Genomic DNA, 72089 nt, shown 5'->3' on the forward strand with positions numbered 1-72089 from the left:
CATAAGTATCACGGGAGGAGAACTTACCTTTCCTGCAGCTCTAGTCAACTTCCTACAACTGCCTGTCATCTCTACTGCTGGAGTATAACTCACCTTTTCCTGGGGACCAAGCCATAGTCACTCAGAATGCCACTCATAAGTATCACGGGAGTAGAACTTAACTTTCCTGGAGTTCTAGTCAACTTCCTTCAACTGCCTGTTGTCTCTACTTCTGGAATATAACTCACCTTTTCCTGGGCATGGTCGCTCAAAATGCCACTCATAAGTATCATGGGAGGAGAATTTACCTTTCCTGGACCTCTATTCTTCTGACATCACAAAGTCACCTCTTCTGTCTATAGTAGGTGAAGAACTCTCCTTTTCCTTAGAAATTAGCCATGGTTCTTCATAATGTCACTCATAAGTATCACGGGAGGAGAACTTACCTCTTCCTGAAGATCACTCAGCTGCCTGCCATTTCAACTCCTGGAGTATAACTCACCTTTTCCTGATGATCAGTCCAAAGTCATTCAGCCACTGGCATGGGTATTGCAAAAGAGGAACTCAAAACACCTGTTGCAGAAATAAATATGATAAGCTCTTTGTTATAGATCCAATATCTATTTCCAGCTCTTGTGAAAAATTGTAGGACTTAAACTCACCTTTTCCTGGGGAACTAGCCATGGTCGCTCAGAACGTCTGTCATTCACATTGCGGGAGTAGAACTTACCTTTCCTGGATCTCTAGTTAACTTCCTTCAGCTACCTGTCATCTCTACTGCTGGAGTATAGCTCACCTTTTCCTGGGGAACAAGCCAGTCACTCAGAACGCCACTCATAAGTATCACGGGAGGAGAACTTACCTTTCCTGGATCTCTTGTCAATTTCCTTCAACTGCCTGTCATCTCTACTGCTGGAGTATAGCTCACCTTTTCCTGGGGAACAAGCCATAGTCACTCAGAATGCCACTCATAAGTATCACGGGAGGAGAACTTACCTTTCCTGGAGCTCTAGTCAACTTCCTTCAACTGCCTGTCATCTCTACTGCTGGAGTATAGCTCACCTTTTCCTGGGGAACAAGCCAGTCACTCAGAACGCCACTCATAAGTATCACGGGAGGAGAACTTATCTTTCCTGGAGCTCTAGTCAATTTCCTTCAACTGCCTGTCATCTCTACTGCTGGAGTATAGCTCACCTTTTCCTGGGGAACAAGCCATAGTCACTCAGAATGCCACTCATAAGTATCACGGAGGAGAACTTACCTTTCCTGGAGCTCTAGTCAACTTCCTTCAACTGCCTGTCATCTCTACTGCTGGAGTATAACTCACCTTTTCCTGGGGAACTAGCCATAGTCGCTCAGAATGCCACTCATAAGTATCACGGGAGGAGAACTTACCTTTCCTGGAGCTCTGGTCAACTTCATTCAGTTGCTAGTCATTCTACTGCTGGTGTATAACTCACCTTTTCCTGATGATCAGTCCAAAGTCACTCAGGCACTGGCATGGGTGTTGCAGATGTAAAACTCAAAATGCCTATTGCGGGAATAAAAATTACACTTTCTTGGTTATCAGTCTGACATCATAAAGCCCTCTGTTATGACTATTTTAAGTGGAGAACTCACCTTTTCCTTAGAAACTCGCCATGGTTGGTCAGAATACCAGTCACCCGTATCATGGGAGGAGAACTTTCCTTTCCTGTAGCTCTAGTCAACTTCCTTCTGCTGCCTGTCATCTCTACTTCTGGAGTATCACCTTTTCCTGGTGATCAGCCCAAAGTCACTCAGCCATTCGCATTGATATTTCATTAGTAGAACTCAAAATGTCTGTTTCAGAAATAAATATTATCAGCTGTTAATTGGAGGTCCAATATCAATAACGAGCTCTTGTGCATACTGTAGGAGTTAAACTCACCTTTTTCTGGGACACTAGCAATGGTTGCTCAGAACACCTGTCAGCCATATTGCTGGAGTAGAACTTACCTTTCCTGGAGCTCTAATCAACTTCAATCAGCTGCCTGTCATCCTTACTGCAAGAGTATAACTCACCATTTCCTGGTGATCAGCCCAACGTCACTCAACCACTTTCATTGATGTTGATAAAGTAGAACTCAAAATGTCTACTGCAGGAATAAAAATTACACTTTCTTGGTTATTGGTCTGACACCTCAAAGCCACTTGTTGTGCGTATCATAGGAGTTAAACTATCCTTTTCCTAGGGAACTAGCCATGGTCGGTCAGAACACCTGTCATCCATATTGCAGGAAGGAACTGAACTCTTCCTGGCGCTCTGGTCAAGATCACTCATTTGCCTGTAGTCGTTACCGCAGGACTAAAACTCACCCTTTCCTGGTGATCAGCCCAAAGTCAGTCAACCACTATCATGGATATTGTAGAAGTTGAACTCAAAATGCCTGTTATATCAGTTGAAGTTATCTCTTGATTATTGGTCCAAGCCCACTCAGATTTGCCATGTCACTTATTTTCCTATCATCCGATTTTTAGGAGCAGAACTTATCATTTGTTAGATTTTTCAGTAGAAATTCAAGTTCTGAAACACAGAGACTGTTTCAGAAGAATCATTAACTTATTTATAAATGTATTAATATGAGTAAAGTTTACAATACCATTTGTAGGTTCTTTCAACATAACATAAGCAAAAACACAAGCAGCATCTCAGAGGGCTCAAAACAGAAAATCAGCTTCAGCAAGCAAGCAAGTTAGTTTCTCTTTCACTTTAAAGCTGAGCACAGAACAGAGATAAACTGTTAGATCTGGAGGAGTGGGCGCAATAACGGAGACGAGGCATCTATAGTGACTCAACTCAACACTTTAATAGTGACTTCAGAACAGAGCAACAACTAGGGCAGCAGCAGCTCTTTTATAGAGCTGGCTGCTGTCACAACAACCAATGAAATTGAAGTAACCGCTCTAAAAGCGTCCAATCAGCGACGGCCCATTGTCAGCCAATCAGGTCAGCCAGAATCGGCCAATCACGATTCGCTTATCTGCGGGCCAATCAGAAGTGCAGGCTTACAAGCCTGCTGCTGAAGTAAGCTAGTATAGTTTTTGACGAATGAGTTTATTTAGTTCGTAACACCCCTCCCCCCTAGGTTCCGTCTGAGGGGTGGGGTGACGTAATCTCATAAGTAGGCAGGCCGTTTCACCTGTCTATTCGATTTTCGCTGTTCCACCGGTCTCTGCTCTGGCGCTGGCTCCGGTGGGCTGTTTGTAGAACCGGGTGGCGAAAGCGGTTCCACTATTCCGCTCGGGGACTCAGGGCTGTCCTCTCTGTTGTCATCCGGGTTCCCTGGACTTGCTTCTATGGCCGGGCTGCTTTGTGGCGAAACAATCACCCGGCTTGGTCCACCTCCGGAAGGTGAGTATCCCATGGTTGGCTGTGCAGACTGCTGAGCGTCAGTTAGTGGGTCGTCTGCTATTTCTATTTCGGCCCCCTCGATTTCCCTCCCGCCCCCCAGTTTGCGATTCAGGGGTTGAGATAGGGTTAGGTGCCAATCGGGAACGAAGTTGGTCTATATGGCGCTTCCATAATTTCCCATCGCTAGTTTGTAGACGGTAAGATCTGGGGCCCGTAATTTGAGTTATAGTAGCGGGGACCCACAATGGATCACCCGCGAAGTTTTTCGCGAAAACTAAGTCGGCTACCTTGAACGCACGACACTTGCTGCTGGAACCACAAGGTTTTTCTGGCGTGTAGGTTGGGTGTAGGCGATCGAGGTGTGAGCGAAGTTTCCGGCCCATCAGAAGTTCGGCTGGGGTTCTGTTTGTGATGCTGTGCGGGGTGATGTGTTGGAGGAGAAGCATTCGGGTTACTTTGTCGTCAATGTCTCCATGTTCCATCTTGTGCAGGGTCTTTTTTATGAATTGGACCATGCGCTCAGCCCTGCCATTGGCCGCAGGGTGAGCCGGCGAAGTTAAGGCATGGCAGATTCCCCGGTCAGCTAGGTACTGTTCAAATGCTAGGGCAGTGAATTGGGGACCGTTATCCGAGAATAAAACGTCAGGCAATCCGTGCGTAGCGAATAGTCTATTTATTTTTTTAACGACGGCTTCTGTAGTGGTGCTCTTCATTTTGTGGACTTCGAGCCAGTTGGAATAGGCATCCACAGTTATGAGAAAAGTGTGTCCCTTGGTGGGTCCCACAAAGTCAATGTGGATGCGGGACCAGGGACCACGAGGTGCGTCCCATTCAGTTGGAGGTGCCTTCGGTGGGGTAGCGCGGATTTCCTGGCATTTGTTGCATGTGGCTACCCAGGCTTCTATCTGTTTATCGATACCTGGCCACCACGCGTAACTTCTTGCCAATGCCTTCATTCGCACGATGCCTGGATGACCATCGTGCAACAGTTTTAGAACGGTGTGTTGTAATTTTTCTGGAATGACGACTCTGTCTCCCCACAAGATGCAGCCCTTCTGGGAAAACAGTTCCGTCTGTCGGTGTTTGAAAGGCGCGAAGGTGTCATTGGGTTCGTTGTCAGGCCAACCTCGTTCCACCCAGCTGAGGACTCGAGCGAATACAGGATCCTTTTTTGTTTCCGCGGCGATGTCTCGTGCAGTCAGGGGTGGTGCAGGGAGTTTCGATTTGGAGTGCAGTTAAAGGCAAAGTCTCGTTATACTGCATTAATACAGCGTCTGAGGTTAAGAGATCTTTTACTTGCTGGAATGCTCGTTCTTCCCGATGTCCCCAGACCCAGGAAGCCTTTTTGTCGAGTAGTCTATGTAGGGGCTCAGCTACAGTCGCCTTTTGGGGCAAGAAGATGTTATAAAAGTTAATGAGTCCTAGGAAGGCTTGGAGGTCTGTTTTATTCCTGGGTCTTGGGGCGTTTTTTATTGCTGTTACTTTTTTTTCAGTGGGATGGATTCCCTTTTTGTCAAGAAGGTACCCCAGGAATTCAACCCTCTCCGTACAAAGTTGACACTTGTCTTTTTTTACTTTCAAACTGGCGTTTTTGAATTTTTGAAGAACCGTTCTGAGTCGTTTCTCTAATACGTCTTTAGTGGGGGCAGCTATCAATACGTCATCGAAATGAGGCACGACTCCTTTTATGCCTTGTAGCAGTCTCTCCATCAGGCTTTGGAAAATGCCTGGTGCTACACTCACTCCGAACTGGAGTCTATTACATTTAAACGCACCTCTGTGCATGACTATAGTCTGGGCCTCAGCAGTTTCTGCATCTACGGGTAGTTGCTGGTATGCCTGGGCGAGGTCCAATTTTGCAAATATTTTTCTGCCACCCAGGGAGTGAAGAAGATATTGGACCACAGGTACCGGGTAAGCGCTCTGCTGAAGCGCGTGATTTAGGGTGGCCCGGTAATCCCCACAAATTCTTATCGATCCATCAGACTTTATGGGAGTTACAATCGGGGTTTCCCAAAGGGCATGATCGATCGGTTCTAACACCCCCTGAGCTATTAATTTGTCCAATTGTTCATCAATCTTTGGCTTGAGTGCGAAAGGCACTCGACGAGGCTTAAGGCGGATGGGCGCAACATTGGGGTTGAGGCTAAAAGATATGGGGGATCCCTTGTACTTGCCTAGCTTCTCGGTGAACACGTCCTGGAATTCCTGGACGAGGGCCACTTCCCAATCGCTGTTCCCGGTCTGGTGAATGCCAGCTAGTTCAATTCCCAGTGGAGCGAACCACTGTAACCCCAACAAGCTGGGTCAGTCTCGATCGACGATGGTAATAGGCAGAGTTGAGGAGTGGTCCCTGAAGGACACCTGGACGTGGCGGGAACCGGCAACGGGAATCCTGTTTCCCTGGTAGTCCCGTAATATGATTTTTTGGGTGCTGAGGTCCTGGCGACGGATGTCAGGGATCAGCTGTTTGAAGGTTTTCCACAAGACCATTGATAGGGACGACCCCGAGTAACTTCCATTACGCATGGACGATTCTCAATGGCGACCTTCACTCGGATCTTTCTTGCATCCAAGGATGATGCGTGACCAATGGTAATGGTTTGATGCGCCTCTTCTCGCCTAGCTGACACAGCAGGCGCTCGATTTCTGTAGTGATAATGGTTCCATTGGTGATTCAGACGGTCCCGATTTACAGGTGGGCTGCCCGTTGTTCTTCGGATTGGGCTTGACACTCGCTTGCTTCTGCAAACCTTTGCGATGTGGCCCCTCTTTCCACAGGAACGGCAGAGTGCGTCGAGGAATTTGCAGTCCGATCGCAGGTGATTGGCTCCGCAACCGGCGCATTGACGTGCAGGTTTCTGGCTCTTCAGGTCTCGCTGGTCGCGCTCTGACCTGAGTCGGTCGACCTCTTCTTCCTCACTATCAGATGAGGATTCGAGGTCTTCATGGTGAGCCGTTGTTGAGTGCCTCTCGGAAAAAGGTGTAGTATCACTGGCGAGTTGGCGGAGCGGTGCGTTGGTGCGGCGCATTCAAGCGGCCGACTTCCTGGTTGCCTCTGCTGCAGTAGCGTCGGCGATGACATCTGCGAGGTCGATGTCCCCTTTAGCCATGATCTTGCTCTGCGCAGTGTGGTCATCTAATCCCAGAACTATGCGGTCTCTCATGGCTTCCTCGAGGTTTGCGAAACCACAGAGGCCTCCCAGGTTCCGGAGGTCCGCGATGAAGTCCCCAATGCTCTCGTTTTTCCGTTGGTCCCTCTGGTAAAATTCGTGCCTTCGGATAAGCGTTGGTACCGCGGGTGCCTAATGGGCTCGGAGGATCGGTACGAGAGTATCCCAATCCATTGTTTTAACTTCCGCTGGTTTAGCAAGTGACTTAGCCATTTTAAAAATGGCAGGCCCGCAATGGGTCAGGAAGATCGCTCGTTTCTTGCCAGGCGCAGCGTCTTTCAGATTGTTGGTCTCCAGGAACATCTGGAACCTGTCTATATACGAGTCCCAGTCTTCGTTAGCCGGGTCAAATGGAGCGGGTGGTATGGCGCCGCTGGCCATCTTGCCGTTGTTGGCGCGCTCTTAGCCACGTGCTCTGTTCGGTACTCAGAGATTGCTCAGTCAGCTCTATCGTCTCCGCATCCCACCCTCGTCGCCAGTGTTAGATCTGGAGGAGTGGGCGCAATAACGGAGACGAGGCATCTATAGTGACTCAACTCAACACTTTAATAGTGACTTCAGAACAGAGCAACAACCAGGGCAGCAGCAGCTCTTTTATAGAGCTGGCTGCTGTCACAACAACCAATGAAATTGAAGTAACCGCTCTAAAAGCGTCCAATCAGCGACGGCCCGTTGTCAGCCAATCAGGTCAGCCAGAATCGGCCAATCACGATTCACTTATCCGCGGGCCAATCAGAAGTGCAGGCTTACAAGCCTGCTGCTGAAGTAAGCTAGTATAGGTTTTGACAAATGAGTTTATTTAGTTCGTAACATAAACCATAGCCAGATTCTCTCTTTTAGTTTCAGCCTCCAATTCAGCTCTCATTGTTGTTGATCTCCTGTCAACCCTGAAGCTGACTTGGGCGAAGCCATCTTGGAGCTTCAGTGTTGCCATACTGGAACGAGGGATAGGGAGGGGGGATTAGAGGTAGCTGGGCTTGTGTAGCCATAATAAAATGCTTTCTCCTGGGAACCAAGGACATTCTCACACCTGGCCGGAAGAAGGAGTGATGTCATCAGACCAGCAGATGCTGCAGCAATTGGGCCATGTGACTGATTGTTTGGGGTTGAGGGAAAAACTTTTACTTTTAATTAGGTGAAAACCAAGGGGCCCCTCAGAGTTGGCTTTCACTAGATATGTGCTGATATATTTCCAGTAAAGCTATTCTTTGAGGAATTCATCTGCCTCAGAGTTCTTCCTTGCAATGGATTTATTACTTGGAACCCTGAGACCTACACATATCGAAGAAGAAAGGGGCAGTATTCCATTGGGTGATTATTTTAGTAAGGTACTCAGTTACATCTTTGATTTTTGCTCCAGAGAGACAAAATGCCTCCCTAGATTGACTGCCTGGTCTGCAGGCTATAGTTTCTGTTCCCCTAAGAACTAAATCTCGTATCACCAACATTTCCTTTTTTTTTTCTTTAGTGAAGTCTGGGATACTTTTCTTCCTGTTTCAGGAACGCTGGGTTAAGCTTCTTTTTTCAGAAACTATTGATGAATGCTCTTTTGTGGGTGTATGTATATTTTCTTCCAATGGGAGGCTATGAAGGTGATTGTTCAGTTCCAGAGGGGCTTCATTGGAATGGGCTGGTGTAGATAACAGGGGATTTGGTTGTAAATTAAGAACTACCTGTAGACAGGGAGCAAACCCCACTCCTTTCTGGCACTGATGATGTTACCTAGTTGGGTAATGAAAAGACCGCAAGAAAACAACCAAGCTCAGAGAGCACCAAGGACCTCACAGTCCTCCTCCTCCTCCTCTTAAATGATATTTAACAGTTGAAAAAATATTAAAATTTTAAAAAAGAATTTAGAAATTGAAAAAAGAAATTGAAAATTATTCACCCACCTGTAGTATATATTGCAAGACTCCAGCTCACTGCCTTCTGCGTGTTGGCTCAAAGTCATGAAGCTGGCTTTCTTGTATAAGGTTTGACTTGAACTCACCGTTTCCTGCTGGTTGGTTCAGTCACTCAGCTGACTGTTATTTGTTTTTCAGGACTAAAACTTACTATGTCTATTGCAGGGTTAGAAGTCACTGTTGTCTCCTGGTGATTAGCCCAAAGTCCCCTAGCTGGTTCTGCCTATTACAGGACAGAGTTATCTTCTCTCCTGGTTTCTAACTCACTACCTTGACCTCTAAACAAAATTGGTTCTCATTTAGGGAGATTGTATGGGCCAACCTCTCTCAACTGGCTAAGCACCTGAGCCAAAGTGCCACCATCTGGCAACCTCCCTGAAAAGGGAGTGTCTCCTCAACCCAGTGGCTGTTGCTTAGACACATGGCCTATGTGGAGTCATCTTTGCTCTGATGTCACAATGGAGGTAGAGGAGGGGGCAGAGGAGCCTGTAACTGTCAGGGAAGACCAAGTGATCACCATCCAGGCCAGCTCCCTGCTGCCAGAACCTGCCAGCATGGCTGCCCAAAGCCTCCGTGGTCATATCTACCTCTATTTGCTCATATCCTTCTTTGTGGGGGGTTCCAAAGTCCCCTGTGAGCAGCATCTGCGATCCCGGAAACCCCTGCTAGAGTCCCTGCAGTGGGAAGCCCACTGGGTGCCCCTGATGATCATCCTGGGTGGCTGTTGCGCTATGGCCTGGAGCATCCTCTTCATTGCCTATGATGTGGGCCAGGAGAGGGGGAAGATGCTACCACAGATCCCTGCTGCCCAGGAGGAGGAGCAGAAGGAGGAGGAGGAGGAGCAGCCCAGACAGGTGAGCCTGGGGGGGGGGGGAACCTGGAAGACAATCGAAGTGGGGCAAAAAGGGAAGCTTAATACACGGGGTCTCCCTGAAGCCATGAAATGGAGGAACTGACCACCACCTGTGTTGAGTTCACTTGATACACTGAAACTGATACAGCTGAAAAATTCACCTGGCTGCATTCTCAGCGTATGGAACACCCAGAGAATTAAGCCTTATTGATTTATCTGAATATATTTTACATGGCTATCTGCATTGCATAAAAGAAGTTGAGGCAGCTAATAAACCAAATGCCAAAAATAATGTAAGAATAGATTTATTTATTTTAGATCTTAAATATTATAGTAAAATTAATACCTCACCAGTACCCTAAGTTCACTGTCTTAAGAAACATACACACACACAGAAACATGCATGCACCTACAAAAGGAAATTGGGTAGAAAAACTTTTTTTTATTTACAAGAAAATAAAAAAAAAGATTTAACTGAATGCTACTTTCCTTCCCTAGAACCAGCCAGTCAATCATCTAGAAGGTCTTCAATGCATGAATGCAGTGTTTCTCAACCACAGCAACTTTAAAATATCTGGACTGCAACTCCCAGAATTCACCAGCCAGCAGGGGGAATTCTGGGAGTTAAAATCCACAGATACTGGCTGGGGAATTCTGGCTGTTAGTCCATTCATCTTAAAGCACATTGACTTGGGAATTCTGGCAGTTGAAATCCACAAATCTTAAAACATGTTGCCTGGGGAATTCTGGGAAAAGAAGTACCCCTAAGCCTGGCGTCTTTTCTTACATTAACAGGGGCCTCCAGAGGAGACAAAGGAGGAGACAAAGGAGGACTCTAACCTCCTAGAAAGTAAAAACTCAAAAGAATTGCTTGGGACTCTACTACAGACAAAGGGATCCAGAGAAGGAATTGAGCTGAACCAAAAAGGATCTCAAGAGGTAGTTGGGAATCCCCAGCAAAGTGAAGAAAGCAAGGGAGCCAAGGAAGGACTTGAAAATCAACTGGAAACCAAAGGATTCCAAGATGGGGTGGAGAACCAGCTGTCAAGAAAAGGATCCCGGGATGGGAACAGTTCCCCTTTCCTGCAGGGGGAAAATGATCCCGCCTCCTTTAGGCCCAACCAGACGAAAGACCAGCCATGTGGGAAGCTCTGGGCCATCATGGAGAAGGAGCTGGAGAGGCTCCTGCAGCTGCTGCGCTTCTGCCGGTCCTCTGGACCAGGTCCTCTGGCCGAGGGGTTCCTGGCCCCTGCAGTCAAGGAGGCAATGCCCCCTCCAGCCACAGAGACTCCCAACCCTGCAGCAGAAGAGATCCTGCATCCTACCCAGCCACAAGAGCCACCGACCCTCCCATCCGAGGAGGCCCCGAGGTCGCCCAGCTCCAGCCAGAGTCCGGCTACGGTGCATCTCATCATCTGTGGGCTTCCCAGCAATGCATGTCAGAACAGGACATCCAGAAGAAGGCGAGATGGGAGCAGAGGGCGCAAATAAACTCTGTGTTCTTTCAGAGGCTGTGGTGCCTGCTTTCCACAAAGGCTGGCTGGGAGTGCCTCACAAGCGTGACATGTGAGGGGCAACCATCATCTGGACTCTAATTAAAATGGGCCGAATTGGTTTTGGAAGGGGACAGGAGACCACAAAAAGATCTCCGCTCTGCCTGGAAGAAACAAGGGTGAACTACTTCCACACTGTGGCCCAATAAATTATGAATACAGATTCTAAGGGCCCCAGGTGGGAAACCTGGTGTCATCTGGCCTAATCTAAGTATCCCCCCTTGGCTGAGAACCCATCTACGAAGCCCTTTAAAATATCCCAACAATGTTCAGGTTGGTCATGTGGATGACGCTATTTATGACCGTCTCGAGTTATGCCCTTAATGGGCAGGCTCCATTACAGTTGTAACTTCAGGACTACCTGTATAATATATAATTTTCTCTCTAAGTAATTAAAATTCTAAGCCTCCTAGTGTCCTCTTATATTGGAGTGACATTAAAAACAATTAATGAAGTAGATAAACAATATTCTACATATAGTTGTATAATGAAATATGAAAAAAATATGTACAAAATGCAGTACGTTAAAAATATGATAGTTACATAAATGCATTAGATAGACCTATGTACTTGAATAATAATTCTTTTTTAAAAAGCTAAGTAGAGCATTATAGAAATTAGAGTTAAAATGCAATGTACAAATAAAGTACAAACTTTGTAAAGTACAGTGACTATATTTTCTTGGAAAAAATCAAAGACAAACCTAAAAGGGAGACAAAACTGAAAGATGTTCACAAGGATAGGAAAAAATATTATGTTTATAAATTGCTTTACAAAGGAAAACTCAAGCAAAACTAAGAAAATCAATAATGAAATTATATCTAAAGAACAACTTTCTCAAATAAAGGCTATAGGGCCATTGTACTTATGAATAGTAAACTCCCCCCTCATTTGTACCCAGAAACAAACACAGTGTCCCTAGAATTGGTGTTACATGATTGAAGTGTCTCCTGCTCACCAACACACAGGGGGGGTTGCATTTCTCACACATTGGAGCAATCTTCAAGAGCCACCCCAAGGAAATCGAATTGCAATCATCCAGCTTCAATCTGACACCCTATCAAAGGTGTTCATCAAAGAGTACACACAGCAGTGTGTGACAGTAGCCAAAAAAGCCAATGCAATCCTAGGGTGCATTAAAAGAGGATAGAATCAAGATCACGTGAAGTTCCAGTACTGCTTTACAAAGCCTTAATAAGACCACACTTGAAATACTGCATCCACTTTTGGTCACCACATTATAAAAAAGATGTCGAGGCTTTGGAAAAAAAGAGCAAAGAAAACAGTAACAACGATGATTAGGGGCCTGGAGACTAAAATAATGTGTTGAACGGCTGCAGAAATGGCTAGTCCAGAGAAAAGAAGGACTAGGAGTGACATGATAGCAGTGTTCCAATATTTGAAGGGCTGCCACAAAGAAGGGGGTGGGGTGGGATGTCCACCTATTTTTCAAAGCATCAGAAGGCAGGGCAAGAAACAGTGGATGGAAACTAATCAAAGAGCGATCCAACTAAGGAGAGATTTCCTAACATTGTGAACAATCAACCAGGGGAATAGTTGTGGGTGCTCCATTATTGAAGGTTTTTAAAAACAGACAGGACAGTCACCTACCTGTCTGAAATGGTATAGGATCTCCTGCTTGAGCTTTATTATTTTGATATGAAACTTCTCATAGCTATAAATACAAATAGACCCTCAATTATGAAGTCTGGCAACCTCAAGTAACACTGCATGTTTATTGAAGTACAATAATTCATAATCTACAGAAAAGTTTAATGCCATTCTACAACAGTTATTACTGTAGGTAGGAGAGGTGGGTTAGCCTACAGTAGCAGAAAATCATATTTGATGAAGTGAAATAAAACTTATAAAACTTTGGCTGTTCAATAAAATACGTTATTCTGTTTGAAAAAGGAGCGGTTACATTTCCCCTGATTTTATAGCAGGGGGCAAATTCTGTTTGATATCAAAACGAAGCTAAGGCTCAAAATTGGCTCTTATTTGGATGTGGAAGTTCTCACAAGAAGACAATGACAAACCTCTTTTATATTATTACCAAGAAATTGACCAGCATGGTTATTAAATTAACAAGCATCTCACCTAACTTGAGGTATAGTAACAATACCCTGTAATCTGTACTTCAGTGTTTCTCAACCTCAACCACTTTAAAACGTGTGGACTTCAACTCCCAGAATTAATTAATTCCTCACATCTTAAAAGTGGCTGAGGTTGAGAAACACTGGTTTATAGTAAACTCACTCAACACAACAAAACCTGGTTACTAAATTTATCCATTTTTAAAAATTTGCTCAACTCATAGAACCAGAGATGGCTGAATTCCCCAAGCGCACAAAACAACAAACAATTGACTATGGCAGTGGTGGCTAACCTTTTCGGCACCGAGTGCTGAGACAGGAGTGTGCACGCATGTGTGCGCTGGAAACTTGAACAGCAGCTCCCTGGCACACGCACACAGGACTGACGGAAACCAGGAGCTTAGCTTCCCAGTGTGCACATGCACGCCAGCCACCTGGTCTTCTGGTTTCTAACATGCATGCGCGCGAGAAGACCAGCTAACCGACGCACCCATGTGCTCCAGGGAGTTGCTCTTCCGGTTTCCAGTGCTCTCCAGCACGCACAAATACCAGGTTTCCAGCGTGAGCATGCACTCTGGGGAGCTGCTCTTCCGGTTTCTGGTACTCCCACATGTGTGAAGACCAGCTGCCCAGCGTGCATGCACACACCGGAACCCGAAACAGCAATGGACGATGGCTGGAGTGCCAGAGAAATGGCTCTGCGTGCCACTTCTGGCACGTGTGGCATAGGTTCACCATCACGGGACTATGGTATTGAACTGAATTGAATTGATTTGACATGCAAGGAATTTGTCTCTGGTACAGAAGCTCTCAGTGTACCTGCAAAACAGCAGAATAATCATAATCATACCAATAAGAGGGAATTCATTCAGAATGTTCCACAATTTTCCCCCAAATTCATCTCTGGTTCTTTCATTGTTGGAACATAGCATGTGATTATAACCAGCCTATGCTATATAGTAAACATCCACAACAACCAAGATGACATCAATTCATACTTCAGGACATTTCTTATATAATTAAACCTACACCTGATTGCAGGTAAGGCACACAGAAATACAGACCCAGCTGAAATGTGAAGTGGAAGAGGCAGGACAGGGTCTTTGCTTCACCAAAACAATTTGAGAGAAAAACTGGCTTTGAAAAGGGCGAGAAATATCCAGAGGCACAATAGCATTGAAAGGTTTTGGGTTCGAGCTGCTCTGTTTTCTCTTTCGCAACAGCTCCTCCAATCATTCAGGCAGGCTTTGGGCAGAGGGTTTGTGTGACACAGTTATATAGATCTTCTGTTTCTTTGCTAGGGCTATCAGTCCTGGGAGATTGATAGTACTGTCAGAAGAAGCATACAGCATATAATAAAATTTGTGAGTGAATAAATGATAAAAAAAATAAAGGTTTGAAACCCCACTCCCACCCCCACCCCACACACACATTCAGGAGACAAGGGATGGTTGATTTTCCTGCTGGCAGGAGAGAGAAAAGATGGTGGGGAATCCACCAGCCATGGTTGTGAAACTATCCTGCATTAAATTGTTTCCTGCATAAATCTATATCCAGCCTGAAAAACTCGGGCAAATTGAAGGTTAGTCCAATGTTACAGATGTTCACCGAACACAATATGATCATCATCATCTTCTTTTAACAACCCCACAGGGTGGAGTCTGGGCAACTGAATGGAGCTAGAAGAGTGTTTAATGGCCGGATGCCCTTCCTGTTGCCAATGCGGAGTTTTGTTCAGCAGATATATTCTCATTGTGCCCAGAGAGAGAAATATCTGCCTCTACCTAGGATCAAACTCATAGCCTCCTGATTGTGAGGTAAGAGTTCCACCTCATGGCCACCGCACCACCCCCTCACTGAACACAATATACTTGTTAAAAATGATGATGGTTGATAATTGTAAGTCTTGAAATGACTTGTTGAAGTTAGACAATTTATGGAGGAAGATTAGCTATGGTTGAATCCAAACATTTTGGTTGGTTGGTTAGTTTTTTAATGTCAATAAGTATTTTGTGTCTGGTGACCTTTGGAATTTTATGCTGACTCATTCCATTTCATTCTTCTTTTATATTTTTTATTCTTCTTTGTCTGGAAGGATTGGATTGCTCTGTTCATTCCAGACATCAAGTGAAAAATCTGTGATTGTCATTCATCCTTCCTTGGTCAACATTGTCATTTAACCCTACTGGCTAACTAGTATGACCCCTGCAGTTGGATCAATATAACCACAGTGCCAGACATGAAGGTACTCTAACCAATTTTAACAGTGTTTCTTGTCATCAGAGTTTAGTAACTGCAGAAGAAGGGGGGGGGGAAACAATCACAACTTCAGTGCTATTCCATATTCCTTACTCTTTTATTTATGGTTTTCATCATGATGTTTACACTTTTACTACCATGTTGATTTTCATCCTGATTTGTCAATATTTGGCTATACTGCTGTTATGATTACTATATCATTACAGGAATAATATTAGTATATTTACCACCAACTGGCTAATTTGTATTTTGCTTTTCCTCTTAGAAAAGCCCAGACTGGTTTAAAGAAGAGGATGGGGAAGAAAACTAACAATGCTAAAAAAATATCAATAAACACATTTAAGTATGGTACAAAGTTCATCTGAAATAGTACTCATTCTCCCTCAATTTCCCCAAAACAATCACTCTGCTAAACAAATAATTCCCTCAACACTGTTTACAAAGTGTACACTACTATTACTGTTAATCTTCTCATCACTCCTTATCACCCATCCCCTCCCACTTGTGATTGTAGGACTGTAACTTTGTTGCTTGTATCCTTACGATTTATATTGACTATTTCCTAGTATGATTTGATTGTTGATTGTACCCTATTAAGTGTTGTACGTTATGATTCTTGACTCTTGACGAATGTATCTTTTCTTTTATGTATACTGAGAGTATTTACACCAAGACAAATTCCTTGTGTGTCCAATCACACTTGGCCAATAAAGTATTCTATTCTATTCTATTCTATGCTATGCTATGCTATGCTATGCTATGCTATGCTATGCTATGCTATGCTATGCTATGCTATGCTATGCTATGCTAAGCTAAGCCCATTACAGTCATGATGCTTTGGGGGGGGGGGGGAGTTGTAGAAATGCTTTGCCACTAACTTCTCAGAGATTTTCTTTTTCTTTTCCTTCAAAGTCTAGCCTCTTCAAAGTCTCAGTTTAATATTCCATGGAAGCTCTCTATGCAAGGCCACCAAGGCCTAGTCCTGCTTAGCTTCCAAACCCAGAAATTTGGCCATGGATAGCCACATACCAAGGACTTCAAAGCAGAAAAGCAAAATAAAAGATAGGTTCAGATAAAGGTTATTTATCTGGTCCTAGAGTCATTTTTAATCCTATAAATTCCCAATTGAACAAGCATTTCTTCAACAAGAAGAATAGTTTAGGGGGCCATCATTTGGGAGAGAAAGTTATTAGGGTGATGACACCAAGAATTCTCCACCCTTGGCCTCTATACTGAGAGCCAAATCCACCAAGAATGCCTTAAGAGCCCAGTTAATCTTCAAGTAGAAAGTGTATTGTATTGGAGAAACAATCACTTAAGTGGGTGGGCCATAAATCATGTGGGGTTTTGAGCAATCCTTTAAATTCATAGTTCATAGATAACTTATGTGACACTCTCAGGACTGGTATTTTTCAGCCAGTGTGCTTAATAATTGAGAAGCTGGTTTCACATTAATACAGTAGCAATTATCAGATCAGTTTGAAAGTAGACCCACACACCTTGTGCATATGGGGCCAAAAAAAAAAAAAAAAAAGGGAGGTGAGTAGTAAACAGTTTTTGTGAAAAATAACAAGAGAGGTAAAAGTACAGCTTCAAAACAAATTGAATTTTCAGGGTGGTTTCTTTTATCATAGTTTTTAAATAATGTGTTCAGTTCTATTAAATATATATCTTCAAATGACAGCATCAAATTAGAGGGTGGTGAGCACAGCTATAATAAAGGAAGATTTTGAAATAATAGTTGCTCCTCATGACATGGTAGCTAGTCAAAGAAATATATTTGAAAATTAACTGTGAATCTAACCAAGTGACTTAATGTTTATATTATTTTAATAACTGATTTTGAAACCATTGGAAATTATCAAGATAAGTAAATACATTAATATATAGAGAGCAGATCTCACAAAAACCTCACTTTTGTACCATTTTCCCATTCAGGCCACAAAATAGAAAATAGGCAATTCATAGACCAGATGGAATCAATAAGTGAACCAAGACACTGTGAAAAGACTGAGGAAAGGAGATGTTCATTTTTGAAAGTTTGATTCAGGTGAAATATTCTTTTTATAACAAGTTTACTTCAGTTGCTCTGGAGTTTCAAATAGCATAGCCATTTCCTTAGGCTCTATGGACATCTGAAATCAATCTGACAAGTGGCTTTGAAATTTTCCTTTTTTAGTGACATTCTATCATGTCTCCAGGCAATCTAACACAATTTAGGAATGTGTTTAAACCATCAATGAAATCCAACTATAAATGTACATGGTGTTTATGTTTTGATGAATCTTGTTGCTGTTCTTTGTAAGTGGAATAAAGAGAACATTTGGGAATCAGTGTGAGGGAAATGGTTTTGTTGCTTAAGTGACAATCTAAAGCCCCATCCACTTGAGATTATTGCCATCCAGAACATTGTGGGGCATTGAAAATAGAGGTAATGAAATGTCATGGTGTTACTCCAGACAAAACAGTGAAAGGCCATTTTATTTCCTAGTCAAAGAAATCTCCCATAGGTGAAAACTCCTGCTTCACCCCACATCCTGGTCTTGAGATTTCCCTCTTCCTCCAAGTAGCAAGGCATCATTACTCCTTGTCGCCTCCCTCCTCCATATTTTTTCATACAATCACGGGGCTGGAAGGGACCTTGGAGGTCTTCTAGTCCAACCCTTGCCCAAGGCAGGGTCCTTATATCGTCCCTGACAAATAGTTGTCCAATCTTTTCTTGAAAACCTTCAGCAACGGAGCACCCACCACTCTGGGAGACAAGCTGTCCCACTAATTAATTGTTTTCACTGTCAAAAAAATCCTCTTTATTTCCAGGTAGAATCTCCCTCTGATGAGCTTCCCCCCTTTGTTTCTTAAACTGCCCTCAGGTGTTATGGAGAATAAATTGGTGCCCTCTTCCCTGTGACAGCCCTTCAGGTATGGGAAAACTGCTAGAGTATCTCTCCTGAGCCTTCCCTTTATTAGGCTAAACATAGCTGTTCATCATGTGATAAGGCCTCCACACCTCTTATCACAAGGGTGTCAAATGATGCCACTCCCCAAACTGCTGGCATGTTTCCTCATCGCACTGGGTAGACTGGGCCAAAGCAATGTGGGCCGCCCCCTTACATTTTCCACGACGGCCCTAAGGACCGAATCCAATCACATCACAGACTGGACCCGGCCTCCAGGCCTTGTGTTTGACACCCCTGCCTTATCATCTCTTCTCTGCAACTGCACTAGGCCTCAGCATTTTGTTTGTATCATGGTGACCAGAACAGGATGCAGCTTAAAACTCTTTTAGCTTTTTTGGCAGCTGCAACACAGTTTTGGTTCATACAGTTACTACTGTTGGGCCTAGTACCTCCTATTCTATACTTATGAACTTGGTTTTTCTTCTCTACGTGCAGGACCTTATTTTTCTCACCACTGAACTGTATCTTGTTGGATAAGGCCCAGTGGTGGGATTCAGTTTTTTTTAACTACCGGTTCTGTGAGTGTGGCTTAATGAGCGTGGCAGGGGAAAGATACTATAAAATCTCCAGTCAGAGGTGGTATTTGCCAGTTCTCTGAACTACTCAAAATTTCCACTACCGGTTCTCCAGAACTGGTCAGAACCTGCTGAATACCACCTCTGATAAGGCCCAACACTCAATCTATAAGTGAGTTGTATTTTCATTTTGCTTTTAAGTATTGTTAGCCAGATCAATGTATTTTGAGACGGACAGTCATATAAATCTAATAAATAAGCAAAGCATGAAATAAACTCTCCAAGAGGGAGCTTCCCCCACTGTATTTCTGTATCTTTTGTATTATTTATAAAAATAATAAACAGTGGTGAGGGGAGAATGTGGAAGAGAACATGTTGTCAAATCACTGCCATTTTTAATAGTCCTCCACTGACCAGCTGAAGAAAATACTGGTGACACAAGGAGAAGAAGGTTCAAAGATCTGCTGTTTTACAATAGTAAAAAATGCCATTTATGGTTGAGAAGGGCAGCCATGTTGGAGGGGCTAGTTTCATTTCCCAAGACTAGGGCTGGCTGGATGTTTCTGCTTATTGTGACAGCAAAACTTTGCATTATCATTAGTGGTGTTTTGCTTGTAACTATGCTTCCTGGGGGGGGGGTAGTTTTTCCATGAGCACTCAAAAGCTCATTTAGAAAATTCAACTAGAATTATGCTCAGGAAAATTGCTTCAGCTCTGAAGCTCAAATATTAGGTCTTTCATCTCTGATTCCTTCAAAGGTTGTATACTTGCTCAATATATTCTGCAAAATTACCATTGCTTTCTTTTTGAGTTACAATGTTTTTGGAGCTATTGCTTTTATTGTCTAGACTAATAATATAGTCAGGATTGCTTTATTTTTTTTAAAATCCCACTGGAGTAGGCTGTATTGTTCCACTACTGAGTCTATAGTGAAGTAGATTTTGTCCTAGACCCCAAAACAACTCTAAAAAATTAAACCAAATCAAGGGCAGGGAGAACATCTAAACTTATTGTGTCAGAAAAAATGGCCATCCTGCTATCTGTCAAGCAGTTTTGGTGATGTAGAAGGATTGGTTTGGTAAACACTGTTACCAGTGGTGGGGTTATTATTATTTTTTACTACCGGTTCTGTGGGCGTAGCTTGGTGGGCATGGTGTGGCTTGGTGGGTGTGACTTGGTGGGTGTGGCAGGGGAAGGATACTGTAAAATCTCCATTCCCTCCCCATCCCACTAACCTGCTTTCCAGCTCCATTCTCCTGTGCAGGGCAACCAAAGAAGACCCAGCCGATCATCTGGGACTCGGGAGGTAGAGAATAGATGGGCAGGGGTGGGATTCAAATTTCTTAACAACCGGTTCTGTGGGCGTGGCCTAGTTTGTGGGTGTGGCTTGGTGGTCATGTGACTGGGTGGGTGTGGTTAGGTGGTCATGTGACTGGCTGGGCGTGGCTTGTTGGTCATGTGACTGGGGTAGCCTTGGTGGTCATGTGACTAGCAAACCAAATATAAGTGGTCCTTGCTTAATGGCCAGTTGCTTAGCAAGTGTTCTAATTTACAACTGACCTCCCTAGAGCTACTTGACCAGTTTTTGGTGTTTTGACAGACATGTGCATGCACGTGCACACACACACTTGTGATCAGTTACAACATCCCACACAGTCTTGTGACTAAGGTTTTCTATGTTTTTTACCAGTTTCCAACAATTCCTTCTGGTTTCCAGATAAAAATGCCCATTGGGGAAAATTGACTTATTTAACAACCACAGTGTTTGCTTTATGACCACAAGGTTCACTTAATGACCATGGTGTTTGCCTATCCTGGGGTCTGCAACCTTAAACACTCAAAGAGCCATTTTTCTATTTTCTTTTAAACAGGTATCTCTCTCTATCTCTCTCTCTCTCTTCCTTGCTCCCTCTTTCTCATCTCTTTTTCTTCCTCCCTTTTTCTTTCTTTCTCTCTCTCTCATCTCTCTGACTCTTCTCTCTCTCTCTCTTTCCTTCCATCCCTCTCTTTCTTTCTCTCTATCTGTGTCTCTTGTCTCTCTCTTTCCCTCTCTCTCTGTGTGTGTGTCTCTTGTCTCTGCTCTCTCTCTTTCTGTGTATGTGTGAGTGTATGTTGTTTCTCTCTCCCCCCCTTTCTGTCTCTTCTCTCTCTCTTTCCCTCCCTGTTTCTCTCCCCCACCCTTTCTGTCTCTTGTCTCTCTCTTTCCCTCCCTCTCTCTCTCTCTCTGTCTCTCTTGGTCTCTCTCTCTTTCCCTCCCTCCCCCTGTCTCTCTCTCTGTCCGTCCCTTGGCCGTGGTGGGGGGGATATAAGTCACTTTTTTTCAGTGCTGTTGTAATTTTAAATGGAGGCTAAGCAAATAGTTGTAAGTCAAAGACTATCTGTATCTGCGGCTTTAACCTTCCAATTAGCATCTAACTAAATTTCAGCTGCATCTCTGCACCAAGCACACAGGATAATTTCCTTATTCCCAAAATGCAGGAAAATAACCCAGGCTCGCAAGAAGTGGTATTTCTGATGTTTTTCAAGCTTAGCAACTTTAAGACATGTAGACTTCAATTCCCAGAATTCCCCAGGTAGCATGAGAGCTGATCATTTGATTACCAACTTTAAAGATACTGAGCATTGCATCTCTGTGTGAATTGATTTAGTAAGATTCCATACTTACCATGCTCCTGTCTCTGCTTGGACAGAACCATCAAGGCACTTCTACTGGATTGCCCCTTGTACCAAGGCTCTGATTTAATATTGCCTCCTCCTCCTCGTCATAAATGCATGGATTGACCTCAAATGGATGTTACCTATTTTCTACTGGTGGATTAATCTATAAAATGTAATATAAATTGCCCCTTCACAAGGACACTGCTTTAAAGAAATTAAAATCCCCCCCCCCCCAAGGGATACTTGCTTCAGGCTACTTTAAAATGCTTCAAAGCCCGGTTCAGCTCCAACAAGGCTTCCTGGAACTTCTTGTAGCACTGAACTCCTTGGTTTTTATTTTGAAATCCAGCACTCTTGGGCTTCAGTGCTCAATTTTAAAAGGCAAACAGGTACTCAGTGCTACAAGTGCCAGGAAGCCAATGAATTAGTCAATTAAATAATACTTTTAAACTACTTTCTCTCTGGGCTGCAATCTGGGCTGAAGCAGAATTAAACAATATCTGCTCCTTTGTTTTCTGAATGGATTTTATAGGAAGGAGACATAAATTCGCACACACACACACACACACACACACACACCAACCACTTCCCACTCGATCTACCTCTTTTAGGAAGCATGGAGGACGTAGTCAGCAACAGCAAAACTCAAAATCTTCCAAATGGGATGGGGTGAGGGGAGGAGAGAAAGGGATTCTTGTTCCAGGCTTAAAACCCAGCAGCTCCAACAACATATCTTCAGCCTCATCAGAGGCAAGTGGCCAGCCAGGGGCATGATTTGCCGGTTCTCCAAACTGAGCAGAATCATAACATCCGGTTCTATAGAATCGGAGGGAACCAGTATAATCCCACCCGCAGGGGCAGGGCCAGTCCGAGGTGGTATTTGCCGGTTCTCTGAACTACTCAAAATTTCCGCTTCCAGTTCTCCAGAATTGGTCAGAACCTGCTGAATTCCTCCTCTGACTGTTACTCTTTCTTCCTAATACATATCTGGGAATAACATCTGCCTTTAATTTATGGAAACAAATTGTTACTCCATAAATTGGATTAAAAAATGTCTAGTTGCTAGCACTGCCTCTGTCAGGTTTCCAAGTGATGAAATCCATCTAAAAAGAAAGGAACAAAGTCCACCTTCTAAAACAATTTCATTTATTTAGGAAAGCATCAAATTGGCAAAGTCTGTTGTAAATAAGGATGTCACCCAAATAAACCAGGACCCCTTTATACAAATATTGATGTAAAACTTCGTTTATCAGCTGCACGAAAACCCCTGGGGCTCCTTGTAATCCAAACGGCATTACTGTGAACTGAAAACTGCCTAAGGGGCAACTGAAAGCAGTTTTCCACTAATCTCTTTCTCTGATGCGGATTCGGTAGTACGCGTGTCTCAGATATCTGGTTTTGTAAACACTTTCCCTTTTGCTAAGTCTCCTAACATGCCTTTCATGAGCGGTAGGGGATATGTGTTGTGAATACTTATACAATTTAACCCTTTAAAATCCACACATAAACAAAAAAACCCATCTTTTTTTTTTTTCTTTAAATAGCACGGGGGCAACCACTCTGGACTTTGCAGGTTGGATGAAACTTCTGGCTAGGTTTGTATCTATAAAGTTCCATAGCTCTTTCATTTTCTTAGGTGTCATGGAGTACATTTTTCGTATTGGTAATTTTGCCCCCTCTATAAGCTCTATTGCACAGTCAGTGTTGCGGTGGGGGGGTAGCACATTGCAACCTCTTTGTCATGTTAAAGATGGCCATCTTTGTTTTAGCCAATCCTTGTTGCAACTCTTGAGGAACTTACATAGCCTTTCAAATCATTGATAGCTTCATGAGTTCCCTCATAAATATTTTATTTATTTATTTATTTATTTATTTATGTCAATTGCTTACAAGATAATTGGTATAAGTAAAAACATAGTTATGAATACATGAATACATATAAGAAAAATAAAAAATAAAAGAAACAATAGGACAGACGGTAGGCACGTTGGTGCGCTTATGCACGCCCCCTACAGACCTCTTAGGAAAGGGGTGAGGTCAATAGTAGACAGTCTAAGGTTAAAGTTTTTGGGGTTTGGGGAAGAAACTACAGAGTCGGGTAGAGTATTCCAGACATTGACCATTCTGTTGCTGAAGTTGTATTTCCTGCAATCAAGTTTGGTGCAATTAACCTTGAGTTTGTATCTATTGTTTGCTCTTGTGTTGTTATGGTTGAAGCTGAAGTATTCATTGACAGGTAGGACATTGCAATGTATGATTTTATATACTATACTTAGATCGGATCGAAGGCGGTGTAGTTCTAGGTTTTCTAGGTCTAGAATTTCGAGTCTGGTGGCATAAGGTATTCTGCAACAAGTAGAGGAGTAGAGAACTCTTCTTGTGAAATATTTCTGGACTTTCTCAACTGTGTTAATATCAGATACGTAATGTGGGTTCCAGACTGATGAGCTGTATTCGACTATTGGCCTAGCAAATGTTTTGTATGCTCTAGTTAGTAGTGTAATATTACCAGAGAAAAAGCTACGTAAGATTAGGTTAACAACTCTTAATGCCTTTTTGGCTATGTAGTTGCAGTGGGCTCTAGCACTTAGGTCATTTGAGATGAGTACTCCAAGATCCTTGACAGAGTTTGGATCATCAACAAGGTCTTAACTATTCAGCCTCTATTTTATTTTCTGATTCTTCATCTGTTGAGTACAGTGGGAAGAAAGTCACTCCAAATTGTAAGCTGCTTGAGCCCTTAAAAGCACTATCCTTGGTTTGGATAAATTGGGAGGAAATGGAGGCATATTATGAAAGGTCATTCTATTTTCCTGCCTGCCCATGCATGTTCTCACTCAGTAAAGGAGGCCAAAATGTTATGCATGGCTTGTGTTTTGTTTCATCCACATTTCCCAAGACTAAAGGAGACATTTCTCTCTTCTAATATGTAGTGAGATGCCCTAACAGCCACACATCCAATTATAATAATAAGACCATTCATTTCAATGGTCTTTTGCATTTAAAAGAGAAACACTAACCCTGGGGAGAACCTTTTCTGCCCACTGCCAATATACTGTTTTCATTTGCACATTGTGGCAGCATTGCATGCTAACAAGCCACAGGTGGACATTCCAGGAGCCAATGAGAAGGGGAACTCCAGGACGAATGCATATCATTTTCTCTACATAATGCAAATTAATCTCAAGATGTATTTGTAATTTTCCCCCCCCCTTTATACTCAACTTCCTAGGTTTTACTCATGATTTTTATTCTAAAAAATGTCATTGCTTTTATATATAGTTTGAACCAAAGCGTAGATCAACCTAGCCTAAAGACTAGTCTAATTTAAACATTTTTGTAAATGGTCAGGCAGTGGCTCCCCTCCCCCGTTTCATAATAAAATATTACTGTACTCAATGAAAATGTATGTAATAAATAAATGGTTTACTGCATTTCTGTAAACTGAGTTGAATAGTCAGTGGAAAAAAGTCACCCATTGTAAAATAGAAACAAGTAGGTAAGGTTCTACTGTACCGAGACTAATCTTAGAGTCATATTTTTGATAGCAAAATGTGTGCTGCTATTTCACAATGACTCCTTTTAAATCAAGAAATATACATAGATCCGATTTGATGAGTTTGACAAGTATAGATGCCAACCTGCCTCTGAAGCCCTCTATTGGGTATCTATTTAAGTGATCTACCTATTTTTTTTAACCTATTATTATTATTATTATTATTATTATTATTATTATTATTATTATTATTATTATTATTATTATTATTATTATTATCAAATGTATTTGCCACCTGTCTCATGGTTCAAAGCACTTCTGAGTGGCTTACAGTGAAATGTATAAATATCCAACAATTATGAATATAAAAACAGATTAAAGATTACAAAAATTAAAAGCAACTTAGAACACAAGGATTTGGAGGGGAGAGGCCTTCTCTGTTAATGCACCAACCACCTCCAGCCAACAGCTTCTCCTTCAGGACCCCCTGCCAGCCGATATAACCAGGTTTTAAGGCTTTCCTCAGAGGCTAAAGAGAGGAGGTGGATCTTACCTCATGTGGCAAGATGTTCCAAAGACAGCAGCCATGGCAGAAAAGGCTCTTATATGTCTATAAAATCTCTAAACCATTGAAATAGCTGCTATTTCCATTTGTTTGCTTGATGGATCTATTTTCCACAATGCTGTTGCCACAATAGAAACTGGTACCCTGAAATTGCATGTGGACAAAATCTGCCAGAGGAAAGTAGATTGCCTATTAACTCTTGAAACAAGGAGACATTTCTAATCCCAAGTTTCTTGTTTGGGCATGTTATGTGGAAAATAGAGACTCATTGAGACCTCTTCACATGAACAAAAAGCTTTGTGCTAGAGGATATTTTTTCCACCCCTCTGGCAAAAGAAGTAATACAATTTGCCTAGGTAAGATGTTTTGCCTTGCCTTGTCACTGCAGTGAAGCTTAATCCGGCACCTGCAAGAGATGGAAGATACTTTAGTGCATGCACATAATATCTCTGTAGAAACTTCTTTTGATTATGCAGTGGGGCTACATAATGTGAGTGGGCTCAAAAGCAAGCCAAAGTGATGTAAAAAATCTGATCTGGTTTGTTTTGAGAAGCCGAATGGTTTTGTGGCACCACTAAAATCTTTGAGAATGCTTTATTCAAATCTTGCTCAAAGCAAATCACCCATTCAAAAATCTGCACAGCCTACACAATCCTTTTCCTTCAGGTCAATATCAAACATTTAGCTCCCACCTAAGTTATTGAAAGGAAGTACACCCTGGGAAGATGAGGATTGTTGTGATACTATATCAGGGGTGGGATTCAAAATTTTTAATAACCGGTTCTGTGGGCGTGGCTTAGGTGGTGGGCGTGGCTCAGTGGTCATGTGACTGGGTGGACATGGCTTGGTGGTCATGTTATTGGCTGGGTGTGGCCAACTCAATATCACTCACATTGAGGCACGTATCTCCTCACTTGGCCTCTCATGACTGTGGGGATGCTGCAACCGTCGTAAGTGTGAAAAATGGTCATAAGTCACCTTTTTCAGTGCCATTGTAACTTTGAATGGTCACTCCACACAAGCAAAGTATCAGCAAAGGAGGAAAAAAAACTCCAGAGAAGTTCGAGAGACATGAAGCCTAGTCCTGCCAAGAATGTAATAAGGGTTAACAGAGAAGCAGTTTCTGTAAGCAATACCAGAATGTTTCCTTCCTGCCTTCCTTACAGGATTAGGCCAGTAATTTCTTCTAACAACCGGTTCTCCGAACTGCTTAGAATATAACAACTGGTTCTAGCAAATAGGTGTGAACTAGTAAAATCCCACTCCTGTACTGTATGAAGTTTTGTCGACTTATTCTGATAACTGATTACCGGTAGTCCTCAACTTACAGCCATTATAAGGTCATAAAATTGGACAGGGCTCACTAAAAACTGCCATGCTTAGCAACAAAAATTCTAGTCCCAGTTGAGATTATAAATCAAGGATTATCTATAGTTATGAGATTTTTTTACGGGCTGTTACAGTTGTAGTTCTGGAAGAATGAAGCACCTGTTCCCATCTCTATTTCATGATTGAAAAGGCTGGGAGGCACTCTGCATGTTCTAGAAGTATCTCCCGATATTTTGTGTTTTCTTGTACAGCAAGCGGGAAGACATGAAAGCACTGGTTTGTCTTATACGGGGGAAATGTGCCATTAGCAAACTCTATGGTTGGTCAATCCAAACTTGCTCATCCATAAGTAAAAATGGGAAAGTGAGAGAAGAGAACAATTCAGAGAAGCAATTGTCATTATGAAATTATAGTTCTACAGAAAATCCAAATATCTCACACAGCTGTATTTTAAATAAAACCATGAAAGTCCCTGTAGTCTTCTGTACCACATAGAACAGCCCAGGGTAGGATATTTGATCCGTTTTCTTTCTTTCTTTCGTGTTTATGTGTATATGAACATAAAGATGAATTTTGACACCTTGGAATGTCTTCCACAAGGTTAATATTCCCTGTTTTAGGAAATATTAAAGAAGGTTGGGTGAGTCTTTGCCTTCCCAGTGATTTCATGTGCTTTGTTTCTTACTAATTTCTCTAGAACAAGGGTCTTCAAAGTTGGCAAGTTTAAGATTTGTGGACTCCAACTCCCAGAATTCCTGAGCTAACACGACTGGAGGATGAATTCTGGGAGTTGAAGTCCACAAGTCTTAAACTTGCCAAGACCCCTGCTCTAGAAGCTGAGGCACAAATGACCCTATACCAACAGAATCCCATGGAAAAGACCATCAGGTCATTTGAAATCCTGTAGGTCATCAACCTACCTCAGGTTTCATCTTTGTGGCACAGAATGCTAGTCCAGAGAAGGGCTTGTTCTGTTTTCCAATAGAAAACATTAGTTTCCTTCTAGGTTGCCTTAATTGGGTTTCAGATTTCCCCAGAGGCAGACTGGAACCAAAATGAAATGCTTATGATAAGTAGCACCACATATGTATGGATGAGTCCTACATCTATTGATAGTCAATGAATGAAGAAGGTTGAATCGGACAATACCTATAGTTGTGACTAGCCTTTCCTGTGATTAGGCAGAAATCTGGTCAGGTGTTTCTATTCAGTACTTCTCTCAGAACTGGCTCAGGGCTACTGGAAGTTGTTTTTGACTGGTATCTAAAGCATGACAACTCCTGCATTAAGCGGTCTAGTACAAAATAATGGACAATAAACAGAGCAATTAATTGGGGCAGATAGGTGGATAGATACTTTTCTGGCTTAGATTGTTCTACTTCTATAACTCTAACAGGCTAACAGAGTTACAGTTTTTTTATTGGGGGAGAAGCTTAGGGACCATTGGAAAGGCAAGATGAGGAAAGATTCAGGAAGAATGAAGATTCAGGACATAAGAGTAGGCAGAAACAAAGCACCTGAAACCATTTGGAAGGCATCTTTCTTGGCATATCCCAATATCAGTATGTGTATGGAACATAATGTGATCACTGTCATTTGCCACCAATCCAGCAAGATAGTAAAATGTAAATCCCCTCCTCTTGTGACACTTTCAGAGAAAAATGAAAGCAAAGGGGAATCAACCTCTTACGCAGCCTGTCTTAACCTGCTCATTTTCCACATGTGGAAATTATGTGGAAAATGAGCAGAACTCTCATTTTCTAAGGAATTTCTGGGAATTCTAGAATTCTCAGAAATGGTCATGCTGTCTGGAGAATTTTTGGAGTTGAAGTCCAGATATAGCAGCATGCAAAGTTGGGGAGGGCTGCTCTTGCACATTCATGCCAAAATTGCAAATTATGCCCCTTAGCTGTTACACCTAAGTCATTCTTCTCTATCGGAAGACAAATGGTATTCAGTATTGATGCCACAAGTTCTCTAGATGTGCCTTCTGCTTTTACATACAATGAAAGGTTCTATCCCATAACTACTATAAAAGTAGGTGTCACATAGAAGTTGGTTTTGAAAAATGGACCAAGAATATAAAAGTTTGACCCATACCTGATTTTGTGTGTGCCAATCTTTGATAAGAGAAAGTCTACGGCATAAGGAGAATTATGAGGGAGATGAGTGGGTGCCATTTTACTGTGGTTCTTGCTTCTGATTTCTACCTGAATATATAAATCAGGTGGAGCTTTCAGAATTAAGGAGAAATTTTCTGACAGAACAATTAATCAATGGAACAGCTTGCCTCCAGAAGTCATGGGTGCTCCATCACTGGAGATTTTAAAAAGACAATTGGACAGCCATTTGTCTGGAATGGTATAAGGTCTTCTGCTTGAGATGGGGATTGGACTAGAAGACCTCTAAAGTCCCTTCCAACTCTGTTATTCTGTTATTCTTCCCAATGAATCCAAGGATTTTCGTTTACTCGCTATTCTTTTTTCTCATTCTAAAACAAGGTAATATGAACATCTGGCATTGGATGAAGAATTTTAGACCATCAGTGACATTCTTCCATTCAAAAACAGTCATGCCCCATAATATCTTCTTTTAACTTCTATGTCTTTGCATCAATGTAACCCTAAATCATAAACTTTAAAGGTAAACCCAACCAAGAAAGAAGGAAATCATGAAACAATGCCATAATTTCCCCAAAAGCCCAAATTGTTGCCATAAGCCAGAAAATGGATCCTGGGTTCATTTTTTTTTCTCTAGCATATACCTTACTGTTAAGACCAGGACTAAAACAAAAGATGACTCAAAAATTTGACAGGCTATCAATTCTTCAAATGAATTCCAAATATAACAGAGAATGGGAACATTTTATTGCTTTTTGTAAAAGAAATCCTTGAATTCTTGTGGCTAAAGGACAAAAGCAAACATGTGATTTTCAATGATCATTCTGAACAAGGAATCAATATAAGCTTAATTCAGTAACATAAAAGAGACAACAAAACCAATTTTTATGTTTGGCATGACATTGTAAAATAAAATATAATAACATCTGATTGAACGTTCTCTGCCTTTCAGAAGAGGCGATATAAAAAGCAGGAGAAAAGATATAGATAAAGATAAATGAAAAAAAATATGGGGGAAAAAGCAATGATGCAGAAGGAATGGAAAGAAATAGAAAACTATCACAGGATGAAAAAGCAAACAAGATAGAGCAAATCAGGCAAATGCTAGGAAGTAGAATAGTTTACTTTTTATATGTCTTCAGTACTCAAAAAAACAAAGCCCACTTTCACTAAATATTGGTTGTGATCGAGTAGATAAAACGTCAGGTTAGGTTTGCCAAAAAAAGACAAACAAAGCCAACCTTCCTATTAGAAAAATAGTCAATGTAGGCATATGATTTTGGTGTCATAAAAAGACAGCAGATTTTTATTTATTTTTATAGTGTCTTTATTGCTAAGGAGACATACTTGTAGCATTTTCTGCTACGGGGCACAAAAATAATTTCCACCTCTCCACTGGCCATGTTCAAGTAATAAAATGCCTTGTGCTAGATCAAGCTAAAGAGTCCTTTTAATCCAAAGTTTGCTTTAAAGTCTCCCTCTTACGATCTGAAATGCCTCTTTTCCTGGCGGGAGAGCAATAGCAACCCACGCAGGAAGGGAACTCTACATATCCTTCACCATCTTATCACTTGGCATGCCTTGCGAAGCTGAATCTGAGTTTTAAAAAAATATTTTCCATTCCAGACAACTGCTATAAGAGATTTATACAATTAAAAAAAAACATATTCATATTTTTATAAAGACAAAAAAGAGCAAAATATTACAATCCTAATCTTCCAATCCAATTTAAAAAAAAAAAAAATTCTGATGCCTTTCCTTTATTTTATGGCTTCTGAGGTTTGTTTCAATGTTATTCATCCCTTCTATTAAACAATAATGCATGCAAGCATGAGAGTGCAGATTATTTGATTAATTCAACCCGAGCTGCTATTATTCTAACTTGAGGGGGTGGGGGAAAATAAGAAACAGAAGCCATGCTATCTCAATTATTGATCTTTTGAGCAGATCTGAGACAAATATAATAGTGGCTTTCTTCCTAATGAAACAAAATTTAGTTATTGGCTGCTTTAATTGCAGCTCTTACATTTTAAAATGTCAATGCAAAGAAAGACTGGTGTAATGCTGGTCTTGTTGTCCTTTCAAAATCACAACAATGCACAGACAACCCAAACAATAGAAGCAGTAGTGTGGCTATCGTAGAAAATTATAAGAGAAACTCAAGCCTTGGGGAAAAATAATAAAATAAACCAACCCCGTAGTCAATCAATTTCATGGAGTTTGTCACATGTTTGTTTACAATGGACCCACATGTGTGCTACCTTGGATACCATCTGCATAAATAAGTTCAAAATTGTTAAGATGTCCCTTTCCGTTGTTCTCATGCTCAAGGACATTTGTTCAAACCGTACTATTCCTCCTACTCCCAAAGCAATCGCAGAGCACTGAAGGGCTAGAGCTATGAATTAAACTCTGAGAACACAAATACCAGAGGATTAGCCTTCAAATGTGGAGGGAAGGAAAGGAGGGAGGGAAGGAGAGAAAATCAAATGGGAAAGAACATAGAAGCACTATTTGCTTTTAGCTTGTAAATAGAAACTTTCTTGGTCAAGGCAACCTTAATTAGCATGCAATTTGTTCAAGCTATACAACTGTAATGATGCCACTAAATTGCATACAAATTCCTCAAATTGCTTGCTCAGAAATACACATTTTAAAAATGAATTCCAGACTCACATGTTCTTTTGTTTCTGAACTTGCAACAGCTATAGAATTTTCATCTTTGTTTTAGTATTTCTATAACAAAGCCTCTTGGCGCTTGACTTATGAGTAGCATTATTATTTCCTTTCAATCTTTTCTGTTCACAACACTAGTTATTGTATGCCTGGGCCTTGTCCCTTTGACATATCTTTTTTTCAAATGACTGTTTTGCTGGATTGTAACACTTCAGACTATAACGATGAGGTGAGGGAGGTAGGAGGCTCCTGGCATATAGATATAAATGTGCTGAAATGCTAATTTTTATGTGCAAGAATGGAGGGGGGGGAGTTGGCAGCTCTGAGGATGAAAAGCATTCAAACTTAACACCCTATCTTACCCCTGCCTACACCCAGAAGTGGCTCTGATAATGGAAAAGCTGTGTCATTTGATCTTGCTAGTTGTACTAAGTGTTGAATCTCCAAACCACTTCCTTTCTTTGAGCCAGGTCTATTTATTTTCCTGCAAAAAATAATTTTCTCCCTTTCTAAAATAATCATGCCCACATACATTATGAAATATTGACCAGAGACCAACTAAGCTGAAGCCAATTCATGCAGTTAATGATTCATCCAAGGGTTTGTATGTAAGTGTGACACTATATGTACATGTTAAATATAGTCAAGACAAAGCATGGATGATGATGATGATGATGATGATGATGATGATGATGATGATGATGGAGGAGGAGGAGGAGGAGGAGGAGGAGGAGGAGGAGGAGGAGGAGGAGGAGGAGGAGATGACTGGTGTTCTCATGGGAAAATATATTGAACATCAACAGTTCAGTTAGAGTATAAAATAAGAGATGGACAAACATATGAGAAACTCTGATTTACACCTACTGCTTGAGAAGAATTTTCATTTAAAACTCTTTCCATCTTCTTAGGGCCAACAATATTTAAAAGAAAAGGTCATTAATATATGTTCATTATTAAAAGTATTTGCATTTCCATTCTCCCCCCCCCCTTCTTATTCAAAGATGCCTACTTTACTACTTTCAGTCTTTTCCTGTTTCTGCCTTTTGATGCCTTCCATTAAAGATAGCTGGTGGAATTTTAAATTTCTTTAAAATTTTCAAAACTTTCTGATACTGCAGCCAGCATTCCTAACCAAATTCTTTTCTCTTTGAGAGGCAGAGGACTTTACTGTTTATATATTCATTGAATTTACTAGAAGATTAATATATCTCTGTTCATTAGGTTCTTGTTAAATTAAATGGGAAACTGCACCATTGCAAGTTGGAAATCTGCAGATCTTAACGGTGCCTACAAAATCTTCCGTGAACAAGGAAGAGGAATAACGCTGCATAAATCACAAATATGAATCTCCATTTTATGCCAAATTTGGGGTATGTTATTACTGTGAAGATTATTTTCCAAGGCACCAGAAGGCAGGACAAGAAACAATGGATGGAAACTAATCAAGGAGAGAAGCAACCTGAAACAACAGCTAATTAAACGGTGGAGCATCTTACCTTCAGAAGTTGTGAGTGCTTTCCAGTGGTGGGATTCTATTTTTTTTACTACCAGTTCTGTGGGGGTGGCTTGGTGGGCGTGGCGTGGCTTGGTGGGCATGGCAGGGGAAGGACACTGTAAAATCTCCATTCCCACCCCACTCCAGGGGAAGGATACTGCAAAAATCTCCATTCCCTCCACACCCCACTAACCTGCTTTCCAGCTCCGTTCTCCTGTGCAGGGCAACAAAAGAAGACCCAGCCAATCAACTGGAAGCAGAGAATAGATGGGGGTGGGGCCAGTCACAGGTGGTACTTGCCGGTTCTCCGAACTACTCAAAATTTCCACTACCGGTTCTCCAGAACTGGTCAGAACCTGCTGAATAGCCACCTCTAGTGCTTTCATCTCTGGATGTTTTTAAGACGAGACTAGACAGCCACCTGTCTGAAGTGATATAGGGTCTCCTGTTTGAGCAGGGGGTTGAAGTAGAAGACTTCCAAGATCCCTTCCAGCTCTCTTCTGATTAAAATTAAGATGTGGTATCACAGACATTCATCTCTGCAGAATTCTAGTGAACAGCGAGATTATATTAAAACATGGCCACTCCACACCTTACCTATATTTCTGTGAGCAAGTTGATCATTACAGTAGACTCAGGGCCCAGAATCTCCCTATGGAAATAACTGAAAGCAATGCATGCAAATACAGTGTAAACAAACAAAACCCAAATATTTTATTTAATAATGTCCATAAATAAATGAATACATACATTGTCACCAAATTCAGAAGCAACAAAGAATAATTTTCAGAGCCAACTTTTAAGTAGGCTGCAGTAAGATTCCAAAAGGTCCATTAAACTTCAGCAACGTATTTATTTGGCCCATAAATATGCAGAAAGCTGAAATTCCTATCCATGCACCCTGATTATATCGTAGTACAAACCGTCCTACATTTGGTTGCCTTCTAGTTGAAGCTAAAAAGGAAAGATAGTCCCTGGTGACTTAAAGTTGCTACTTTTGCAACACTTAACTGCTAATCATTACATATGGATACTTACACATCACCCAGAGAGAAAACATTACCTGTGAAAGAGGACAAAATATAAGAGAAACATATGATGCATCCAAGGGTTTAAAGACAATTTCTTTATTGGTAAAAAGACTATACTCCATCTCTGTGAATTAAGGTAATTTAGGTCCAGGTGAATGGCATACCTCTCAGTCAATTAACTCTTGAGGGGCAACATCAATGTTTTGTCATTCTGTTCTTCTTTTTAAGAAAAATCAAGATTTGCATTATAAAGCCTTTCATAGGGAGCTCTCCTGTCTAATGTAAAACATATGGTCATCATATAGCAAATAATCAGCCTAATCTAGCTATGTTTGAAGAAGCTTGTAAAGTAGTTAGTGTGCCTAGAGGAAATATTTATACTGTCCTAAATAGCTGCCTTAGCACACATCCTCATATTTATTTATATCTTAATAAGCATAGACTGACACAATCATAACCAGCAATAGACCAGAGTTCCTTTCATAAGTACCTTGCTTTATTGGAAATTAATGAAAATGTTCTGCAAATCTGTGTTGATCACAGGTGTTCCTTCTGCCTTAATTAATTTGAGATAGATAATTGTTTGCTTTAATGGCTGATCTTCACAATATTTCCTTTTAATCTTCCCAGGGCATCACCAAGTGAACAAATATACTGTAGTAGCTGAGCTCAGCTTGTTGACAGTAATATTATGCTTATGCTTCTATATACTCCTGCCCAAGGCCACACTGCAAAAGTGGGGCACTAAAAATTAACCATTTATATTAGTTGAATAATTAAAATCAATGGCCGATAGGATAGGTTACTATATTTATAAATATCAATCATTACAGGATTCTCTTTTCACGTTCATAGAAATATGGTAAATAAGACAAAGCAGGTTCACAGAGACATAGTAAATAAGGAGTAGAAGTGGGTGGAAGGTTGAAAGAATATGAAGAGCCTAACTAGAAGAGGAAGGAAGAAACTGGATTGAGATGAAGAGATCTTCGTCTCAATTTCTTCAGAAAAAGGAAGAAGAGGAATGCTTCTTTAGGCATTACAAAAAAGGGTTTTGTTGGAAGAAATATCCTTCTGGGTTCAGATCCAAGTGGGGAAAAAGACACTGGAAACATGGAGGCTGTTTGGAAAGATTGTTTAATTGTGGACAGGACCACATGGTTGGGTGAAGAAAAAAGGGTGATCACATGCTTCAAGATTCCATCTCTTACCCCCTACAGGTTATTTACTTATAGAAAAGGTTGGTGTTCCTATTTATTTTTATTTATATCCTGTTTTTTATTATTTCTACAAATAACTCAAGAGCAAACACATCCAGCACATTTTTCTCCTCCTATTTTCCCCACAAAAACAACCCTGCGAGGTGGGTTAGGCTGAGAGGGAAGGACTGGCTTAAGGTCAATCAGCCTGCTTTCATGACTAAGGTGGGACTAGAAGTAACGGTCTCCTGGTTTCTAACCTGGTGCCTTAATACTATACTATACAAAACTGACTCTCTATTATACAGTATTGAGCAATAGCATTTAGGAGCCTCTGTGGCGCAGTGGTTAGAGTGCAGTACTGCAAGCTACTTCTGCTGCAGCCAGCTGCCTACAATTTGGCAGTTCAAATCCCACCAGGCTCAAGGTTGACTCAGCCTTCCATCCTTCTGAGGTGGATAAAATGAGGACCCAGATTGTTAGGGGCAATATGCTGACTCTGTAAACCACTTAGAGAGGGCTGTAAAGCACTATAAAGCGGTATATAAGTCTAAGTGCTATTGCTATTTAGTCTTACATACCACTTCACATTACTTTACAGCCCTCTCTAAGCAGTTTACAGACTCAGCATATTATCACCAACAGTCTGGGTCCTCATTTTACTGACCTCGGAAGGAGAGAAGGCTGAGTTATCCTTGAGACTGGAACTGCTGGCAGCTGATAGTCAGCAGAAGTAGCCTGCAGTACTGCATTCTAACCACTGTGCCATCACGGTTCCTTTTTTAAAAACCTAATATAAGGGTAAAAGCAATACATAGATCATAAACCAAATTAATGAGCTAGGCTTGGCCAACACGCTAAACTCCAGTGAAATGTATCACTCAGCCAACCTTGAACAAAAATTGCCCTTGACATTAAACCACCTTCTTGGCAGCAAACCTTGGACACGATCATCTTTGTTCTTAGAGCATTTCTAGTGATCAATCAGGAAACTATTTTTTTTTATTTTTTTAATCCATTTCATTTGATAATTGCTCCAAAAGCCCCTGATTGCTGACGCTGAAATTATGGAAGCATAATGTTTTAATTTTGAACAAACAAATCCAGGTAGCTAAATGTTTTATGGCACCTTAGAAGCTCAGTGTTAGATTATTATTTTTTTCTTCATGATACCATCCCTGAGGCCTCCAGAGCAGATCCTCCCTGATTTGTTCTTCCTAATACAGGGAACTCGAGGCTTAAAGTTGCCAAGGTTGGAGACCTCTGTCCTAATAGATCCTATTTCAGCCTTGCCTCTGATTCTCTCATTAAAAAGAAAAACAACCGAAAAAAAGAAAGGTATAGGATTCCTTCTGTAGAGGAAACACACATCCCAAGGATGACATTTGGCAGCACCTGTAGTGCAGCTATGGGAAGAGGCTAGGCTATTTGGACTCCGAGGTAATCAGTCTTTTTGAATCCCTGCTGTCCATTCCTCCCATTAAAAAAAAAGCTCAATAAAAATAATATCTAAAGATTCAGCAATCTTCCATGATTTTAACCATTTATAACTGCATTTTATTTTCTTTGGGGTCTGTCTGCATCATTTTACAAGCAGTAGACATTTTTGCATTCCCAAACATACTGTAGCTTTGCCAGGCCCCACTGCAGGACAGCTTCCTAAGTTTGATATATCCTATCATTGCTATAGGCTGCAGATGGCTTTGGGTGAAGATGGGATAGGTCAAAGTGCCCAGTATGAATCCCCATCTTAATCAGGGGTGGGATTCTACAGGTTCGCACCTATTCGCTAGAACCGGTTGTTAACATTCTAAGTAGTTCGGAGAACCGGTTGTTAGAAGAAATTATTGGCCTAATCCTGTAAGGAAGGCAGGAAGGAAACATTCTGGTGTTGCTTACAGAAGCTTCCTCTCTGTTAACCCTTATTACATTCTTGGCAGGAATAGACTTCCTGTCTCAGGAATGTCTCTGGAATTTTTTCCCCCTCCTTTGTTGGTACTTTGCTTGTGTGGAGTGACCATTCAAAGTTACAATGGCACTGAAAAAGGTGACTTATGACCCTTTTTCACACTTACGACTGTTGCAGCATCCCCACAGTCATGAGAGGCCAGGCGAGGAGATGTGTGCCTCAATGTGAGTGATGTTGAGTTGGCCACACCCACCCAATAACATGACCACCAATCCACGCCCACCCAGTCACATGACCACCAAGCCACGCCCACAACCTAAGCCATGCCCACAGAACTGATTGTTAAAAAATTTGAATCCCACCCCTGATCTTAATTACGTGAGCAATATGGAGAGTATTGACAGGATTCTCAACAAAAGTGACATCCAGAATGTATTTTTTCACAGCATTTTCCCAGAACCAGATGTCTATCCCATTGCTCCAATATATAAGCATCCATTTTCAAACCTGGGAGAAACAAATGCATTTATAATTACAACAAGAGTTTCCTCTGCCAAATGCAAATCAATCTAATAGCTTGTAGAAGAAATCTCGTTTTAAATCTCTATTTTAAAAAAGATCATCAACATGACAAATAATCTTCAAGATCTCTTTTTTTCCTAATATGCTGTTTATGCCAAATTGCATTATAACTCAGTACTTGGAAATAGTTCACCAATTATTTATGTAAATATGTAAACAATGTGTACCTATTGTTGTTTAATTGTTTAATCTAGTCTATTACAGCTGTGGAAATGAGGTTGTTTTGCTTAGGGAATGCCTAAGATCAAAGGCATTCTTGTATCTGCATTCCATTCTCCAATTTGGTAATTTTCAAAAATGTTTAAGTAGAATTTTCAGAATTCCTACTCAATCCAATCCAATTTAGGGCCCAGGTTCAAAATATTAATATAGAACTTAACTTTGCTCAGTAGTTGATCTGTTTGTGTGAGAACAGTTCCTTTTTTTTTGTTGTCCTAATTCCAAACCCCAGTTTCTTTCACCACACCACAGAAGAGGTTATGCATGCTCTAAAATCCTTGTTGATCCCCAATTCATCAAACAATATATTTTAAAGGACATGGAAATCTACTTAATGTAGTTCTCTTATGAGGCTGAAAATAACTGTTGTTTAAATGCCTACTTTTTATTACAACCTGTAACAAAATCAAGACTATATCGGTGATAAATTTTTTTAATAATCATGTTGCTTCAAATTGGCTATAATAATAGGGCAATCATGCATCACCGTTGTGTTTCAACAGAACTATTAGTCTCTGTATTATGTCCCAGTAATTACAGCCTAATGCTTTATACTATTAGAGCACTACTAAATATTTTACTAAACTGAATGGAGTACATAAAAATTAATTTAAATGGCCCCAAGCTTTGAGGCAAAGCAGCCAGGGATGCAAATGTACCTAATTTTGTTTTCTTTTTCCCAGCAAAAAGGAAGGAGATAAAACACTGAAGGAAATTTAACTGAAAGAATAATTAATGCTAAAAAGAGATTCAAATTACATTTACTATAGGACAATCCCATGCATGTTGATTCAAAGAAAGTTCCACCAAAATTTAGTAAGATTTAGCCCCCAATAAATTGCTAGAAGTTGCAACTTGCTTGGATTAAAGATGTCACCTGTTATAGTACGAGTTATAAAAAATTTAATTGCTCAATTAAACACACACTCCTCAAACAAGAGAAAAATGATTATTTAAAAATGCATTTATTTTTTTAAAAATTACTATTGTATATAAAGAAATGACAACCAATTTAAAAAGTGAAATATGCGTAAAACAAACTCATTTTCAGAAGGTCGGGAAGCCGCATGAGACCACATCCCATTCTCTCACAGCCTCCACAGCCTCTGAAACTCATGCCAAATGGGGCATGCTTTTGTTGGCTGTTGGAGAACACTGGCATGTCACCCAGAATGATGTGGCATGTCATCTTTGACAGGCGTGTCATAGGTTCGCCTTCACTGCTCTCGATATTAAACTACTATGGCTAACCCATGCTGTAACTTATGTTGGAAGAATTATCCTTCTGGGTTCAGTTCCAAGTGGGGAAAAAGACACTGGAAACATGGAGGCTGTTTGGAAAGATGATTTAATGGTGGACAGGACCACATGGCTTGGAGCTCCAAAGTGAAAAGGATGATCACATGCTTCAAGGTGAAAAGAGAAAGGAAAGGGCTGAGATGCTGAGAGTGCCTGGTTTTATGCCCTCTGTTGAGATTTGAATTTGAGTTTGTATTCTGATTGGTTGTCAGACTCCCATGGGACCGTGCAGGGGCAACTCTGTAGGCTGTCCTGAGTTCCAGGCTTGGCTGAACCTTGCTGGATGATGATGTAATGAAAAGGGCTTTGAGCAATTGCTATAGCTTTACCTGGAGATCTTTGTTATGTAAAATACTCTGGCCCAGGCCTTAATGGCGCAGGCATTAACAAAGGTGGGGGTGAGCTTCTGCTTCTGAGGTGAGTTTCTGCTTCTGAGTTTCTACTCTTTTTAGGGGAAATATTCTGCCTTTTTAATATTTCCTAGGATATTTCATTTTTCTAGGAGAGGGGTGGGTGCTAACTTCCTACACTTACAAGGTACTATTGGGGAAGTACAGGTAGGCCTCAACTTACAACCACAATTGAGCCCAAAATGTATGTTGTTAAGAGAGAAATTTGTTACGTGAGTTTTGCCCCATTTTAAGATTTTTCTTGCCACCGTGGTTGAGTGAATCACTGCATTTGTTAAATTAGTAACAGCGGTTGTTAAGTGAACCTGGGTTTTCCCATTGACTTTTCTTGTCAGAAGGTCGCAAAAGGGGGTTGCATGACTCCGGGACACTGCCACCATCATAAATGTGAGTCACTTGTCAAGCATCCAAATGTAAATCATATGACTATAAGCAGGGGTGGGATTCACATTTTTTAACAACCGGTTCTGTGGGCGTGGCCTAGGTGGTGGGCCTGGCTTGGTGGTCATGTGACTGGGTGGACATGGCTTGGTGGTCATGTTATTGGGTGGGTGTGGCCAACTCAACATCACTCACATTGAGGCACACATCTCCTCGCCTGGCCTCTCATGACTGTGGGGATGCTGCAACAGTCATAAGTGTGAAAAATGGTCATAAGTTACTTTTTTCAGTGCCATTGTAACTTTGAATGGTCACTCCACACAAGCAAAGTACCAACAAAGGAAGGGAAAAAAATTCCAGAGACATTTCTGAGACAGGAAGTCTAGTCCTGCCAAGAATGTAATAAGGGTTAACAGAGAGGAAGCTTCTGTAAGCAACACCAGAATGTTTCCTTCCTGCCTTCCTTACAGGATTAGGCCAATAATTTCTTCTAAAAACCGGTTCTCCGAACTGCTTAGAATGTTAACAACCGGTTCTAGCGAATAGGTGCGAACTGGTAGAATCCCGCCCCTGACTATAAGGATGCTGCAATGGTCGTAAGTGTGAAAACTGGTCATAAGTCACTTTTTTCAGTGATGTAACTTTGAACTAAATGAACTCTTGTAAGTTGAGAACTACCTGTAGATTGATATTCTCCCAATCCTTTCCTCCCTTTTCTTCGATATGTGCTACATGAGGAAGGTGAGGATTACATTACTAGTTTTTTTTTTTCTCTTCAAGTTTTGCTTCCAATAAATCGGTGGGAGGGAAAACCAAAATAAAAAACAGCACCAGCAAAAGGAGGAGAAAGAATGGGGGGCAGGGAAATCTATTTTTTTCTTTCTGTCCTAGTGGCATTATTTGCATCCTGGGTTTTCATTGTCCCCATGACGATAGGACTCACTGTCAAGGACTTTATGCAACTTCCTTTGCAGTAATGATCCCAAAACGGTTTATAGTGTAATTAGAAACAAAAACCATAACTGTATAATATAACCTAATTAATAGTCGTAGTTGATTAAAAGACCAATTTAGCAATTAAAGCAAAATTAATTGGAAGACAGGGATTCTAAACGGCAAGCTTCACCAATACGATCACTTATCATCTATTGAGTCCTGATTTAATGGTAGGATCCTTGTGTAAATGTGTGTGTGTGTGTGTGTGTGTGTGTAATCACAAGTTAATTCTGATGGGCACTTTCTTTATCAGAGCTTTTTTTTTTAATGCACAGTTATGGTATGTATATTTTTCATTCAAACTCATATTAGCAACCTGTTAGAACAAGTGGATTTATCTGGGAATAAGGATAGAAAGAGCCAATTTGGGTGTAGAGGTTAAAGGGACTGGACTAAAACCCGGAAGTTCTAATTCTTTGAGGCCTAGTCCTGCCTTAGGCAAAAAGTCACCTTGTGCCAGTCACTTTCTCTCAGCCCCAGAAAGGAGGCAATCATGGCCACTCACTTCTGAAAAACCTTGCCAAAAAAAACCCTGCAGGGACTTGTCTCAGCAGTCAGCAGGAGTCAAAGGCTGACCTAAAGGCACAAAAACAGTCACAAAAACGGATATCTAATCATGTAGCTTTAGACATTGTCCGGCTCTTCTACACAGCCTTTGTATTCAATTGTATAGCTCAAAAAGTAATTGAAAGATAACTTTTGCATAGCTCATATGACATATCATCCCCCCCACCAAAAAAAAAATCCCCCTTCAATCCCCAACATCTATAAAAATACCATGAAAGGTATTGAAAGCCTAGATTCCAATTCTAGCTGTCCCTCCTAAGAATTTGATGGTTGATGGTCAGATATATTGACAGCTTATATGTTCAATTGGGGTAAGCTGTTCTCCCTCCCTCCCTCCCCCTCTCTCTCTCCCTCCCTCCCCCCTCACTCTCTCCCTCCCCCTCTCTCTCTCTCTCTCTCTCTCCTCTCCCTCTCCCTTCTCTCTCTCTCTCCTCCCTCTCCCTTCCTCCCTCTCTCTCCCTCCCTCCCCTCCCCCTCCCTCCCCCTCTCTCTCTGTCCCTCCCTCCCTCTCTCTCTCCCTCCCTCTCTCACTCTCTCTCTCCCTCCCCCCCTCTCTCTGTCCCCCCCTCTCTCTCTCTCTCCCTCTCTCTCTCTCCCTCCCTCCCCCCCTCTGTCCCTCCCTCCCTCCCCCCCTCTCTCTTTCTCTCTCTCTCTGTCTCTTTGTTACTGTTGTTTTTTGCTGCACAAATTACCATCTTTTGATCAGGCTGGAGTGAGGCAGGATGCAGTAGCAATAGAGTCCATGTCCCATCTCAAGTGGCTGTGATTTGCGAGCAAATTCTTGCAAAATCCTGGCATCGCTGTTTGCAGCTGCTGCTTCTAAGAGGTCCACAGAGCATTAAGGCAAATAGCCAGCAGGATGGGCTGCTGCCACAAGCTGAAATTAAACTATAGCTCAGTGAATACCCCCCTTGGCAATAAGTGCAAATTATTTTGATTCACAGTAGCTATAATTAAAATGCTCCCCTGTAATAAATAATTCAATTAGAATTAGAGTTATGAGTGACAAAACAATATGGATGGCAGGATTGTAGACTAATGGTAGCTGGAATACATGGAGGAGGCGGATAGAACAGGGAAACGGGAACTTTCTCTGCAATACTCTTGAGACTAATAATAATAGTATTTGCTGTGCGGATGCCCCAGTTCTCATCTCAAAGAGAAGTTCGTTGGAAAGCAACCAACCTGACTGGGAGGAGGGATCAACTGGAGAATTAGGCTTGATTCAGGGGTGGGGTGGCTCAGCGGTTAATGATGCTGAGCTTGTCAGCTGGAAAGCTGACAGTCCAGGCTCGAAACTCGATTGCTGCGTGACGGGTTGAGCTCCTGGTTGTAAAATTGGGAGGGTGGCTCCCTTAACAATCGCCTTGTTTAGCAATGAAAATTCTGGTCCCAATTATGCTCATAAATTGAGGGCTATCTGTACATTCTTCTTTTTATAATTACCACATCAAAAAGGGCAATGGTTTTTCCCCCCAAATTCCCAAAATAACCACTCACCTATCCAGAAATTCCAGTCTTAGCCTCTTCACTAATAACCTTACCTCATGGCTCTGCCTACTAGGGCTGCTGTCGCACGTTAAAAAGGGCAAATGCCCTCAAGAGTTGGTCCAACCCAACTCTGGCCAACACTGGACAATGGAACCTATCTGATTCATTCCATTATTCCTGTGTAACAAACAATCAGGCTATGAGAAGACATGTGATGATCTACCTGTAGCTCCACTAACAAGTTTAACTTTTTTAACAATTATACTGAATCAGCTTAGAATCAGACACGGGCAGACTTAAAGAACAGCAATTTTGGTGATACTTTAATGGAAATAAGCACTGTAAATTAATTACTCTGAATAAATCTCTAACTTCTTTCCATTTCACAGCACACTAAAAATACTCAAAGTAATATTTAGCATTATCACTATCAAAAGCCAATCATTTGCAAATTGAATAAAATGATGGATTTTTTTAAAGAGAAAGAGGTTTTTTTTTTACTTTTTGTCTCTCTCTCTCTTTCTCCCTCCCTCTCTCTTTGGTGTATAGATTAATTTATCTAAAGGGGAATACAAAAAGCTAAGCTGATGGAAAAATGGAATAGGAAAGCAGACAGCTCTCAGTAATAATGTTTCCTAGAGATGTTCATGCTTCAGAAAAAATCCAAAAGCCAGATTGTCCATGCAAATGAGGCTTGCTGGTATGAAATCTGACCTTTCTTCCATATTATGGTACATCTCACAGTCTTAAAGTTTCCTAACGGATACAGAAACATCCAAATAAATGAAAGGAATTTAGTTTGCATAATAGGATGGGGGGAAGTGGCTCCCATTTGCAATAACTGGGCCGAAATCATTCAAATAGTGAGCTGCGTGACATATACATTTAATTTTTTTAATGGTCTTATGTATTATTTGTTTGTTTATCCCAATCTACATCCAGAAAGATTAATTGAGCCTTTTCAATGACAGAGACCTTGACCTTAGTTTTGCAAAGTTAAAAAAAAAAAACAACGATAACAAGGACAGAAAAGAATATGAGATGCAGAGGGATAACAGAATGTTAAAATCAAGAAATTAACTCACTGATTGCCAACATTATACACTCTCCCCTTAATAGAAATGCATGCACATTCTTTTCATTTTCATTAAAAATATTTTAATTCGCTAGTAAATGTCTCAGCATTCTTCTTTTAAACAATGTTCTAATGGCACCCAATTACTGCAGATCAAATAAGTCTATGCATAAAATTGGACACACAAGCCAATCTAGTTTGGATGAATGCATCTCTTCCATTCTATAAGGACATTTCTGCTTCTGACACTTTGCAGAAAAAACAAATCACATTTCCTGTCTGTGCCGTTGGTTTCAAGAGGGAATAAATTGGCCATGAAGATGGACTCAGTCACAACAGAAGAGAAAATATTATCCTCAAAGCTTCTTTATGTGATTGGATGTGTGAAGCCATGTGAACCTAGTTGAGGTCTGCTTTAACAGAAAAACTTACCATAATGCCACTCTGAAAAGAACAAATACTTATTTTAAGAGGATTGAGCAAAATGTATGGGAGAACCAGAGGTGGTATTCAGCAGGTTCTGACCAGTTCTAGAGAACCGGTAGAGGAAATTTTGAGTATTTCGGAGAACCGGTAAATACCACCTCTGGATGGCCTCGCCCCCATCTATTCGCTGCCTTTGTCAACAGTGGAGGCTGAATTCTCATGTTTGTCTTTATTATGTACAGATTTAGTTTTGTATAAACAATTATTGATTGATATGGGAATTGATGTAAAAGATTCTATTGTTATTTATGAAGATAATCAATCGGCAATACAGATGGCTTCAAATATTGCTGTTAAAACAAGAACGAAACAAACAGATTTAAGATATTTAAATGTGAGACAATGTGTGCAAAGTAAAACGATTAAGCTAGAATGCTGTATGTCAGAAAACAATATAGCAGATCATTTTACAAAGGCCCAAGGCCCTATAAAGGATAAGGCTAGCTGTGAAGATTATGGACTTAGAATGTAAGGTTGTATATATTATCTTACCCAAAAGGGAAGAATGTTAGGCATATGAGTCACCTAACAGATATTTGGGTTAGAAATATATAAACCAGGATAAACATTTTAAAACTGTATCTTTAAGAAAATGCAAAACTGTAATTAGGTGTGGTTTCTCAAATGGCCATAAGATGGAGCCAGAAACCTGGGTTGTTTAGTCTTAGCCTTAGTCTCAGAAGAGAGTGTGAGTGTATCTCTGTTTCCTTCTGTTGGAAAGTATTGCCATTCCTCCATTTCTTCTAATTGACTGATATTACTGGATTTGATGTAAGTCTGATACTGAACTATTTTTGACACTGGGATTTGTTATTGGATTATCCCTGGATTGAAAACTGACTGATTTACTTGTGAATGACTTTGGATTGCTTATTTTGGACTTTGCTTAAACCTTTCTGGAAGTAAAAACCTACTTTTACTGTACAGTGTATCTGTGTGCTCTGTGTGTATTATTCCAACACTACTCTCTATACGTCTCCCTGTATGCGCTCATTCTCCTAACAGGGAATTACCTCAACAGAAATCTCATCAAGAAAGGAAATGACCACTGCCTAAATCTGAGGTCATTATGGATTTGTGACCAATGGTGCCATTAGTGTTGGACCATTCAGCATAGGTAGCAACCCCAATATGGAGGGCCTTTTATTTCTGATCAATGATTTTTAAAAAGCTATTTCCTTCTCTTTGAGTACCTCCTGGGGATATTTCGGAAGAATGAAGATATCAATAAGAGGTGCAAGTGGGAAGGAAGAAATGAGGGGTCTGAAAGGCAAAAAGAGAGTGGAACTAGTTTTTAAAAGTTGCAATAAGAGTATCAAGTTTTATTGGGAGATCCCAGAGGACAATTTTATTGGGAGAGGTCCCAGGCCTCTCAACTCTGGAAATATTATGTCAGCAAATTGCTCTAGTAATGTCTTACTATATTATTTACCAGAAATGCAGTTCTTGCTATGACGGTAACTCATGGCATATATCCCACAAAAGGGATATTTGGCAAAGGTTTGTGACTACACCTGCATAGAAGCAGGAATCCATACGTACAAATTCCAGATGGCTCAAAGCGATAACTTGCCCCCCCACCCCCCCATGGCTAATGTCTTGTTAATTGCAACATAGCTGTGAGTCAGAGGAACATGTGAGTTTCATTTCAAAGAGGCTTGTAGCGCAAAAGATGGTGTCCATTACCTATCAATCCTGTTTTGCTTAGCATCTGCACACCTGTTTTCAGCAACCCCTGTTAGTAGGGAATGAAGGAAGCTGTGCAGAGTTGCCCTGTGATAAGATGGGTGGCCCATAAATTTGGAAGGAAGGGAGGGAGGGAGGGAGGGAAGGAAGGAAGGAAGGAAGGAAGGAAGGAAGGAAGGAAGGAAGGAAGGAAGGAAGGAAGGAAGGAAAGGCTTTGTGAAATAGTTTGTCTTCTTAGTAAACAGAAAGTACACCTGATCTCCCAAAACCATATTGTTTAATTATATTTGAGAATGAAAAGTTGCAAAACAAATTTACAGGTTCTTAGCTCTGCAAAGTGAGGGCACTCAATAGTGTTGGAGAGCTGTTCTGGATACCATATTAAATGTTTTTATTCATCTAAGTTTTCCATATAAATTTAATATATAAGAGGAATAGAATAAAAAGAGGGATTAAGTGTTTGCTATTTTTTTTCTTCTTCCTTCTTTCCTCTCCAGCTGTGTCCTAAACACACGTCTTCTCTTCCCCATGGCTCACTCCTCTTCCCAATCCTACCATTAGGCAGAATGAATCTCAGGCAGCTGATCTGGGATGTCACAAAAAAGCAGCAATTTTCCAGTTATTTAATGTGTTGTTACTGTGTTTTTCCATCCCCAGGTGCCAAAGTAATTTGACCAGCCTCAATTATTATGCTTCCACCTACTCCATTGGCAAGGACAGAGTAGCAGTGCATGATAATTCAACTGATTTAAGGCCTCGATGTAACCAGAGGGTAGACTGGAATCTATGGGAAGCAATAGAATTTTTACTCAATTACCGAAATATGAAAAAAAAATATTCTCCTTTTCTCTCTTATTTCCTCCCATCTGATCCTGTTTTTCTTATGTATGTTAAGTTTAAAGGCAAAGACTAGTGTAAACCAATCTGCAAAACCTTTTATGCAAGGAGCAGTATACAACACTTTGAATAAAGGGAATGTGTTTATATATAGCCCAATTACGTTGAAACACTTTGTGCATGCCTAGGCCAGATTGCACAATGCAGAACTCAGCACAATTCTCTGCAAAGACTGTGTGGCGTGGCTTTGCTGAGCCATGAACTGTAGAATCTTTGTGGCAGCCAACCGTAAGTTCTGCTAGCTTAATCAACGAGTCCTTCAGAAGACTCTTCCCTGAATAATTTCAAGGTTGTCACAGTTTATAAAAGAAGAAATCTACCATGGAGGCTGAGAAGGGCAACCTGTCCAATAATCAGATGCAGAAGCCACTGAGAGTCAGTGGGAGTTAAGTGGGAGTCAATGGGAGTTAAGTGGCATCTAAGTTGAAATAAATAAAGAAATTAAACTATTCTTTTTGAAAGAGTGCAGAACTGCCTAATTGTTCATACTATTAATAGCAATAGGACTTAGGCTTATGTACTGCTTCATAGTACTTTACAGCCCTCTCTAAACGGTTTACAGAGCCACTATATCACCCCCAACAATCTAGGTACTCCTTTTATTGACCTCGGAAGGATGAAAGGCTGAGTCAACTTTGAGCCGGTCAGGATCGAACTGCTGGCAGTTGGCAGAATTAGCCTGCAATACTGTATTCTAAACACTGTGACACCATAGCTCTTAAGTTGTTTTGCCTAGAAATAGATCACTATTATCAAGTTAAACTGAACAATGTTTATTTTATTTATTTATTATGAAATATATATGCCACCAAGAGGTGACTCTGTGGATTACAACTGAATTAAAAACAAGATAAAATATTGAAATATTAAAATAATAAAGATTAAAATCAATTTAAAATCATCAAAGATGGGGAGGAAAGCAGCGAGATGCATGCAGGGTGGTGGCGGAGACTCATCTCCATTAATCACGCCCAGAATGACACCTATTGACGCCCAGGACCAATTGGCAGAGCCAGGATTTAAAGCCCTTGCAGAAGGTCAAAGGGGTGGGTGAGAATCTTACCTTGGGTGGGGTGGGCATGATGTTCCAGAGAGTGGGAATCACAGCAGAAAAGGCTCTTTTCCTGTGCCCCATCATCCAGAATTCCTTGACTGACAGGATCCACAGCATGCCACCTCTACCGGTACAGGTGGGTTGAGCCAATCTTATTGGGATGAGATGGTTCCTCAGGTATGAATGGAAAGCTACCCACCTTGCCTTATGCCTTGCAGCTTTGCAAACTAATCCCAGCTTTACCCAGCCTGGATGCCTTCCAGATGTATGGCCCATATTTGCTGGCTTATTTCTACGAGGAGTGCCATCCCACTCAATGTTTTGCCACTTGAAAGCTTGATTTAAAATATTCCTAAATGAGTCTTCATTACAGCGCTATGCAGGGTGCAGCATTCCGTGCTAGATCCCATAATGCAATGACATTACAATATTGCAGTCATCAGCATACTACTTGCATCCTGAAATACATCTTTTTTTTTTTTTTTCAGGCCAATGGTGGCAGCAACGATGGAGAAAGGAAATTAAAGATCATGAGCACAGGCTGGCTTAGAGAGATTACTCTTCAGTTATAATGACATGCGGGACAGATCTGTCCGGGAGGGAACTTTTTTTAAAATCAGTGCACCCCCACCCTGTCTTCCAACAGACTGTATCAAATGCAATTAATAGGCCAATAAACCTAACAATCTCTTCATTGTGGTCTAGTAAAAGCTTGGAAACAGGGCTTGCTTCTCAATGGGGGAAGCTTATTTAAAGCTCATGTTGCCCTTTTTTATGGCTGCCGGCTGCCATCATGGATGACAGCCTGTCTGGATACGCAGAGAATTCCAGGACAGGTGGCAAGACGACACCTCCGACTTTCAGGCACAAACGCTAAGGAAACACACAGCCCTGCCTCCACCATCCAAGAAAGAAGATTGGAAGCTTTGGGCAATTTAATCAGAGGGGGCTTTAAATTGTGGCTTTGCAATTAAACACAGAGTACTCGTGCAGTTGTAATTCATTGCATCACTTGTGCGCCAGGCTGTCCTGCAGACAAAAGCTGTCGGGTGCCTAAGAGTGAAGAAATAGGAAAGGATGATGTTCTAGGGGGTCTGGGGGTCTATGTAATGCTTTACGGTGCTGCAAATACCCTTGAGGCCTGTTCTGCTATCTTGTAATTATGCACACATCGTCTGATTTATGTTCCATGTCTCCCAGCAGTGCCGGCATGCTCTCTGCTTCCTTGGCCTGTTTGTGCATAAAATACTTGGTGCCATAATGTCGTAAAATAGGGTAGAGGCTCATTGCGCGAGTTACTATCAGATTCATGTGAGCGAAGGGCATAATAATCTAATGATCCTTTTCACTGAGGATAAATATGCACAATTTTGCCTTCAACGCGAAGCCGCTGTGAAGCCTTTCCCACTGACGCCTTTGAGAAATGTCACTTTGGGATGATAGATCTTTCATTCACCCACCTCCTTCACAGGATGATTATAGGTTTGGAACGACGAAATAAAGAAACAAAGAAGTTAGAAGGCTCGTGCATGTGCATAGATGTCCATTATTTTATATCAAGCCACAGAGTGTGTTGCCCTTGGTTTCGGAGAGCAGAGACTAGCTCACACCTTACAAAAGGGTTATTAAGTACTCTGCTATAAAAATGCTACTAGAACTAAGAGCATGAATATGTGAAGTGAGCCTCTGAAGGGATATCACTGCACGCTGAAGAAAATAACAGTAGGGGAAAGTGCAAGTATCATCTTCAAAATCCGTTCCTGGAATCAGCAATGATTTTCATTCGTATGCCATGTTTCTAAAAGTGTGTGCATCCTTGAGAAACTATACCAAGAAGTCCTTTCAGATCTTTTCACTCGAAGGTAGAGATTACCTGAGTGCAGGGGTGGGATTCTACCGGTTCGCACCTATTCTCTAGAACCAATTGTTAACATTCTAAGCAGTTCGGAGAACCGGTTGTTTATTACTGGCCTAATCCTGTAAGGAAGGCAGGAAGGAAACATTCTGGTGTTGCTTACCGAAACTGCTTCTCCATTAACCTTTATTACATTCTTGGCAGGACTAGACTTCCTGTCTCAGGAACGTCTCTGGAGTTTTTTTTTCCCCCTCCTTTGCTGGTACTTTGCTTGTGTGGAGTGACCATTCAAAGTTACAATGGCACTGAAAAAGGTGACTTATGACCATTTTTCACACTGAGGACTGTTGCAGCATCCCCACAGTCATGAGAGGCCAGGCGAGGAGATGCGTGCCTCGATGTGAGTGATTTTGAGTTGGCCACACCCAGCCAATAACATGACCACCAAGCCATGTCCACCCAGTCACATGACCACCAAGCCACGGCCACCACCTAAGCCACGCCCACAAAACCGGTTGTTAAAAAATTTGAATCCCACCCCTGCCTGAGTGGCCTTTATATTAGCACCTAAATGTCAATTTCATTTCCACTTCTGTAACCTGAAAATAGCACTAAATAACTGTGGAAAATAATTATTTGCTCTGAAGTTAGAATGGGAAGGTGGTTTTTTTTAATTTCCCTCCACTTAACGCTTTCTCAATTGTTAGATTACAATTCCTATTCTTTGCAGTCACTGGTCAGATCTGACTTATCAGGATGGGAGCTGTAGTCTAACTCTAATTTTTAGGTGTCTCCATATGGAAAGCAGATCTGTGCTGTTTTTTCAGCTGGTCTCTAGAATGTATCGATTTCAGACTACTTTACTTATACCAAAAACTTCATGGCTAAGTTAAGTTCCACTGATGTCAGGTAGAATTCAGTGCAAGTAAATTAGCTCAGTCTTCTCTGTCTTCAGTTGCCAATAGAATGGAGCAGGATGTCTTGTAAATCGGGAGAAATTAAACAAGAAATGCAAAGTTTACATGAAATTTCGTTCTTCTCAGAGTGAAGACTGATTAAGGGCAGAGACACAATATACAAGTAAACTAGAGAAAAGTATTCCAAAGTTAAAGAGCTATCACTGAAAAGGTCTGCTTTTAGGTATTTTGAAGCTGTACCTCAGCATGGGAGGACAATCTCAGAAGATGATCTCTAAGGTATGGACAGGAACCTACAGAAGGACTCGATTCCTTACTTTCTGTGGTATCAGCAAGCCATGGAGACTTTATACTAGTATCTTGAATCCTGATCAGAAGCAAACGGTAGACAGTAAAAATCATAAAGTACTGATGTGTTCATGTCACCCGGTTCGTGACTTAATTGAAGAAGCTCTTTGGATGGCAAATGAAACATCTTCAAGAAAAAAACAAAGTCCAGTTGCCTCATGAAAAAGCACCTGGATGACTGAGAACTCCATAGACATATCACCCGGTTCCAGTCAATACTTTTGCTGCATAGTTTTGTAAGAACTGAGTTTCTGAATACTGCAAAAGATTACTGTAGGTATAGTTCCCTGCAGTAATCTAAACAAGAAATTACCAAGGCGTGGTTTATTACAGCAAGGCAATTTTTATTCAAGTGAGGTTATAGCTGGTGCATCAACCTGAGCTGATGAAAGGTCCTTGGTATCACATTCTTCTTATTTATTCATTTGTTGATTTACTGCATTCATTGATGTATTATCTGACCCTCAGATTCTGGGCAGTTTAGAGTAATAAACATGCAAAAAAAAAAAAAAAACCATAGTGTAAAACATTACCCAAACATCGATCTTCTATAAAATTGCAATTATCTAAAATCAGCTCTCTCTCAAAGCCCACATACCAAACAGAAACAACAAATGATGGCTAAGGCCACCACTAAGAGTGAAATATCCAAAAAAAACAGTAACACAGGAAAAATGTCAAAGATGGATCCAAAACGTCTCCAGCAAATTAATGAGGTAGCTCTTGGAAAAGACTCTTTCTTTGCAGTTTTGTTTGTCCTTTATCGCTTGCTCCTAAGATTCTTCCTTAAATGTCTTCAAATCTTTCTCACCCCAAACCATCTAACAGGGCCCTTGGTCCATCACACCACTACCTTTGACTAAATTACTGCCATTGAATCTAGAGGATGAACTATCCACCGACAGCGCTAGTAAAAAGTGGCTATTAATCTCCGACCTGCTCTCCTACTTTATTGGGCTTCCCTTGGCATTAGATCTGCTTTGCCAAGTTTCTAGAGAAACAGCAGCAATAAATTAGGAAACAGTTACACGCAGGAAGATCTGCCAGAGAACAAACAATGCGAGGATTTGGAAAAGGAACAAGGCTAAAGATAGAGGTGAGTTTTCCCAAAGGACACAACTTATGATCAGGAATGTCTGGTGGGTATAACCTGCCGGTTGTGAGAATTTCTCCTCCTTGATTCATATGGCTCTACGACACGATAGGAGAATTAATTAGTTTTTTTTTTCTTGTTTGTAGTCTAATTCAGACTACAAAAAGTATATATCTGCTACACAGTATTTTTTGCGGGAGATTTAGCAAAAGAGTCAAATGGGATGGAAAGGATCTGTATGCCTCTTATGAAACAATTTATCTCCTTTAGCAGCTTTGTTTAAAAATTATGAATCAATTAACTTTTAAAGTCTATGAATGAACAGCTGCTAACACATACAACAGGGGTAAAGCAAAGGTTAACTGAGTTATTTAGCACTTGGAGATCATATTGATCACAGCACTGAATGTTTTAGGTAATAAAGGCACAAGGGAGTAACCCTTGTAATGAAAAGATGAAATGGAAAACCATTACATCACCATCATGATCATCATCATCAATAATCCAGGGGAATAGCAGAATAGAAGACAATGAAGTGGAGAAGACAATAAAGTATCAAGATCTGAACATCAAAGCACCTGTGGTACTTTGAAACACTTCCATGGCTTCTTCATTCCATCAGAAGAATGGAAAAGATATTCAGCTGACTTTGCTGGAACAGCAATCTAGAAACCTCCCCTCCATTCCACCACCACCCCAACCTTCACCCCCCAATGATCCTCACCGGATGCTTTCCTCCCCATCACAAGACCCTCCCCTGATGTGACCTCCCCATCAGAGTACCAACTGACCCAGTGGTGGTATTCAATTTTTTTTACTACCAGTTCTGTGGGCGTGGCTCGGTGGGCATGGTGTGGCTTGGTGGGTGTGGCTTGGTGGGTGTGGCAGGGAAAGGATACTGTAAAATCCCCATTTCCACCCCACCCCACTAACCTGCTTTCCAGCTCCGTTCTCCTGTGCAGGGCAACAAAAGAAAACCCAGTTGATCAGCTGGGACTCTGATCAGCAGGGACTTGGGAGGCAACAAATAGATGGGGGCAGGACCAATCAGATGTAGTATTTACTGGTTCTCCAAACTACTCAAAATTTCCGCTACTGGTTCTCCAGAACCTGTCAGAACTGGCTGAATACCACCTCTGTACTGACCACACGAAGTCCTTATAAACAGACAAACACTGACACCCCATAAACTCTGCTGAAGATGTTACCTGGCCTGGTAAGGAAATGTTCAGAAACAGCCCACATGCTCAGAGAATGAACTTCCACCCTCAATCTAGAAATAAATAAAAAAATTATCTGAGCTACTGTAGTACTCTGAGCTTCATCCATCCTGTAATGAAAAAGAAAAATCTAAAACCTAACCTAGTGGAATAAGTTGTTCCAACACAACTTCAGAAGTCACAACTGATATGGGAAAAAAGCAGTGAAAAATCATAGCAGCAGATCTGGATAATATCGGAAGCAAGCAAATATTTGTTTTCTAAGCTATTCATTGACCAAGTGCTATGAAGCCAAAATTGGAGACAATGGGTGACCAATCTAGATTTCAAAATATTTAACAATGCTGCACATTCAGGGAGTGGGAACATATTCTCATTGTCTCATTGACAAGAAACTTTTAAGCTTCAGAATTTGCATATAAAAGCAAGTGCAAAACCTCCAGCTAGAAGTGCATTCTGCCATTAGCACAACTTTCAGTTGACTGATATTTGAAATATAGTGCCTTTATTGCCTGCTGAAGCTGCATCTCTCAAAGAACTCAGAGGACAATTCCTTGCAAACTACAGAAATTCAACTCTTTAAAGTTATTTAAAAGAAAGAAAGGAGAGGAAAATCAGGGGTTATTGCACTGTTCATGGCCAAGCAAGGAAATAATGCACAGAGTTTTACCTACATTATTGTTAGATGAAGTGCCAATCAAAAATGCAACCTTTGCTGTTAGGAGTTTGGAAGTTCCTACCAGAGGCTCAAATGGCTGGCAGATTAGCCAGAAATCTTGACAGAAAAATTCCCTGAGAGAAAAGCATGGCTGCTAGGAGATAAAGACCGAGAAACCCTTTGAGAATTTCTTGAAATTCAAATGAAAGAAAACTGAAGACCTGAAAATGAAAAATGGGAATAGTATCCAGGTAACTTTTAAGAGAGGCAATAGCAAAACTGTTATGCGCCTGGGTGGCTACAACATCAGTAGTCAGGAAGTATTGTAACAGATCTGAAACATTATGTAGGCATGTCAACGTGCCAACTTTGTGTTCAACAGGGCTATGCCAAGCATTAAAGGCAGGCCTTGCTTCCTCATTGCTTTGAGTGAAGCAACATGATCCCTGTATTTCAAGATGCCATGTTGCGTCTCTTGGCATCCCTTCTGGGACTTCCTTGGCAGATACCGTAGTCAGAAAGGGCTTTTGACTATGCAGAAGAATTTTCAATTTTCCTGGACATGGCAGAGTGAAAACAAAATGTCTCCCTGAAAAGAAACATTTGGCATGCACCCCACAGAGACTTAGGGTGAGGGTTATGTGATCCTTAATTGTTTAGGTTCCTTCTTGGAAGCAGAAGGAATAACCAAGGGACCACAATGCAACAGTAAGCAGTAGTTTAAAGGAAAAGTATATATTCATATTTAAGACTGTTCGTGTTTCCGGAAAGATTTATGTATTTATTCGATTCATATCTCACCTTTAATCAAGAACTTGAGGTGGCACAGAGAGCAGTCCTTTCTATTTTTCCTCACAAAAATCATATGGTTGGGTAAATTAGGTTGAGAGAATGTCATTGGCTCAAAGTCCCCCAGTTAGCTTTCATGGCTGAGGTTGGACTAGAACCTGGGTCTCCACATTCATGGTCCTGCAATTGTACCAAAACTTAAGAGGCTAAAATATTTTTTGATGAGGTTCAGTACGGTTGATCCGACATGTTCCATGTAGCTGCCCCAAAAGCAAGCTTTCCCCTCACAGGAACAAAACAGTAATATTCTATCATTATTAAGATCATTTAAATGTATTTTAAAATGTGTATTTTAAAACAGTGTTTAAATAGTTTTTCCTCCCAGTTTTTTCATGCATGCAGAAATAAAATAGAATAGATTTACAAATAAATAAATAAATCTGACACCCTGGAACTGTTTATTTCTATCTCCAAGCCTAATTAATTCACAACCACAACCACCATCTCTCTCTCTCTCTCTCTCTCTCTCTCTCTCTCTCTCTCTCTCACACACACACACACACACACACACACACACACACATATATATATATATATATATATATATATACACACACACACACACACACACACACACACCTCATTAATTTGCTTTTTCTCCAGGTGAAAAATTTGGCCACAACTTATCCAAGCAATCTCTTCATAAACTTTGCAACCAATATGTGCTCTGTCATTGCAGACTCCTGTTAGAACAAATGCAACCTGTGAAAGCACTGGTTTTAATACAAAAATTAAAGCAGGTGAGAATGTAACCCAGCTTTCATTAAAATCCGTTTTTCTAAGATGTGGGATATTGCTGAGATAATACTGAACTTTTGGATTTTATCTACAGAACACACTATCTTTTGGATATTACGCTTTTGAGTTGGTCTGTTGGAATTGTCTTTGCTAAATTGAAATTAAGTCTCAGGTGGCACAACAGAACTCAGTTTTAAAGGAAACATTCAAAGCATTGGACTGGAAATATAATGTGTGAACCTGAAAAAATCAATAGCAGGTAAAATCCTCCCAATTTGCTCATTATAATACATTTCTCAATCAATAACTGGAATCAAGCAAAGTAATTTGTGTGAAAAACAAGAAAACTGGAGGATTATATTAACTCAGTTTTTTTTATTTTGTTCGACCAACTACTCCAGTAGATTGTTGAAAAGAGTAGGCTGCATTTTAACAAAGACAAAATGTAAAAGTTCATTTCTACAATTCAAGCAGCATTTATCTTTTAAATATATTGTGCACAATAGCAGTGACTTTTGCAAAGAATTGACAAAGCCAAAGAAAATTGTGAATGTACATGTTAAGGGAAGGATCATTAGAAAGGAATCGGAATATGTTAAGGAGAAAGGCAATAACTGAAAGTTATAGAAAGACATAGCAAGAAAGACCAAAAGGCAATATATCACCAGAATTAATAATAATATCTGAAAAGCCTAGGCAATATCACCCTTTTCTTTCTTTCTTTAACTTCTCTGTAGTACCACAAATCTGCAATCAGCATAATCTATATTCTCAGGACTTCTACATTTTAACACACACCACAAAGCAAGTCAAACACCAGCAAGGAAACATTCCTTCAGGTTGACTTTAATGGCTAAAGGAGCAACAGGAACAGAAGGCAATGTTAATACACTTCACATAAAATGTTAATTCTTTAAATAAATGCAAGTGATTGAAAATGGGCTTTCTAAAGTTGAACTTGATTCGTCCATAAATGTGCTGCTTTGGTAATAACATTGGCAGCGCAAAAATGAATCACATTTAAAATGGCTTAATTTGCCAAATCGGAACAAGATTTAAAACTACAGAGCACTGCAAATAGTCCTTTGGGAACTTGTCTGCTGGTTTGCAGGGAAGCAATTGTTGCTGGGGAAAATAAGGAGTAAGCAGATAAAGAAGAATGGTGCATGGACAATTTTAACTGAGCCATGAAAAATTGGGAAATTTATGGGCTAAAGCTACTTCCAGGTTCACATAGAGAACTCCCAAAGGTCACATAATGCATTAGTGCTGAGTAATTGGCCCAACCAGTGGTAAATGTGACGTATCTTCATGCCTCTTTAACTTTCTGCCAACGTTCATTCTTGCCCCCTAACTTAAGGCTAGCTTCTTTCTCTGAGCCCAAAGCTCTAAGAAACGATGCCTCACATTGCAATGAAAGATGATCTGAAGGCATAGATAGGCAGAAATATAGATAAACAGGAACAGTATTCTATTGGGATGGAGAGTTACACTGGAGAAAGTAGGAATTACAGCTGTCCACCAATTCTATATGAATCTTGGACTTCACGTGAATCCAAGTAATTCCAGGTACAATCATTTTTAACTCACTCAAAGCACTGATTGAACAATGATATTATTGAATAAGGAGATAACTCAAACAGAGAGCAGAAAACTCTATTTATTGAGATCCAGCCTGATTTCCTTCATCTGATAACAGGGGTACATATTCGTTGACTATCATTACAAAGAACAGAGAAGGTCAGACACATACAGATACAATCATTAACCACTGTCATTTTTACTTGCATCACAAATGAGGTAATCTGAGAATTGTATCAAAAGGTTGGTGCACTCATTTTGCAAAGGTTTGGTGCATGAAAGCATCACGTAAATGAGAAGATTGACACTGCCTGGCTTAAGAATCTCCTGATAGGAAATAAAGGAAATACGTCAAAACTTTGTGTGTCATTATTTTATACTTTAATGAAGCAAAAAAAAATTTTTTAAAAATTGCATACCTATACATGGTTAGCTTGATTGTTTCAAAACATTATGAGCATTTCCAAAAAACAACAGGTACAAGCTACTTGATAGGGAGGACTGACAATGAATTCTCCCCAAGAGAGGAAGCAATTCCTCTAAGCAATAAAAAAAGGTCCCTAAGAAAACTTGCTGTCATATATCTGGTATTTCTCATTACAAAAGCAGAAAAATATACATCCGCTTCCAAGCAATTGCTTCTAAAATTACAAATCCAGGTGGGCAGATGTATCAACAGAGTAACCTTCACAATTGCCAGGGCTTGTGGAAAACAGTATCAGTCGTCATAGCCCAGTAAAAATAGATATCTAAAATAGAAGAATCATACAAAGAGAGTATTTACCAGATATGCACAAAGAGAGAAGGTTAAATTGCTGATAGAGGAGGAAAGGAGAATGGGGTGATAATATGATGTAAGACGTATTTGTCTTAAGAACCCTCATCTCATCTCCAATTTAATATTCAAACTTTAAGGATACGATTGTTAGAAATTCTGGAACTTGTACATAGGCCCAATGCATTGGTAAACTCCTAGATGAGAAAAGTTGGACTGAATGGTGTGCTTCATCACTGGTGGTTTTTAAGAAAAGACTGGACAGCCACTTGTTTGAAATGGTATAGGGCAGTGGTGGCTAAACTTTTTGAGGTCCTGTGCCAAAAATTGTGTGCGCTTGCACATTCGCACTTGCATGCCAGCAAACCAGAAGGCAATGTTTGCACACACCCCACGCCCCCTACGCAAGCACACATAATCCACACCCACCCCCGCCGCCCCCTTACTTGCACTGCACCTCACAGCTGATTTTCGGCCAGTTTGAGGCCTTCTTCGGCCTCCCAAAGGCTTGAGGAAGGCTTCTGCAGGCTTTGCAGGCCGAAAACTAGCCCCCGTTTCATCACTTCCGGTATTTTCAGAAAAAACAGGAAGTTATGAAATGGGACTAGTTTTCAGCCTGCAAAGCCTGCAGAAGCCTTCCTCGAGCCTTGAGAGGCCAAAGAAGGCCTCAAACCGGCCGAAAATCAGCTGTGAGACCAGGGCATGCCCAGTGAGGTAAGTTTGCCTGCAGCTCGCATGCCAGCACAAATGGCTCTGCATGCCACCTGTGGCACGCGTGCCATAATTTCGCCATCACGGGTATAGGGTTTCCTGCTTGAGTAGGGAGTTGGACTAGGTCACTAGAAGACCTCCAAGGTCCCTTCCATTCTGTTTTCTGCTTCTAGTGGCAAGCTACTGCTGCCTTATCAACAAAGAATCAGATATTAGGATATCAAGTCTTGAGTGAGAGAGATGCCACTCTTCTAAAACATTTGGGGGTAACTACAATGTTGCCCTCTGTAATGATAAGATTCATGCATGGATTCCCAAAGCCTTCCAGACTCAACTCATAAACCCAAAGGATGCTTCCCACTTAATTAATGACACCGGGATGAAACATCTGGATTCCTTCAAACTCTCTTATGAAGAACTAGGGAACATTTTCCTCCATCTGAGGAGCTATAGCTAACTATAATGCATATAGATGTAGGTTACACAGTCACTAAATGAGACAGTTGCTAAACAAGGAGTATCCACCTATATAGCCTAGAAGAGGCAAGGTTAAAAGCAGTTTTCAAATGTCTTAGATTTTGGTTCAGAATATGAACAGCTGCTATTAAGGAGACAGGGAAAATGATAACCTAATATTAATTATATTCAATTAATGTTATACAGGAAATTCTTCACTTACAACCATTCATTTAGTTACAGCAGCACTGGAAAAAGTGACGTGCCTGTTTTTCACACTTATGACTGTTTCAACACCCCTGTTTTGATCACGTGATCAAAATTCAGGTGCTTGGCAACTGGTTCATAGTTATGGTGGTTGCAGTGTCCCAGGGTTATGGGGTCACCTTTTGCAATCTTACTAACTTAACAACTGTGCCAAGAAAGATCGTAAAATGGGGCAAAACTCAATTGTCTTGTTTAGCAACAGAAATTTTTGGCTCCATTGTGGTTGTAAGTCTACCTGAGGATATGAAGCCAAACCTGTTTGTGTTAAGACCCAACTATATCTTTTCCCTGGCTTTCAGAGTTGGCCCAGTATTGCTGCAAAGGGTTATGGGTCAGGACCAAGAGTTCAGTGGTGGGATTCAAAAAAATTTACTACCGGTTCTGTGGGCGTGACTTGGTGGGCATGGTGTGACTTGGTGGGCGTGGCAGGGGAAGAATACTGTAAAATCCCCATTCCCTCCCTACCCCATTAACCTGCTTTCCAGCTCCGTTCTCCTGTGCAGGGCAACCAAAGATGACCCAGACAATCAGCTGGGACTCAATGGGAGGCAGAGAAGAGATGGGACAGGACCAGTCAGAGGTGGCATTTGCCGGTTCTCTGAACAACTCAAAATTTCCGCTACCGGTTCTCCAGAACTGGTCAGAACCTGCTGAATAGCCACCTCTGCAAGAGTTGTTCATGACTTGGACAAAACTCCAGATTCCTGGATGTTTCAAGTTGGCCATGATATGCAGAAGTGATGCCAAGCTTCCAGAAGCTTCCACAGGTATCTTTTAGAACTGGCTTATCGGAAAATATTACTTATGCTTTCTTTTCAGTACACCAAGGTGGAGGGGGAGGAGAGTAACAATCTTTTTCTAGGAAAACACTGTTTCAGTTTTGGAACCCCGATCTTGGTTCAATTTCCTTAGGATTTTGAGTTCAGAGATAACCTCTTGCAGCTCATTTTGGTTTCAAAGTTACAATATCCTGTAGCACTACAGAGATAATTAACTACTCCCAAAGTTATACTATCTGGTATTAACACTGTAAGCGTCAAGCTGCTCTATATTAAAAGCCATCAAGTGTCCTTCAAGCAAAGCTATTACACAGGACAGCTGAGATAACAGGGCATGTCAAATGGAAATTTGCAAAATGTCAGCACGTCACTGTCTGGCTATTTTTAATGACAAGGTCCAGATGGTCAATGAGATGGCCTGAGATTATAATCCACGTGCATCCAAGATTTTGTTGGGTGGGGAGCTTGTTTTAGGCAGCATTCTTATTATGTAGCTCTTTAGTTTTGCCTGTTAAACACAAACCAGAGAATGGTTTTTAACAAAGAAGCTCAAAAATATTGATCAAGATATATATTTTTTACCTGTCAAAATTAATCCCATTATTACTGTAAAGACCCCATTGTCCTTCATCAATTTACTATTGGTGCATTAGTTTTCCATAATTTGCTATTGCTGTCTGGGAATAATTTTATTATACACTGCTCAAAAAAATAAAGGGAACACTTAAACAACACAATGTAACTCCAAGTCAATCACACTTCTGTGAAATCAAACTGTCCACTTAGGTAGCAACACTGATTGACAATCAATTTCACATGCTGTTGTGCAAATGGAATAGACAACAGGTGGAAAGCATAGGCAGTTAGCAAGACATCCCCAATAAAGGAGTGGTTCTGCAGGTGGTGACCACAGACCACTTCTCAGTTCCTATGCTTTTTGGCTGATGGTTTGGTCACTTTTGAATGCTGGCGGTGCTTTCACTCTAGTGGTAGCATGAGACGGAGTCTACAACCCACACAAGTGGCTCAGGTAATGCAGCTCATCCAGGATGGCACATCAATGCAAGCTGTGGCAAGAAGGTTTGCTGTATCTGTCAGCGTAGTGTCCAGAGCATGGAGGTGCTACCAGGAGACAGGCCAGTACATCAGGAGACGTGGAGGAGGCCATAGGAGGGCAACAACCCAGCATCAGGACTGCTACCTCCGCCTTTGTGCAAGGAGGGACAGGAGAAGTACTGCCAGAGCCCTGCAAAATGACCTCCAGCGGGCCACAAATGTGCATGTGGCTGCTCAAAAGGTCAGAAACAGACTCCATGAGGGTGGTATGAGGGCTCGACATCCACAGGTGGGGGTTGTGCTTACAGCCCAACACCATGCAGGATGTTTGGCATTTGCCAGAGAACACCAAGATTGGCAAATTCGCCACTGGCGCCCTGTGCTCTTCACAGATGAAAGCAGGTTCACACTGAGCACATGTGAGAGACGTAACAAGGTCTGGACACGTCGTGGAGAATGTTCTGCTACCTGCAACATCCTCCAGCATGACCGGTTTGGCAGTGGGTCAGTAATGGTGTGGGGTGGCATTTCTTTAGGGGGCCGCACAGCCCTCCATGTGCTCGCCAGAGGTAGCCTGACTGCCATTAGGTACCGAGATGAGATCCTCAGACCCCTTGTGAGACCATATGCTGGTGCAGTTGGCCCTGGGTTCCTCCTAATGCAAGACAATGCTAGATCTCATGTGACTGGAGTGTGTCAGCAGTTCCTGCAAGACGAAGGCATTGATGCTATGGACTGGCCCGCCCGTTCCCCAGACCTGAATCCAATTGAGCACATCTGGGACAGCATATCTCACTCCATCCACCAACTCCATGTTACACCACAGACTGTCCAGGAGTTGGGGGATGCTTTAGTCCAGGTGTGGGAGGAGATCCCTCAGGAGACCATCCGCCACCTCATCAGGAGCATGCCCAGGCATTGTAGGGAGGTCATACAGGCACATGGAGGCCACACACTCTACTGAGCCTCATTTTGACTTGTTTTAAGGACATTACATCAAAGTTGGATCAACCTGTAGTGTTTTTTTCCACTTTAATTTTGAGTGTAACTCCAAATCCAGACCTCCATGGGTTGCTAAATTTGATTTCCATTGATAATTTTTGTGTGATTTTGTTGCCAGCACATTCAACTATGAAATGAACAAAGTATTTAATAAGAATATTTCATTCATTCAGATCCAGGATGTCTTATTTTTGTGTTCCCTTTATTTTTTTTGAGCAGTGTATTATGCAGTTATACGGTCATCCATCTTGTAATTAACTCTGAGCAGTGAACAACACAAAACAATGCCTAGGAACGATAGAAAAATGATAAGAACAGTAAGATTAGGTTTACAAAAATCTTAAACAAACCAAACACAGATGGGTGGTGAACTCTCAGATAGAGATGAGATTTGAGGAAGTCTAATCTCTATGATAAGAATGCAAACAGTTGAGCTGGTGTAAATCATATTTGCTAGTTGTTTTCTGTTGGTACAGGGATTCTCCTCCTCCTCCTCCTCCTCCTCCTCCGTCTCTTCCTCCTCCACTTCCTCCCTATACACTTTCTGATCTATGCCAAGCTTTAAATCCCAAACCCCTTCCTGTTGGCCACTCAAAAGGTGGAAGGCTTCAATTTCTCTACGTTAAAAAAAGGCTGCTCAAAATAAAATAAAATAAAATGCATACACAGTACTCAGAGTCATGTCGTGTAGTTAATGTGGGGAGCCATATAAATCAAAATATGTACATACATGCATACATACATAATAGTATTAATCTCTACCCACACCAAAACCAACAGCATCGGTTTGATTGGAGCAACACAAAAACCATTGGCCATGCCACCACCCGCCACGCTTGTGAGTTCATCGAAGCCTGGCACTCCACAAGCAAGCCCATTGACCTACAACCAGCCTACGAACCTCTCAGAATCCAAACCAACCACACAGCCAACCAGAGACAGCACCAACCCTCAACCAACCCATGCAACCCCCCCCCTAGCACCATCATGAGTTCACCTCCTGATGACCCTGACCTGATGTATCACTAAGACTCATCCCAAGACTCACTGATGACTCACACCTGACCCATCACAAGACCCTCACTTGACACACCCATACCTGAAGCCTTTATAAATAGAAGAACACTTAAACACTGACATCCCCTAAACTGCCACTGAAGAGGTTACCCTGCCTGGTAACGAAACATTCAGAAACCAACCCTCAACCCACTCAGATAACAAACCTTCGCCCTCATATGTGATTGTTTCACGTTCTGAAAAGTCCACAATTTCACACAAGACATCACTTTATAAGCAATATAGAGCGAAATTTATCTCGAGAAGTATACTAAGTCACAAGCAGGTAAGGCTGCTTCTTGCAGAAGCCTAGAATTAGGTATGCCTCTGCCTTTGAAACAGATGGAAGTATTGCATCTCCTTGATTTTCTTCAAAAACTGCAACCAAGCAAGGAGCTATCTTGGCTGAAAAAAATAATGCCTTATCTTTTCTCCACTTTGCACCGTCCCCCTATACATACCCAACAAAGACTCCTCATCTATCGCCCTCCCACCAGAAACCTGAGGAATTGCAGGGTCTTGTGGGTTGGATATTCTGCCTGTTAAAAACATATATTGTACATTGTCCTAAACAGAAAGCCGAAACATCGTTTTTAAATGCTCATCACTGTTGATACTTCCAACAAGTGGCTTGGTATTGGATTTGGTCTTATCTGTTTCTAACAGACAGTCACTTGCATTGGAAATTTGACCTGAAATAAAAATTCAGCCCCAAGTATCTGCTGTCAATTGTGCAGAAAATAGGAGATGACAGCGAAGTCACTTCTGCATGCTGAATTAGATTTCTTTCCAACATATCCTAATGTCATTATTAGCACTCAAATACACTGTGTCAAAATGTGTCTGCATAGGGAAATGGACCAGGCCCATCAAATTTATCTTTTAGACTAAATGACAACCTGCTTTTCACTCAAGGTTCCACAGACTTTTACCAATAAAATAAATAAATAAATTACACCATGCAGTGAAGCTGCCTAGGAACTAAGTTGTTGGGTTTGGGGGTTTGTTTTTTTGTTTTTTTACAAAAACTCTTCGCCAACATGATCAGAGGCGTATCATTTAATGAATTTTGCTAGAAGGTTTCAGCAAAATAGTATCACTGCTAACAATATTTTATTCGCACAAAATATTAATCCGCAATTCATAAGGCTGGATCGCCCCTCTAAAACTGGGTATATGTGATTTCTGAATTGTAATTCCAATCTCCGCTGAAGAATTTAGTGTGCTTATTTTGAATGTTGAATGGCCATAGTTGAGCAATTCTATGTGTACGTGTGAGCTTCTATGAGCAAATGGGGCTGGCTCTCTCTCCATTTTATTTAAATAACTTAGAAATTATAGCAGTGGAAGTTAGTATAGGTAGTTCTCAACTTTATGACCACAATCGAGCCCAAAATGTCTGTGGCTAAGTGAGACATGTGTTAAGTGAGTTTTGCTCCATTTTACTTGCCACTGTTGTTTTCACTGACTTTTCTTGCCACTGTTGTTAAGTGAATCACTATGAGTGTTAAGTTAGCAACACAGTTGTTAAGCTTCCCCATTGACTTTGCTTGTCAGAAGATTGCCAAAGGGGTTTACATGACCCCTCAGACACTGCAACCATCATAAATGTGAGTCAGTTGCCAAGGGTCTGAATTTGGATCACAGGACCATAGGTGCTTCATAAGTGTGAAAAATGGTCATACGTCTTTTTTTTTAGGTGCCATTGTAACTTCAAACAGTCACTAAATGAACTGTTGTAAGTCAAGGTCTACCTGTACTTTCTTCTACGTGCTTATCAGGCACTCTCAAAGCTTTGAAACATATTCAGGCTACAGTGGTGGTATTCTACCAGTTCAGCCTGGTTCTGCCAAGCCAGTAGCGGCAATAAGCAGCGGAGAATGAACCGATGCTCTCCGTCGCTCTGTTGTTGGGCCCGCCCGCCCACCCATCCACCCACCCTCTCAGGCTCCCATCGTCACTTTTATCATCTGAATTTGAAGCACATCTTCTTTGCGCGGCACAGAAGAGTGCCGCGTGGCAGCTGCAGAAGCGACCAAGAGAGTGCAGGTGTCATGCCCCTGGTGGAGACTGACTCTTAGGAAGAGGAGGAACAGCCAACAGGGAGTGGGAGTGTGGCTCCAGAGGTGGTGGAGGAGGCTGGGGAAGGGCAGAGGCCGGCTGAGCAATCAGAAGATGATCCAGGCCCATCCCCTATCCATCCTAGGACATGCAGAGAGGAAAGGATCATGGAAAAGCGTGGTCTACTCGGGAGGAGATTACCATGATCTTCCTCGTGGCTTGCAGCTGGGAGCTATGTATATAAGCGTGTAACTGCATAGTCAGAATTGCTGGAGTCAAAGTTAGTGTTTCCTTTGAATGAGGTTTATCTTTGTTGGCATTCTTCCCATGGACTCTCCCCGATTATCTTCCTGGAATGTATGATTAATTAACTTGGCTTGCTTCGGAACTCTCGTCAATGCGGTTTGTTTTTGGTTTCCTTTTGCCTCATTATTTACTTTTGTGACTTTAAACTGTGCCTAATAAAACAGTGAAGTTAAGTTGAAGGCATGACCGGACTTTAATAGATGTTTTGGGTTTGGGGTTATTTTGAGAGGCTATGGGTCATCACAGCAGGCTTGTAGGAGGTGAGTTAGAACGCCTCTGCACCTGTGCAAACAACTCTGTGTCTGGGCAAAGTGCACGTTTGGTGCGCCCACGCAAAGTGCGTGCATGCACACAAAGCGCACCCACCAAGCCACACCCACCAAACCAGTGGTAAAAACATTTCAATCCCACCACTATCAGGCTAGCCCTGAGAAAAGTAGAAATACACAGACACAGACACAAAAAAAGTAGTGCTTAAACATTTGTGAACCCTTTTGAATTTTCAATATTTCTGCATAAATATATGGGATTTATTATTCTCATATGTTTTAAAACTAAAGATAACCCAGTTGAAGAAATGGGTCGGAAACCCTTATATTTGTTCATTTATTGAAGAAAATGTGTTGGTGTTGCTTATACAAAAACTCCTAGTAGGAAAGAAAAGGCAATGAAAATACCTGTTCAGTATTCCATCAGAGTACTTTGATTTAGAGTTACCTTTTGCAATCAGTCGCCATTTATCATCTCAACCACAATCTTTTGGCTGATTGGCTAAATAATGGGAGGGCCAAAGGAGAGAAAGAGATACATATTTGCTTCCTTTCATCACTTAAAATAAAGGATAGGGCAAAGGAAGGTTCTTTCTTGAATTTTATATCCAATTCTAGGTGTTATATGTAAATGAGATTCAGAAGAAGAAGAAAAGAAATTGAAATAGAGAAAGACAATGAAAATTATCAGGAAACTGGAATCTAAGCAAAACTGAGAGACCTCAGTATGTTTAGTCTTGAGATAGACAATTGATGGGGAACATAATAATTTTCAACTGCCTGGAGTTGTGTCATGTAGAAAAGCAAGTCATGTTCTCTATCAGCCCAGAATTGAGAATACATACAGGAATGCTGACCCCCACTGAATGTGATGACAAACTCCCAAATGGTTCAACCATTGAACGATTTTCAAAGGAGTTTTTTACTTTCATTTATTTGTATCCCTCCTTGTATTATTTTTATAAACAATTCAAGGTGGTGAACATACCTAATACTCCTTCCTCGTCCTATTTTCCCTAAAACAACAATCATGTGAAGTGAGTTGGGTTGAGCAAGAGTGACTTGCCAGAAGTCACCCAACCAGGTTTCATGCCTAAGGCAGGACTAGAACTCACAGTCTTCCAGTTTCTAGCCTGTTACCTTAACCACTGCTGGCTCTACTTGTGCCACCCTCTTTTGCTGAATGGGTTATGCAGAAGCTACATAGCCATATGTTTTGGATGCTTAATTTGGATTCATACTCTGAACAGCAGTAGCACGCGAGCCACAGCCAAACTTACCTACACTGTGTATACACACACCTCCCAGCTGATTTTCAGTCTGTTTAAGGCCATTTTCACCCTCCCAGAGGCTCGAGGGAAGCCTCTCCAAAAAATGGGCCTTCTGGAAATACCAGAAGTGTTGAAACGGGCCCGTTTTCAGCCTCCCAAGGCTGCAGAGGCTTCCTTTGAGCCTCTGGGAGGGTAAAAATGGCCTCAAACGGGCTGAAAATCAGCAGTGAGGTGCGCATGCGCAGTGCAGGTAAGGGGGCGGGGCGAGAGTGTTGCACGTGCATGCGCAGGGGGGCACATTGCTATCGCACACATGCGTGCTTTCAGCACCACCAAAAAGGTTCGCCACCACTGGCCTATTGTAATCAGCTGAACCATAGGAGTAGCTATGGTCTGACCCTTTTTCAATTGAGAAAAAAGAGAAGACCCGAATGGAATAATTTTAGGAATTTTTGGGACCATTAATGATGGGATTTGTTTTCTTAAGCCTGAACTAGAAATAACCTAACATGGACTACCTTCTAGATTTCTAGGGGGTGTACCAAACATCAGGCCACATAGATCAATCACAATATGTTCTGTTAATTTTGTTTAGAGAAAATATGACTGTATTTAGGAATGTCCAAAGTTCATCCCTCAGGCAAGTAAGGAAGTGTTTAGAAGAAATTGGCAACCTTTAATGCAATTAATATGATAAATTGTTTAGGAGGCCTTTGAATATATGCCATACAATTAGAATCGGTTTACTTTTATTATTGAGGATGTGTCAATTTGGCTAGTGGTTGCAGATAATATATGGGAATCATTTAAGCACTGAATAAATGCTCAGAACTATTTTGTATGAAAAATGAGAATCCGTTTTTCTTTGTATGTCTCCTTAACATAATCCTCCTTGTGATTCTCTGTATTCCTATATAATCCTTTTGAAGCAGCATTGTGGAGATAAAGTGGGAGGAGAAGGAGAAGGCCTTCAAAATTTGACTGATGTTTTCTTTTTTCCAGGCCTTTAAGCTGATTCATTTTCTTTACGTTTATATTGCTCAATGAAGCCATCACCATGTCATATCTCCACTGGAAACATTCCATACTCAATGGAAAAGATTTAAACCCATTTTTGAAAGATGGTGATTATTGGCTTTGGTTTCTAGAATTCCTACCATGTTTTATACATGTTTTATTATCACATTTCCATTTTATAAATAATGTTGACCCAGAGTGAAGCACTTTTACATTATTTTAATTTAAATGTGCTCCACTTTGGGTCAACATTATTAAATTTAAAAATGTGATCTGTATTCTTAATATTTCCTCATTCTAATCTATTTATTTACTTCATGTTCATCCCTCTTGTCAACGTTTTAAATATTTTCAGATTACATAAAAGCAATAGGAGGTGTTTTAAGAAATAAACATTAACTAGAAGCAGCACAAATCAAACTTTGGCTATATGCCGCAACTCAGTTGTTTTCACAGTTTGATAATTATGACTCAACTTGACAATCATGATGAGTTACAAACTCTAAAAATTAGATAGACAAGTATCCTATTATATTATATGGTTAAATATCCAAATGGAAAGGACAAGAAAAAAGAAAATTAAGTACAGTGAAAATAAAATGATTTCTAGTTGCAACTGATAGCATTTGCTCAAGACAGATAAAATCAACTTAAGTGGGATAAATCACCATCCCTAAATGTCACCATAGAAATCTTCAGGATAACGGAAAACATAGCATCCTAATGAATGTACATAAAATATTTGAAATAAAATTCAGCACAAATTAAGACTGTTTAAATAGCCCAGATTTTGTACATATGTACATACTCACATTGCTGTGCTATTTTAGGCTAACCTATATCATGACAAGGTAGAAAACAAATAGGAAACAATAAGCAAAACAGAAGAGATTATACACCTAAGAAAAAGAGAAGTGTAGCTAAAAAAGGGTTCACATTGTGTTTCTGTACTTTTCTGTCCTTCCAGACTATCCTTGCAATCTATCACATCAGTGTATTTCAGCATGCATTGCCTTCTCTTCTTTAAATTTCTTCTCTCTTTGTGAGATTCTCCTTAATTCCATACAACCCCAATGTGCTTGGTCTTCTCAACTCATTATTCTTCCTTCATATATCGGTTTGATTATTTGATCTTCATGTTTCTTTTCTTTCATAGTTACTCGCTTTTATAGTCAATCCAGTAACAGTAACAGAATAGGAAGGGACCTTGGAGGTCATCTAGCCCAACTCTCCTGCTCTATCCTGTTTCTCATAAATGACTGTCCAGTCTCTTCTTAAAAGTATCCAGTGATGGGGCATCCACAACTCCTGAAGGCAGTTTATTCTACTGGTTGATTGTTCTCGCTGTTAGGGATTTGCTCCTTAATTCTAGGCTGCTTCTTTCCTTGGTTAGTTTCCATCCATTGTTTCTTCTCCTGCCTACAGGTGCTTTGGTAAAGAAATATCCATATTTATTCATCAAACTATTTTTGTCCCATCATATACTTCTTAAGTATCCCTAATTCCATACCACTGCATTCAACTATTTTTATGTTTCTCCTGATATATTCCAGCTTTCACTTCCAAATAACAAAATGGTAAACAGTGCGCTCTTAAACAGATCCATTGTCATGTCTTTTGACAAACATTCATTATTTTCTATGAGCTTTTGCACAACTTGACATTTTTCCATTCATTTTTCCATCTTGAGTAAGCATTCTACAAAACTACATACATTTATCTACTATTTTTTAGTATTTATGTGTGACTTTCCATTGTTCATCTTTCTGCAAACACAGCAACCTTAATCTTTAACACATTAATTCTGAGTTCCATAATCCATCATTACTTCATATCAACTAGGAAACATTTTTTTTACAATCATTTGGGTTCAACGTGGCAACCTCTATATAAAAAAGTATACATATATTCACATCCTCAGCCCACACTCCTTTAACATTGCCACTATTCATTATATATTTATAAATACACTAAACAAAAAACATATCACATTTCTGTTTTACTCCTGCTCAAAGTTAAACTATTCACTAAGCTTTCCCATTTATTCTCATACAAGCATTTTTCCCATAATATGCTATCCTTAACTGCACTCTAGAATCAACCTTCAATTCCATATCTGCACAAAACATTCCATAATTTTCCAACTCAATAAACATACAATAAATTTTCTCACATTCACTCATTTTTCAGTGACCATCCTCTAATCTACACAATCCCTGCCTGCACTATACTTCTTAAATTTTACTCACGGTCACCTGTCAAACTCTTTCATTTGAATTCTGTTGAATACTTTCCCAGGCACACTTAGCAAAGTAATCACCCTGTGGTGTTTGCATTTACCTCTTGTTAATTTTTCTTTTATTTAAGAGAACAATGCTAACATTCTTCCAGTCCCAGTACAGATGCAGTTTTTACACAAACATTAAACAAATTGCACAAAACTGAAACAGTCAAAGTGCACACATATTTTAACTTCTCCAGGTTCATCATCAATATCTGCATCTATCAAAATTCTCACAATTTTTAAAGCTTTCTTATCAGTCCACCCCACCCTTGGGCACTGACATTTATTCACTCAAGTTCAGGTTAACACTCAGTTCACTCAAGTTCAGGTTAACAGATACCATAATAATTCTTATGAACATTTCTAAAATACTTACAGCATTCTCTCAATTAACATTAAATATGAAGAAGAACAAAATAATGATAATAAGTACAAGAATAGCCTTAGATTTGACAATGCAGATATTGAAGTGGTGGATATCCTATCCCCTTTAAGATTAATAATCAACAGCAAAAGAACAAGTGGACAAGAAATATGCTGCAGATGTGTTCTCTGTGACTTATTATGGAAGTAAAAGTTGGGCTTTGAAGAAGTAAGTGAGAAAAAGTGTTAAGGGTTTTGAACTTTAGTGTTGAAGAGGACTCCTGAAAATATCATGGACCATCAAGAAAACAAAAAATGGGAGTCCGGTTTGCAAGGGTTCGGCGGCGGCAGGGATTCGCAACACTGCGCGATCCCTGCTGCGCTCACTGCCAAGGTTCCCCTGATCCGCTGGCATCTGGGGGATATAGCTGCCCTGTAGAAGCTGCTGAAGACAGGGGGGATCCGGATAGGGGTTTGGGGGTGTCGCAGACCCCCTCCCCAGCCGGCAAAACCCCCTTTTCCCAAGGCGGAGGAGCGGTGGTCAGTAATGGCCGCCACGAAGAAACCTGCAGCCGGACAAGATTGTGCAGGAGGAAGAAGGTTGGAAGAGTTGTGAAAGGGGTTTTAGACCGGGACAAAGCAAGAGAAAGTACCCTGGAATTTTGAAAGTTGCTAAAAATACATGGTTTCCAGAGAGAGTTACAAGCGGCGAATGGAACTCTAAAAGGGAAAGTTTTTTTTTTCTTTTCACTCTCCTTCCTAACGTGACAGCGGATGGAACCATAAGAAAAATCGGAAAACCTGCATTGGAGGTAACTAAATGCTGAAGGGATAAGGATTTCTGAACATTTTTTTTAAAAAAAGAATCTTTTTT

Source organism: Notechis scutatus, chromosome 3 (genome assembly GCF_049901735.1).
Source record: "Notechis scutatus isolate UNSWTSFEM ecotype Mainland chromosome 3, rNotScu1.2, whole genome shotgun sequence".
Taxonomy (NCBI): domain Eukaryota; kingdom Metazoa; phylum Chordata; class Lepidosauria; order Squamata; family Elapidae; genus Notechis; species Notechis scutatus.